This window comes from Meleagris gallopavo, chromosome 3 (genome assembly GCF_905368555.1).
Source record: "Meleagris gallopavo chromosome 3, MGAL_WU_HG_1.1, whole genome shotgun sequence".
Taxonomy (NCBI): domain Eukaryota; kingdom Metazoa; phylum Chordata; class Aves; order Galliformes; family Phasianidae; genus Meleagris; species Meleagris gallopavo.
Window position 1 is genome coordinate 67,982,163 of NC_139406.1, and position 70,508 is coordinate 68,052,670.

At 39.8% G+C, this 70,508-nt stretch overlaps 4 protein-coding genes across 5 annotated transcripts; 3 read left to right on the plus strand and 1 right to left on the minus strand.

Moving 5' to 3' along the window:
- Nucleotides 1-1,058: 1,058 nt before the first annotated feature.
- On the plus strand, nt 1,059-20,092 carry LRRCC1 (leucine rich repeat and coiled-coil centrosomal protein 1). Of its 2 annotated transcripts, none has more exons than XM_085221358.1 (19): nt 1,059-1,212; nt 1,339-1,544; nt 1,905-1,970; nt 3,403-3,570; nt 4,290-4,459; nt 4,580-4,783; nt 5,575-5,777; nt 6,841-7,024; nt 7,311-7,459; nt 8,445-8,649; nt 11,482-11,621; nt 12,970-13,171; nt 13,470-13,655; nt 14,702-14,876; nt 15,713-15,876; nt 16,483-16,679; nt 16,870-17,007; nt 18,812-18,956; nt 19,771-20,092. In XM_085221358.1, the coding sequence occupies exons 1-19, from the start codon at nt 1,100-1,102 to the stop codon at nt 19,891-19,893; spliced, it is 3,138 nt and encodes a 1,045-aa protein (XP_085077484.1). In that variant the 5' UTR covers nt 1,059-1,099; the 3' UTR covers nt 19,894-20,092. The 2 variants fall into 2 exon arrangements, with proteins under 2 accessions (XP_085077484.1, XP_085077485.1); XM_085221359.1 differs by having other exon boundaries at nt 18,812-18,947.
- Nucleotides 20,093-23,542: 3,450 nt separating this feature from the next.
- Nucleotides 23,543-36,130, plus strand: E2F5 (E2F transcription factor 5). The gene is made up of 9 exons (XM_085221360.1): nt 23,543-23,822; nt 27,310-27,419; nt 28,060-28,221; nt 29,480-29,523; nt 30,742-30,806; nt 32,426-32,687; nt 33,355-33,555; nt 34,004-34,048; nt 35,398-36,130. The coding sequence occupies exons 1-9, from the start codon at nt 23,694-23,696 to the stop codon at nt 35,505-35,507; spliced, it is 1,128 nt and encodes a 375-aa protein (XP_085077486.1). The 5' UTR covers nt 23,543-23,693; the 3' UTR covers nt 35,508-36,130.
- RBIS (ribosomal biogenesis factor) lies at nt 36,088-38,948 on the minus strand. Its single transcript, XM_085221362.1, has 3 exons — nt 38,765-38,948; nt 37,029-37,145; nt 36,088-36,247 (listed from the first exon to the last, which is right to left on the minus strand). The coding sequence occupies exons 1-3, from the start codon at nt 38,888-38,890 to the stop codon at nt 36,179-36,181; spliced, it is 312 nt and encodes a 103-aa protein (XP_085077488.1). The 5' UTR covers nt 38,891-38,948; the 3' UTR covers nt 36,088-36,178.
- A 134-nt stretch (nt 38,949-39,082) lies between these two features.
- On the plus strand, nt 39,083-54,548 carry LOC100539447 (carbonic anhydrase 13-like). The gene is made up of 7 exons (XM_085221361.1): nt 39,083-39,399; nt 44,054-44,251; nt 47,279-47,397; nt 50,390-50,485; nt 50,758-50,820; nt 51,128-51,283; nt 52,590-54,548. The coding sequence occupies exons 1-7, from the start codon at nt 39,369-39,371 to the stop codon at nt 52,701-52,703; spliced, it is 777 nt and encodes a 258-aa protein (XP_085077487.1). The 5' UTR covers nt 39,083-39,368; the 3' UTR covers nt 52,704-54,548.
- Nucleotides 54,549-70,508: the final 15,960 nt, after the last annotated feature.

Genomic DNA, 70,508 nt, shown 5'->3' on the forward strand with positions numbered 1-70,508 from the left:
GAATAGCACTTAAAAGTTCAAATTTAACCATTCAAAAATCACGCATTCAGACTTTGTTGGGCTTCTACAGTGAACAGTGACAGAGAAAAGACCCATCCCAGGACAGCTTCATGAACTGCCCGCTGGAGGTGATTCCTCTTCTATTTTTAGAAGACTGTGTTCCCTTGTACAGGGACAAGTTTGCATTTTCTACAGCAAATGCTCTGTTCTGCACTGTAAACTTACATAGTGTTGCTCATAGCGCTTTCAAGAATAAAAACATCCATGAGGAATTGTCAGTGACATATTGCAAAGGAGTACTACAACACTGACATCAGACACCATGCACAGTTCCAGCCATGGCCGCTGCCCAGGCCTATCTGAGCGAGTAGTGAGCATTAAACCATGACTCCAGTGAACTCTAAGAACTGTAGCAGTCCTAAAAAATAATCAAAGCACTGAAACACTTCCTTGAAGAGTACTCATTGATCATCAACTTACAGACGCAGTCCAGGATGCAGCTAGACAAATACAATAATGTGATAGGTGAAAAACTCACAGAGAGGTTAGGCTCAAAGAGTTATAGTAAAAATGTATATTTATAAATGACCTGATTGTAGTTATGAAATGAATACTAACTAGGTTTGAAAATTAGAGTAAATTATGAGGAGCTGCTAAGGTCCCTGTGTGTGTCCTCAGCGCAGAGGAGCTGCGGGGAGGCCTAACGGTGGCTGCAGCTCCTCACAGGGAGCGGAGGGGCAGCGCTGAGCTCTGCTCTGTGTGACAGCGACAGGGCCCGAGGGAACGGCACGGAGCTGCGTCAGGGGAGGGGCGGGTGGGGGTTAGGGACAGGTTCTGCACCGGAGGGCGGTGAGCATGGAACGAGCTGCCCAGGGCAGTGGGCACGGCCTGAGTGCCGGAGTTCAGGGAGCGTTTGGATACTACTCTCAGGCATAGGGTTTCACGTTTTAGCGGCCCTGCGTGCAGCTAGGACTTGGGCTCAATGACCCTTCAAGGTCCCAACCCCCCTTCGCCGCTCCCGGGGCTGCCCCTTCCCCGCGGCGGGAGGCGGTGCGAAGGCGGCGGGCGGCGCTCGCTGCTTTACGGCAGGTCTGTCGCAATGTACGGAGCGTCGCCGTTGGGAGCGGAGGGAAGTTTGAAGCGAGGCGGCGTGATGGCGGGGCAGGGTGGCGAGCCCGTGGAGCTCAGTCTCGTGGATAAGGGCGTGAGGAGGTGAGCAGCGTTCCTCCGGGCCGGGTGGGTCATGACGGGACAGGGAGCAGGGGAGAGGGGCTGGGGCTGGGCTGGGCTGGGTCCGCCGTTCCCCTTCCTGCTGACGGCGGTGCCTCTCCCCCGCAGTTTGCTGGAGGTCTCGTTGAGCTCGGACCTGCACACACTCAATATGCACTGCAACCGCATCGCCAGAATCGAAGGGCTCGGCCACCTCCGGAACTTGCAGCATTTGGACCTGTCGTCCAACCAAATCCGCCGCATGGAGGGGCTGAGTGCCCTGGAGAGCCTGCGCAGCCTGAACTTGTCCTGCAACCTGATAACGGCAGTGGAGGGTCTGCAATGCTTATTTCTGCCCCATTCTCAACAGATGAGGCTTTATGTATTAAAACTTCCTTCTGGAAGTATGCCTGTGCCGAGGCTGTGCTGAGTCAAAACAAACTGCTGGCCATATTGTGTATGTTTTAAAACGTGCACATGATCTCTTTAAACTTTATTACAACAAGGTGCTGTAAATTGGAAGAAAAAAGTGTGTTTATGTCTTTATATATATATATATATATATATATTCTTATCATAGTTGATGATCATTTGTAGCTGTGATCTTAAAAGGCATACATAATGTGCAAGTCTCGAGTTGACAAAGCAGAGAATTCTGCAAACCTTACTGTCTTTATTTCCCTCACTTTGTTTAGGACTGGAAAAGCTCTTTAATTTAACTACGCTGAATTTGTCATATAATCGTATACACAATCTCTCTGGTAAGTGACTTTGGCATGGGTAGAGCAATAAAAAGCATTTGCCTCACTTCAATTAAGAAAAAAAAATCAAATGTGTTTTCAGAGGTTTCTATCAGTTTGGTCAATTGAGCAATGCTGCTAAAGGTGGTGGCTGCTGTTGCTCTGAGCTGTTAATTTTTTTTCATCATGATTTCTTCTGAGCTGGAATTCATTCTTCTGAATTTGGCACTGCTGAGCTTTGCCTCTATGAGCTTGACCATGTAACTAATGGTCGGGAGCTGCTGGTGTTTAGCTTTATGGAAATGGGAGTGAATGTTCAGCAACACCAGACACAAGCAAACAGCGAGTTCGCATAACTGTAGCTGCCTAGAGATCCTGATCTGGGTTGGTAAAGTGCTGGAACAGGCTGCCCAAAGAGGTTGTGGATGCTTTGTCCCTGGAGGTGTTCAAGGCCAGGTTGGATGGGACTGTGGGCAGCCTGGTCTAGTATTAAATATGGAGGTTGGTGGCTCTGCATGTGGCCGAGGGGTGGAAGCTTGATGATCCTTGAGATCCCTTCCAATCCAAGCAATTCTATGATTCTATGATCTGGAACAATGAACTTTTTTTTTTTTTTTTTTTTTTTTTATGAAAAGGACTAGGCAATGTTTTTCTTATATGTCTATGCTGTAGTAATCTGACTGAAGTCAATCTGGAAGCTCAGTAATTGCAGCTACTACTGTGATGAATAAATGTCATTTTGATTACTTCATGTTCTTTACTTGAATCTTAAATATTGTGAACGAAATGGATGAAGCAAGTGGAGCTTTTTCCTTTCATAGAGAATGGGAATTCTACTTTGCTATGCAGGAGAAATAAAATTCACTGATCATTTGTAGAGCTATGCAAGTACTATGTGCACAAATCTTATCATCAGTTCTGTACTGAACTTCCTGCTCTATTTACTCAGGAGTACAGTAAACACTTCAACTTTATTTCTGAAGTGAAAAATGCAATGCTTTTGGAAGATGCTTACAAACGATTAATGACTTCCTGTTTATTAGCACAAAAATACAACCGTGGTTATGATGTGGAAATTCTGAACCTTTTGTTGCAATGGTCAGTCATTGTTTCTAACTAAGTTTCAAGTTACAGAATGATGAGAGTTTGTTGTAGGAAATTGAAAAAGAACATTTGTAACAATTTTGTTAATGAACTGACTTATAAAAAGGAACTTAAGGCAAAATATTTTCAACATACTTCTTACTAGTTAGAAACTTATCATTAACTTTCATAAAGTTCTATGCTGTAGTTCACAGTAGTTAATATACTTAGCCAGGAAAGTCAAACAAAAGGTTTTACATCATTTCCAATTATGATGTATTGTTGACTGAATATTTTCAGCAGTGTGCCATTTGATCTAAACAGAATCACAGCAGAAATCATTGTTTTGTATTTTCTCTTAAATTTTCAGGATTCCAGTGTCTTCATGGAACCCATCATAAGATCAGCTGTATTGACCTTCGCAGCAACTGCATAAACAATATTAATCATTTACTGCAGTGCACAAAGGGACTGCAATGCTTGACCAATTTGACATTGGAAAAATATGGAAACACCAATCCAGTTTGTTATGCAGCAGGTAGGTATGTTATGACAGCTCGATAATTTGTGCTTTGTTGAACAGTAATTTTCCTTAAACTGTTGGCTGGGTTATGAAGCTTGCAAATTTGTTCATAAACTGGCCAGTCTTTAGAAATATGTATTCTGACAAAACAAATTTGTTTTCCATAGTGAAACATTTTTTTAATTTTCTCTGAGTATATTCTCAAAGTTGTAAATCTTGTTTGCATTTGTAAGGTTCAACTTTTCACATGTTATTTTAGGAGGTGGACAAAGAGTGAATTGCAGCAAGAGGAAGATCAGTAATAAGCACTTTCCTCCTTTCCCACAGCATCAGTAAGCAGTGACAAACAGAATGTGAGATACTACATGTAAGATGCTAATTACATTAGCATTTTCGTTCATTGAAAAAGGACGAAATTATCCAAGTCCTTTTTGAACTTGCCTTTCATTATATTTGTCTTGTATTTCCACCAGCTATTTTGTTGCATTAGGTCTGTATTAAAAAGTTGTCTTAGCAACTGCCACATGCTAATGGTGATGGGGAGATCCCAGTGTAGACCAGAACTATGCTGGCAGCTTCCTAGTTCATTTATCTTGGTATGTTTTCTGTTGAAAGCCTTTACAAGCAGGCAATAGCAGGACACTTATAGATAACTCACTATTTTCACAATGATTTTTTTTCTTGTTTTAATTTATTTTTTTGGAGATTAATTTAAATATGGTCTTTTCCTTAAGGTTATAGAGAAACTGTTCTTCAGGCCTTGCCCCAGCTGGCAGTTCTAGATGGAAGAAATATTCATGGTGACCCAGTAGAGTCAACAGAAGGAAGCTGTTCGAATTTGCAGTGTTTAGAAGACATTTTGAACTGTTTAACTTCATCCGGGTCCCCTTCATCCAAAGATCAGGTGCCATAGTTTGCGTGTACTGGTTTTAAACTTCAGAGATTTTTGTTTGTTTTTGTTTTGTTTTGTTTTATATTGCAAATAACTCATTAATGTTACAGAGCTTACTTTTTGTTTTGATAGAAAGCCTTACCGTTGGTGACACCGCACATCGACCAGGCGTTAGCTTATTTTCGGCAGCGTACAAAAATACCAGTACAAAGTTCTGTCAGTTCCTCTACAGAGCATGTTTCATCTTCAGAGCCTGAGAAGTCCATACTTGATAAAATACAGAGTGAGATGAGGATTCAAAAATTAGAAGATCAAATTTCACAAATACTGCAGAAGGTGATTTTTTTTTTTTTTTTTTTTCCTATGGTTGCACAAGAGGTTCCGTTTGCAAAACAAGTTCCTTTTGATTCTGCAGAAGTTCACTATGAATGATACACAGTTTATACTGGTACATATGTTGACTTCATAGTAATGTGTATTCAGTAATTTTGAAAAACTAAGGAGATTAAAAAAAACACTTTTAAACCAGCTATAGCACTTTGATTCATGAAAGTTTCATAGTGACTGAAAACCATGGCATATATGGCTACAAGGACTATCTGATCATATATTAGATAGCAAATTGTGTTCTGATTGTTTGGTTTTTATTCTGAAGCCATCAATATATGTAATTGAACCAGAGCAAAATATGAAATGTAGCAGAGTCGGTGAAAGTTGATTTTGCTAGCTAGTAGGTTAGGTTGCTCTGATATGTTTGTCAGGTATGTTTTTCTCTGTTTTAATAACCATTTATTGTGTACCTTGGAAACATGCCATTTTTTTTTAAAGTGCTGTATGTTTTACATTTTGCACCAATCTTTCTTCTATGCCTAATGATTTTTTTTTTAGTAAACTTCAGGTATTTCAGAAAGTTACAGTTATTTATTCTCAAGCATGTGGTTCTATTTTGTTTATGTTATCTTTATAATATTGAATTATTTTAGCAAGGAGGAAAAGGGGTAGCTTGGAAGCTGCTGTTTACTTCTCTATGAAAAGTAGATTGTAAGTCTTAACTTCCTGAAAATAGTACCTTGATAACTGTTAGAAATGAGCTAATTAGAACAGATAGAACTTCAATCTGTTCTTAGGTATCTGATGCCTCAAAAAGAGAAGCCTCTCCAAATGTTCTTAAAGCTAAAAGAGACACAGATCCAACTTCTGAGAGCGAAGATGAGACTGAGAAGGAGAACAGCAAAAAGGCTGTGAAAAGAAGCAAGATCCCTACTTACCATAGAACTACTTTATCTGCTAGACGTCACTTGAATCATCCTAGGACCAAGATAACTGACAGGTTATGTCCACGTTTGCCATATAAATAAAAATTAATTAAGCTGAATGTTGTTGGAGTAAACCTAGTTTGTGTTGAAGCATTTTATGAATGTGTTAGGTTGAGTGAACTTGAGATAATGCTCTAAAAATTACTAGCTACTGTGGCTTTATATCAAAACTATTGATTAGCAAAGCAACTGTCAAATATCTGGTGTTTATTCTTGGGATTGGGGCAGAGTAGGTGAAAATTACATACTTGTTAGCTGACCCTGCTGATAATGCTTAATATATTAGCCCTCTTTTTTCTTACATAAACTCCTACATCTGTATTTTTTGTATGTCTTTTATATGCCTTGAATTTTAAAGTGGTATCTCTATAAAATACAGAAAACCTTATCTATATATTATTTAACTTCTTGAAGTTTATTCATCAATTGCTCAGTCATTCACCAATATGAACATCTACTGTATTTAGCTGAAAAGGAAATTGAACTGAAGATTCAAAAAAAAAAAAAAAAACTTTCTGAATTGTAGCAGCATACTTATTCATCTTTCTTTTAAATTATATAAAACGAATTTTTCATTACAGAAATACATCACTGCACGAGTCAAATTAAAAAAAAATCTAAAAAGATGTCAAAGCAGTTGTCAAAAATATAGTTGTTCTTTGTGTTGACAGTGAGGCTGCTGTAGCAACAAGTCTGAACATACAGTAAATATCAAAAGTGTGGGACAAATGATGATATAAATTAAACCATTAGATTATTCAACTACTGCAGCTTTACAGCTACTCTGCTTCTCTAAAATTGCTTCATATCTATCTGATCAAAAGATGTTTTTCTGATAACATTACTAATACTACATGTTTTTACAGCTGAAGATTTGAATTTAGCAGTTTGCTTCTAGACCTGCTTACAGATTATTTTCTAGGTGGCTTTGAATTCTGTGCAATTCAATTTCTGTATTTTACAAGACAGTACTTTACAGTTCTTTATCTGAATCCTCAATACTTCTTTTAGTGGCATTTGAAAAAATGTTTAAATTCTCCATGTTGTTAAATACCTCTTGTTTTTCTGTCATTGAAGTGAAAAGAAGAGTTCCTCAAAGCATTCACCTTCCCATCAGAGGAACTCTCATCTCAACTCATCATCAGATAATCCCAATTTGGAAGTAGTGGGAAGAAGAGCTGATGTATTAATTGGAAGACAGAGCAATATGGAAAAAGTGAATGAATTGAATTCAAATGCAACAGAGGAAGCCACATACCGAGTATGTTCTGCAACCATTTGAATATGTCTTCCCCTAAAGTCAAATGTGTGTCTCTTGGTGAAACTCTCAGATTTGAGATGTCAAAAATAATGGCATTTAGATAGAATAAAAAATAGTTTTGTACTGAAAGAACAACTGAAAGAGAATGTTGTGTTTTGGCATGGTCACTTTACTTGGTCTCTCTCAAATTCAGTTATCTTTTTCTACGATTATGAATATCATTCTTCACTTTTGGCTACATTTTAATATTACCACATAAATTGATGCTTACTACATTCTTGTTTAGGCACTGATTCAGGAACTTGATCAGGAAAAAGAAAGACGGTGGAAAGCAGAACAAGCAGAGAAGAAATTAGTAGAGCATGTCAAAGAGTTACAGAAACATGCAAAAGAGGAAAAGAATATTCAAAGTATGGCTGTATACACTACAGAGAGGTAGGAAAATTGATGCTGTAGTATATTTTTTTTCTTCTAATTTCAATTCATAGACTGAGGAAATGAGAATAGTTTTAAAGAATGTGCTTGGAAAATGACACATCAGAAAGTACTTCTTGAACATCTCTCAATATTACTTAGTGAAATTCCTTTCTAGTATCTGCTGAAATCCAGTCCTGGGCAATACTTAATGGGTTGTCACTGCTTGCTTGAAAAGACATAAAGGAACAAGAATATCTGTCAGTACTCAATACCCTATTCTTCCTCTTCATATCTCAGAATGGTATCAGTGTGCCACTTAACTCTGGTTCTAGTATTTTTCTTTCCAAGCAATCACTGTTTTGATTGTTCTTTCTCTTCCAGCTGAGACACTAGTAACTGTATCTTGTCTCATGTCATGCTTCCAGTTCCTAAGCTTTTTTTTTCCACTAGTCCACATAGCTGGCTTTTTTCCTGTGTGAACGAAGATGTTTCTGGCAGGCCTGAGCTGGGCAATGGGCGATATGTTGTACAGGTCTGACATAGCATATCTTTGCATAGATGTGCCATCCTAATCCTTGCAAGCTGCTTTTTGTTTTTCATACGTTCTCCCTTCTAATGTAGTTGTTGACAAGTAACACTTTGTTCAGAGATTATTCCATTTGTGTTTCTTAATTGCATATTGATACTATAGGTACAGTTTACATGTAAAGCAAAATTATGTTTGGAATGTGTTTTCTTTGCAGACTTATTTATGAGGTTGTATTCAGCCTTTTTTATTTATTTTAAAATAAAATCAAATATAGTAGTGCAATGCATAGCTTTGGTAATCTTTTACATATTATTAAACAACTTTGCATGACAGTGTTGCACATAATGCAGTTCACCAAAGAAGTACAAGATGCAGTGCTACAACCCTTACTAAATAAATGTCTATTTCTTAATGTAATTGACATTACTAAATTCAAAACCTCTCGTTATACAACTTCATTGTATTCCTTCTCAGGTTAAAGGAAATGATATTGAAAGAGAGAGATGTTAAAACGAGATTGCAAACAGAAGTGCAACAGTTGAAAGATGAAACTGAAAGACTTACAAATGAGTTAAATCAAGCGAAAGATAAAGAAGCAGAACATCAGAAGGCAATGCAAGCTTTAGAAGAGGCGTTATCCAAGATGGAAACACAGAGATTGCAGCAACGAGCAATAGAGGTAAATATTTTTCATGACTGAATAGTATGATGGCTACAGGATGGCCAGTGTAGTCTTAAGTAAGAATAAAGACCAGACTTTACAGTGTAGTGGTTTTGTTTAATTTTTTAATCAAAGTGGATGCTTTCTTCACAACCAGAACAAAATGGTAATTGCTGAGAACTTATTTTAGAGCTGCTGATTTGTTGTTGTTTTCTTGGGGTTTTTGTTTTGGTTTTGATTATACAGCTGGAGGTAATGATGGAGCGTCTTCATTTAGCATATGAATAGATATGGTGCTGGAACAAATGCTGCCACTATTTCTGACAGAATAGTTTATTGGTAAAGTTTCAGTGGTCAAAGGCAGCTCTCTTCAATATGTACATTACTATTGTTTGGTTATATTCACGTTTCAGCTTGTATTTCATCCACTTACAGGAACTGTGTCTTAATAAATCCATCTTCAAAAGTCTCTGAACTGCTAGCACAGTACTCTAACTGCTGTCAGATACCCTAAAGGAAAACAGAGAGAGCTGGGAAGTATGCGGACAACCAAACTGCCAGTGCCATTCCAGTTATAAGTTAAACACCCTCCGTTCTGGGTTCCCTTATAGAGTCAGATTGCCTAAAAACAAGTGCCTAGTACTTGTTTACAGCTTTTTTTTTTTTTTTTTACCTCCAGCTGCATCTTCAGAAGAGTGCAATTGTGCTATGGTTCCCATGTTATATCATTCAGCTGTCATATCATTCATCTTGTTTTTATTAGGGGAAGGTCTTTTTTCCTGTCTTAAGGTCCTGTAGACAAATACTAGTAATTGTGTTTCAGAAAAAGTCATGATTATCTAAAAACAAAATTATCGGTTTTAACGTTTAATTTACTTTTGATTTATTTTATCAACTCTTAAGATTTATGAATTCTTGAATACTTTGTAGAGCTTTCTTATAGTACAAATTGGTAGTCAGCTTCCTATTAGGGAGACCTTTACTGCCATCAGTGGTAAATGGTCATACCTCTATGCAGTCACAATGTAAGAATTTCAGTAAACATGACTAGATTATTTAAAGGCTTTGAGCGTCTGTACATCTAAATTTGTACCATTTTATTCTGGCACTCCTTAAATTTGCAACTGTTTTAACTTGAACATTTTTTTTTAAACTCATTTTAGAGGGGGAGTTGCCTCGTTTTATCCACAAAACAGCAGGGATGCAGTAAAATGTATTTAAATCTTCTCATGAAGAGGCTTAGTATATGGAACATGGGAACTTAGCTTCATGCACGAGTCTCACAGTAGTATTTATACAACTGAAGTTAGCATACGAATTTTAAATAATTCTGTCATCAAATTGAAGCTTATAACAGGCAGTAGCACTTACTCAATATTCTTAAGAGATATGGCAGGAGATAGAATACCTTATTCTGATGGATTTAAAAAAAAAAAAAAACACATTATTTCCAGTGTCTACTATGTAGCTTTCCTTAATTATTGTTTTTCATCCTTCAATATCAAGCCAAGGGAAGCATTGTGTAGGAATTCAGAATATAGTTCTGTTTTCATTTGCTTTCTTTGTCTTGTGGAGGTTGAATTTTCTGTTTGTTTCTGATGAGAGCTGGAAATCCAACTAGCATGTCTTTATTGCATTCTATTTCTACAGTTAGATAATCATGTAATCATAGAATGTCTTGGGTTAGAAGAGACTTCAGGGATCATGAAGCTCCAACCCCCCCACCACAGACAGGGCCACCACCCTCCCCATTTAGTATTAGACTAGGCTGCCCAGGGCTCCATCCAACCTGGCCTTGAACACCTCCAGGGACGGGACATCCACAGCCTCTCTGGGCAGCCTGTGCCAGCACCTCACCACTCTTTCTGTAAAGAACTTAAATAAACTTAGATAACTAACACACAAACTAATCTGGAGTAGTCCATTAAGCATTCATACCTTTGATACTCTGGAAAGCAAATAAGTCATTAACACTTACCACTTGAGCGCGCAGGGATTGAAATGAATAGTGCAAGTCATTATGTGATATAAGTGTCACCATTGACACCACCTTCTGCTGTTTCTGTTGCATGTTCTAACCTGCAGCCTTCTGAAGTGTTCTGATTCTGAATTACTATTTCATGAATAATAAAATATTTTTTAATAATTATTATCATTTTTTTTTAATTTAGTTTGCTATGTCAGAAAATACCCTTCTGTATCTAAAAGGTTTTAGATTATAAAATGGAATTCTTCATGAAAGCTTCATGGAAAAAGTGGAGTATGCCATCTGCTGTTCATAATGAGTCTTCTTTTTCTTTGTGAAATCAGTAGAGAAAAACTGTTCAGCAACTTTAAGCTGTAAGATGCAGATTTTTGTACTTACAGTGTGTAAAAATAATTACAGATAACAAATACATAATCTAGAATGTTTTGCTTGAAACCAGTACAAATGTTAGAATATGGGAGTTTTTAACTGAGCTAATCATTCTACAAATATTCCTGTCCTATTTATGCAGGACAATTTCTACTTCTTTATAAATTAAATAGATGCCCTTTGTTCTTGGTGAAAGCTAGTTGCTTTTTTCTTTTGTGGTATGTTAAATATGTGCTCATATTTAAACATTTACCGTTAAATTTCTGCAACAGTAAGAGTATACTAAATTTAAAAAATACTTTTTTGTGGGTTGGGTAGCATTATAAAATTCCATAAAACTTTATGAAAAATTCTGCCAGTTGTGAAGCATGATTTAAACATAATGTCTTGTATAAAGCTCTTACTAAAGCACCTGTTTTATATTTTGGTACAAGTCATGAAGATAGGTAACAGTTTTAAGAATCTTGTCCTCTTGTTTTTATGATTCTATACAGATGAAACAGATGCAAGAAGCAGAGCTTAAAGCATCAGCAAATGAAAGAGAATTACAGTTACTTCGAGTATCTCTTCGACAGCAGAGGGAGAAGGTAAAACAACTGCACGAACTTCTTATATTAAGAGAACGAGAACAAAGGTATGGGATCTTTGCTAACTTGCTATGAAAACAAAGTAGAATACTTTAGTATTGCAGACATGTTTTGAATGTGCTCTGCCAAGTGTAGGTGGCTGTCTTTGTGGGAGAGATGTTCTCTGTAAAATATGTAGATGTCTTCCCACACATTTTTAGTCTCATTTAAGAATGTCTTCATAGTTTTTAGACTCCTGATTTGCAAGTCCTTGTAGGCAAATGTTCTTCTTTTGTCTTTCTTTTGATACATTCTTGTTTTATTATATGGGTGAACTTACGTTATTTTATGGTCTTTAATTGGGAAATAATCAGGTAAAACTGAAGTCAATTTGAATTACTGTCAGAAAGTTGGTGTGTGCGTGTGTGTGTGTGTATACATATATATTTGTGTGTGTGTGTGTACTTCAGTAATACCAAGTAATTCCCCAAAATGTCAGATTCTGTAGCATCTTGAATTAGTTTATTATTTTGAGTGGGTGGCTTGATTGGCTGTTTTTCCCTTTCCTCTCACAAAAGTATGTATGTATTTATTTATTTATTGAGAATACTTGAACACAAGTTCTGTATTATTGAGCTAATACAATCAAATAAATGTACACATAAAACAGCCAGTTGTTTTTGGTATACTACCATGTGAAGAAGCTTACTGATAAAATAAGCTGATAACACTTGCTTAGCTTTGAGCATAAATGTATTCAAATACCAAAATAACTGCAGGTTAAGATGGGAAGAATCTGATAGCTGTGTTCTGTTACTTTATTCTGTTAAAAATTCCTAAAAGATGTAACATGAAAGATGGCAAACAGATTTTGTTATTTAAAGCAAATGGACAGAATAATCTTCAAGTACACTGTGCTCCATGTTTCTACTACAGCTGTGCCGCCATCCTGTATGGAGGCATATCCTGGAGCTCTTTAGGGCCTCATTGCAATTGCTTTTCGGTTTGGTGTCTAAGTGGGAAACAATAATTATTGGGTAAGGAAAGGGAAGAAAAGTTATCTGGCTATACAGTGGCTTTCCTGATTCCCCTTTCTTCCTGCTCTTTGTTATTCTGCATTACCAGGAAAGCAAACAAACATTAACAGCAAAAGAATAATGGAATGTTTTTATGAATATTTGAATTGAAAAGTGAAGCTATTCCTTTCTCTGGACGTTTTAATAGTAATAGTCAACACACTTTTCTCTATCCCGTGGCCATAGTCATGAGGCCTTTTAGTGAAACTAAGGAATGAATTCCCTTCATTATGTGATTCATCATCCTTTTTAATAAATATTAAGGAAATCAGCTGAAGTAGCATTGTCAGATACTGTAGTTCTTTTCTATGTAGTTCTTGTATATGTTTGGTAACTCCAGGAAAGAACTTGAAACCCGAGTTGCTTTACATGGACCAGAGTTTCAAGCGGCTGTGTCAAAAGAAGTGGCTAAAGAGGAGCAGAGGCACGAACAGCGTGTTAAAGACTTTGAGGAGAAAATTAATACATTAAATCAGAAGTATACAGAGTTAGAAGATGAATTTCGTTTAGCTTTAATGATTGAGGCAAAAAGGTTTAAAGAGGTAAGAGAACATTTAATCTTGAACTAGACAGAGTTGTAGTGCTCTTAAATGGGTTGTGCTCCTTTCATTCTTAAAGTGTTTGTTCCAAGGACTCATCTGAAAATGCTGTTAGTTACTGCTACTTTCAAATGTAAATGATTAGAACTTAACTGGTAGAAAATTAGCTTTGGATACTCATTATTTCACATTGTGTTACTAAACTTAAATTCCTTTTTTATTTGAAAAATGAGATATCATTTTAGTGTTTACACTTTTTTTCAAAAGAGAACATTTTTCAAGAGTTTTTATGAAATTTTAGGTACAAGAGGATTTTGAAAACGTTTCTGCTGATCTAGCTGAACATCAGCAGGCCCTCTTTCAGTTTCAACAAAAGGAAAAAGAGATGACAGTTCTGATCCAAGACCTAACAAGCATAGTGAAAGAACAGAAAGCAAAGATTGCAGAATTATTAAAATCAAATCAGGAAACCACAGCAAACCTGAAGGTACTTCTTTCAAAACATTTGAACTATATATCTATTTGGGTTAGATTTTTTTTTTTGGTTGTTTATTTTAGTATTTTATCTAAAATGTAACATTCTGTACCAGATGGATTCACTGAAAGATGCATATTTCCTTTTGCATTACAGCAGAGTAACCCACATCAGCTTTTATTCTTGCATCTCCTCTTTATTTCTTACAAACACTATGCTGTTTGTACTGCAAAATCCAGAGTTATTCTTTTTTCAGAGAAATTGCTTTGTGAGCACTAGTGCCTAATGTATGATAAGGTGGTTGCTCTGAACTCGGCTTTAAAAATGTACATTAATTTCCCTGACCTTTTGTAAAGTCAAAATAATGGATTATGGTTCTACAGCTAAAAACTGGAATTGCACTGCACATGAAGTAAAAATGAGACTTAAGTAGTCAAGTTGTTCAACAACTTTTTAATGTAATCTGGTCCACATATTTATCCAGTACTTCCTTGTTAAAATTTCTGTGCGGTACAACCCCTGCAAACCTGTTTCTTATCTTGTTATACATCACTATTGTGGTATCCAAACAAAACAGACCAATGTTGCTTAAAAACTAAAATACAAAAATAGCTATATTAAACAACTTTAATATGTAAAGCAAAAAATTGTGTAATCACAGATAAATCTTGATCATGAGAAGTGGAAGTTGAAAGCATCACAACTTCTGTCTTTTTTAATATTTTAACTTTGTTTATTCTCTTGTTTCTGACATGTACAATTCTAAATGAGTTCTTGTAATGGCATTAATCAAAGTTGGCTATTTAGAAAACAGCTTTATAAATGGTTTTGAGGGATTTAAGTATTTCTGTTTGAAGCAAACATCTATGTCCCATTACTGGGAAGATAAGCAAATTTTTAAATCAGATGGAAGCTTCTACGCAAGCAGAATATTCCTCAGTTTACTGGTATTCAGCAAATGAAATTTTAACTTTTCTAGCTAGTTAGCATTGATTTGAGATTCTGAATACTTGTTTTAAAGAATCTTTCTTTTTTTTTTCCCATGTTCATTCACACAGAATCGAACTGAAGAACTTGAAACTGTGATTGAGCAGGACAAAGAGAAGGCTGGTCAAGTGGAACTTCTGAAAAAGGAAAATGGAAAACTTATTTCTCAGCTGACTGCTCAAGAATCTGTAATTGATGGATTAAAAATGGAAAGAAAAATATGGGGGCAGGAGCTGGCACAACAGGGTAAAACACACACATTACATATATATATATATTGCAGTAAAACTGCTGATATTCAATATTATACTTTCCAAGTAAACATCCCAACAAATCCATAATTATGACGAGATCTCTCAATGTCTTGTTGATCTTGCCCATTTGTAAGGACGATGTGGAAAAATACTACTTCTGTAGTATGTGGGCCATTTATAAGAACTTTAACAGCAATTGTGAGAGTTATCTGTGAATACAGTGTATCTGCGTGCCCAAAATGTCAAAATGCCATAATGCTATGTGAAGCATTTTTAAATAAGAAACTATGGAAAGAAGTTTTTGTAGCGTTATATAATACTGCATGTCTATCAGCTAAGTCTAGTGTGGAAATTTTATTGACATCTTTTATTAAAAATACATCAATAATGCATTAAATGTGGGTTAAAAAAAGGCCCTGGCTTTTTTTTCCCTCTGATTCTCATGAGTCTTAGCACCACTTTGTAGTTTCTTCTGAGATTGGTTGAATCTATAAGAATTACTGTTCATTTTTTTTAGGGAAGTTTTCTTAGAATAAAATACTAGGCTGGATGTGGCTCTGGACAGCCTGGTCTGGTGGTTGGTGACCCTGCACATAGCAGGGGGGTTGAAACTAGATGATCACTGTGGTCCTTTTCAACCCAGGCCATTCTATGATTCTATGGTTCTATGATACTAGCCTTCAGTTCTGCCTTTCTTTTTAAGTTTTTCTTACAGATTACAGTGTTTATAGTGGGCTGAATGATGACATTTGTTTAATATTGTTGTTTCCTCGCCTGAGTTATCTGTAAACTGATGGCTGTAGTATATGAATGTCCTGTACTATCTAGGAGCTCACCTTTCTCAAGATCGGGGAAAACTGGAGGCAAAAATCGAGGTTTTAACAAACGAGGTGGAAATTTTAAAGAAGCAGAGGGAACAGGACAGTGATGCTATGCGAATTAAAAACAAAATAGTGGACGATCAGACAGAAACAATTAGGAGATTAAAAGAAGTAAGTTGGATGTGTTACAATTTGTTTTTACGTAAAATTAAGACTTGTAATGAAGTTACTGTAACAGCTCTGATGGAGATGTTGCTCTGCACTCCTAGTTTTACTAATTCAGAAAGTGCAGGCAAGCTGTCTGTAGCAACTGATTTCATTGAAGAGAGATTCTGATTTCAGAAGAGAGCCTTGTTTCAACAGATGTTCATTGAATCTCTCATTGAATCATAGTTACATAAAGACTTTTTGCCATTGCCTCACTCAGTTATTCTTGTAATGATTCTGAGAGAGAAAGTTATTCTTGTAATGATTTTGAGAGAGAAAATCTAGGATAGTGTAATTCTTCAGTTTGTTGGGTTTTTTTCTAATAACACAAGAAGTTTGTTGCAGGTTTATTTTACCCACATAAGTACTTATTCTGCTTTTGTCAATCAGTATTTTAACAATCCAGCTACTGTGTCTTTGATTAGTTTATTCCATTCCATCTCATTCAGAGACTTAAAAATTAAGTCAGTCTGCTTTTATTCTGTTTAGACTAAACAGAATTTTTAAAGGTTAACAACAAAGTTAAAATAAAGTATATCTTTTCTATTCTGAAATATTTTTCTTCTACAGGGCTTACAAGAAAGAGATAAACAAATCAGAAAACAGCATGAAGAACATAAGCTTTTTCAACTACAGTTGGATGAAAAAGCTACCGAATTTGAAGAGCTTATGGAAAGGCTAGAAAGACAAAATGAAAGGAAAGAGCAGTTAAAGCAGCGCTTAGAAGAAAAAGAAGTAGAACTTGATGACATGAGGAGAGCACACAGGTGATGGATACAATGGGCAATAATTCTTTGGGATCCTAATTGTTCACAGCAGATCCATGAAGTCTTCTTTTTTGCTTAGAGAGTAGTTTCTTGCCATTAAAACTTATAGAAATGTGGAGAACTGGGAATATTAAATCTTTTTCTGTCCTCCTAAGAAATGGAATGATAAATATATACATTTTATTTTCAGCGCGCTGAAGAAAAAGTGGCAAGGTAAAGATGAACTATTATGCCAGCTGGAGGTGCAAGTTAAACAGATGAAGGAGGGCTTTGATATGAAGGAGAAAAAGCTGATTGAAGAGAGAAATAAAAGTCTTCAAGCTCAGAGGTGAAAACCTTAACATTAGTAGGTTATTCTGTTAGCTGCAGCAACAGACAAAAATGTTACAGTGACAGAATGCCTTTGGTGAGTAATTAGCAATCTCATTTCCAGGAAACTGTGAGTAGAAGTATTTCTTGCTCTACAAGTAACTTTACTACCCAAACCCAGTATTCAGTTGCAGTATTTGTCCTTTAAACTTTTTAACTATATTCCAGTTCTCTTTGAAAATAATTAGAGCCTGCCCCCAAGTATGCTTCTGCACTGCAGTGCTTTTGGTTCCCTTCTCTGAGGAAGTTTGACAAGTTGTGGTAGGGACTTGTCTGCAGTCATCACGTGTGCTGCCTAGGGTTATGTAGTGAAGATACTCATACACATGAGGCAGTCTCACAGTCTGTAAAGGGCATCTCTTTGAGGATGAGCCTGTCAACTTTCTTGTTTGTTATCTGGATGCATAGAGCTGTTTACCAAGGTCAAGCCAAGCAACTGTGGCTGGCACTTGAGTATAGGGGAGAGACCACAGCACTTTACTGATGTCTGTCAGGCTTATGTAAATACCTTGATCAAATATCTAGAAAAACTCAGGTGGGATCCACAATACTTATCTACCAATACAAGGGTAAATGTTAACAGCAATAATAAATATTTAAGTCTGTAACTGAGTACTTGCAAATTATTTCTCGCTCTCCTCCCACACAAGTGATAAAAGGTTTTCAGTTTCTTTTATTTTTCCTCTTGTACTGTCAATATTTTTGAGCAACTACTAGGAAATATATAGAGAGAAACAAATATTCATACCCTAGAAAATGATCACGGACTTAGATGATGCTCAGTTATTTTATAGACATATGGCACTTTAGAGACATAGGGTAGACCGCTGCCTGTGATGAACTTAGATTTGTTAGTAGGATTTTTGCTTTATTCCTTGGTCCTTTTCTCTTGTTTTCCACCCAACTATTATTAAGAAAAGACTAATTAGATAAATTCTGCACATGTACTATCAATAATAACCACTTTTTATTAAAGTAATGAGTTAGCATGATTTCAATTTTTTGCTTTATCTTCTTAAATGAAGTACATTAATCATGCTTCAATGAAGGAAGGTCATCTGATTAATATGTGAAAGAAAATACTTTGATAATCAATTCTGATTTTAAAAAAACAATCCACAACAAAAACGCACCAACCACACCTCGAATGGTATAGGTTTTGCAGTGGCTGGAAAATCAGTCATGAAACTGAAATTTTACTGAAATAATTGTTTTGTTTCAGAATATTGATATAAATCAATTCTGTAGTGGAATAGATTGCTTTGTTTTCTGTTAATGCATATTTTAGAATCATCCCCAAGCAGAATTTGCTTGGGAATCAGATAAATGCTTCAATTCTGTGAAGTAGACTCTCTTGTTTGTGTGGAACATAGACCTGGAGGCAATCTGCAGGATCATCTAATCTATTTGCCTTCTCAGAAAGCAGAAGTGTGATAAGCTGATGTTTGAAAACATATGGAGCTGTGAGCCATGTTAACATTAGCAAGTCTGAATATTTTTATTTTTTTCTAGTGATTAAATGTTTCAGCTAAGAGTGATTAAATGCTTCTGCTAAGAATGCCAGAAGCCCTAAATGTGGTGCATAAAACCAGAAGGTGTGCTTGAGAAAACATATTATCTTCTGAAGCTAGATATTGAAATAACTTTTTGTGCTTGTGTTGTTGAAATCTTATCAAAGGATTCAGGATTAGGCAAAGCAAAATGTTTTATATTTTTGTTTCCTTGGAAGAATGTAATTTATTTTTCATTATTATTATTTTTAGGATTGCTACAGAGAAGCTTCGTGAAATGGACGATGCTTTTAGAAAACAACTTGAGTCAGTATTGGCAGCTCATGAGGCAGAAATAGTGCAGCTGGCAAATGAGAAGGAAAAACAAATTGAAGCAGCAAATGAAAAAGTAATTTTGGTACCAAATTAATACGTTTATTTTATTTGCATTTTTATTTTCCAGCTACTCCAGCAGTGATGCTTATAATCACTGATTTCTATTAGTCTGTCTAATTACTTGATGGAAACAGCCCTACTGTAGTACTCCATCTTTTCACAGTAAGAAAATAACTAAAACTGTACTATCATCAGGTTTTTGGAGTGAAGTAAATGAAATCACACGTGATGCAACCCTTACTAGTTGTCACCTTCCCATTATTCTTGCTGGTGTACATAGGGAATGATTATACCAGACATTCCATTTAACTCGCACAGGTCTGTGTTAGCAGTTGATGTTCTTGCCATGTGTTGCATTCTATCTTGCTGTGACAAAGCAATTTTTCTATGTAGTAGATATTCTAGTTTTTACATTAATAGCAATCTCCTACTAGTTAATACTTCTTTTTTTTCTTTTTTAATTAAAATTCTGCGACTGCAAATTCTATTTGCTGGCAAAATTGTGATACTTATTTAAATATCTGATACCTTCTAACATGGACTTTGTTTTTTTCTGATTTAGTAGTTGTTTGTCCTGTCATGTCTATTTGTGGCAGTTTTGTCTAGCTCCTTGAGAAAGTTGTTTTTTTTTACTTTGGATTATCACTGCAGTCAAAAAGTCTTTTCCATAATATAAAGTTTAAAACATAAATCTGTTCTGATTTAAACATGCAACTCCTATATCTTTTATCAGAGTTAAAAATTGTCGAGAATATATGTTTGTTGGCAGTATTAAGGAAAAGTTAGATCTGTACTTGTTTATTTGATCTGATTATTTGATCTTTATGTGCTTTCAGGTTTACTACGTTGAAGAAGAAATGCGTCAGCTTCTGCAAGAAACAGCAAGCAATAAAAAAGCCATGGAAGATAAAATAAAACGGATTACGTATGTGTTGAGTGACATTCAGCAAGATCTGTGAAGCTTTATGTCTTACATTTCAGAGCTGTTCTTTACAAATGTATACACTAAAAAGAATATTAATTTAAACAAATATGCTACAGCGCACTTCTTATTTGGTTTGAAGTGCTTCTAGAGAAGAAATTTTGCATAGAATTTTGACAGCTTGGGAATCAGACAAATACTTGTACAGTATTTTTATAATAAATACTTATTTCTAACCCTTTGTTATTTTTGACTATTCTGTCAAAGTTGGATCAGAAACAAATTTATTGATTGAAAGCATTGCATAAATTGAGACATGAATGTTTGAGTAAGAGAGAAGAATGTAAAAGCAAAGGATGTTTTCTAAGTGTGAGCATACAAAAATGTGTGAAGACAAACTTAAAGATTTCCAGTGTTGTGGTACAAATTTTGTAATTGTTGTAATGAGCAAAGAACTTAACCTGAAAATGTTTGTGATCTGCACTTGCTGCAGCAAGTGGCTTTTCACCAGGCTGCTGAAAAATAGGAGATTATAAGCCTTAAATTAGAACAATCATAGTAATGTATAAATGATAGAAATTTCATCTCCACTCTACAGATGCATTTATTTTATTTGTTTGTTCTCGTTCTACTGGCCATAATCTAAAGTTCTTAATGCTGTGGTAGTAATTATAATTGTGTTCTCTCTTGGTACACCAGATGGAGCTATTGCTTCCCATCTTGCAACTCATAATAGCTAAAGCAGACTCCTGTAGCACAAATGACAACAGACTCTACTAACCTGAATTTAGCATCACTTTGTTCTGCATCCCAAAATGAGTTCTCTAATATGGAATAGCAGTATAGGTAATTTTGTATGAGTAGTAGTGCTAATAGAAGGTCACAGGGCTTTCGTTAACTGTGCAAGGCCTGTTGAGGCTTGTTACCAGCTTGTTACGAGAACTTGTGTGAACCATAAGCTAACATGAGCTGCTTCTTGTTATGAGGTGCAGCTTTAGCATGAAATGGAGGCAAAAGCCTTGGAAATATGGGTACAAGCTGAAAGCAGAGGCTGCAGCACCACCAGTGTGCTAAGTGCTCTGGAAACACACAACACTGAAAACTGGGAAGACACTTTATTTCCATTACAAAGTTAAGCTGCAGCAAAGAAAAAAAATGGAAGGGCTGGGAATTGTTTTGAAATTGTACTGTCCTATAAATTAGGAAGATCCCATGTGTGTGGGATGGGACAGAAAAGACCTGCTTCAATTCTGGTTCCCTGCATCCAGCAGTGACATGAGGGAGGAGCGGAGCCATCCGCGCCAGCCACAGGGCATCCCCTCTGATACTGTACTCTCCTAACTAATGTATGTGTGTAATGATAGACTTGTTAAGGACTGACTACTTTGAAGCAATTTGATGATACTTAAATACGAATATATACTGGTAATGTTTAGTAAGGTGCAAGATTTAACTCTTGGCACGTCTGTCGGTCTAGTAAATTTTGTTGTAAAGTTTAAAATTTGGTTGGTTTATCAGTCTGACACTATCACAGCAACCTTCTTGATTGCCTGACAGAAATATCTCAGCACCACCGATATGCAGATGAAAATATCCTCTCAAGGTGACCTTGTGCTCTGCACACTTCCTTCTTCAGAGGCTACATAATAATCTGGAAAACTTTTCTATAACATCTACATGGATGTCACACCTAAAGGTTGTGGTTTCTGCAGCAATTCAGAATGTTTTTCTGTTGTGTTTACCTAGTGTTTCTTTGGGCACTTCTCTAACTCTTTGACCAATCCACATTCTGATGTTGTGACCGAATACTTGGAATGCACTGGCAAGGTAGCACACCTTCCTTGTAACCACATTCCATTTATTAATGTCAGCCCAAGTTTTCCTTAAAGTTTTTCATTCTGAAACCGTTTCCTGATTTTGTCACAGGGAGCTGTTATTGTTTTTTTACCATGGTTCTTATTGTTCCTTGCTCTTGGCTTGGAAATCTCATACCGTAGCACCCGGGCACATACCTGTGGTAGCTTTATTTGTATCGTTTCCTTTTCACGTGTCTGATTCTACCTCTGGCATTATTTCCTTCTTTCTGCCTGCATCTTAGAGTTTTTTTTAAGGTTAATTCCTATAATTGGAATAGGCCTCAAAATGATAAATTGATACAAGTGTGGTGCAGATCACAACAGTGCCAAATGGAAAAACTTCAGTCTGAGATTACTGGAGAGCATAAAATAACTGAATAAATAAGAATCTAATTGAAATATGAACTCTGGACGTTGTCATCTGCATGATGTTTTCAGGCATTAATCACAACCATTTAAAACTGCTGATTATGTTGTTAGATTTTCTTTGGTTTTGTTTCCAGACAAAATAACAGATTTTTTAAAATCAGCATCAAAATGTGCAATTGGGAAGGAAATTCCGGTGCTGACTGAGAGCAGGAGGGATGCAAGACAAGGGCCAGAGACAGTGCACACTTGCTCATCTAGGAGAACCTTTTGTTTTATTATGTTGGTTCACAGTGTCAAAGGCAGATGTTGCTGACATGGCAGAAGAGGCTGAACCTTCCCACCGATATTCTGTTACATTCTGTTGCTGTGTGGCAGATAGCAGCAGAGCGGCACTCTGGCACAATGTTGTCTGATGTGGAAGTGCAGATGAAGTAAAGGTGCATCACTGAATTCCTCCGCACAGAAAAAAAGTGGTGCTCATTGACATTTGTTGATGCTTACTGAATGCTGCTGGAGACCGAACAGTGGCTGTGAGCACAGTGAGGCGGTGGGTGCTGCATTTCAGCAGTGGTGACAGCAACGGTGTGTCACCACTCTCTCTGTTTACAGAGAGAGTGGTGAGGTGTTGGAACAGGCTGCCGAGAGAGGTTGTGGATGCCCCATCCCTAGAGGAGTTCAAGGCCAGATTGCATGGGGCCCTGGACAGCCTGGTCTAGTATTAAATGGGGTGGTTGGTAACCCTGCATGTGGAAGGGGGGTTGGAGATTCATGATTCTTGAGGTCCCTTCCAACCCTGGCCATTCTGTGTGCAGACTGTAACAAGTGAGGCACGCAAGCTCTTGTTCATCACTGGCAAAAATGCACAGCTAATGGTGGTTACTGTGATGAAAAACAGAGTTTTGTATCTGAGGCTTTGCTCTACCACATAGTGTTATTGTGCTCTTCATCTGCTGTAGTTTCTACGGAAATAAATTGGAAGCATTGCCTACAGGGCAATCTATGTGTGTATATATATTCTCCATGAGCGTGCTGTTGCCTAAGAGGTCCCAGCTCCTGGCCGTGGCCTTGTCAGTGTGCTGTCCCTTCATGACATTCTCCATTGCCTGGTGCAGGCAGGGGCAGCTGCAGGTCTTCTCCATCAGCGAGTTGCACGACGTCCGCGCACCGCATTGTCCGTGCTGCCCATGGCAGTGTCAGCGCGTGTGGCTGCTGTCCCACCTCAGCGTGCATACAGGGCTGAGGTGGGGTCCAAGAGCCGTGCAGCCTCTGGCGGCGTGACCGTGCACTGCTCGCAAACGGACTTGAGCCAAATTTCTTATGTGGTCTAAAGAACTGGATTCTTATTAAAGACAAAGTTACCAGAACCTAGTCATCCAACTGCTCTCACATTCAACAGGCACCGCACGCCGTAGCCGCGCCGTTCCCGTGCAACCTCCCCAGCCCCCCGCCGCTCTATGCCGGTGTCCAGGCAACGACGGCGGCGTCACTTCCTGCGGTACCGCCCCTCCCGCCGCAGCCCTCGGGCCGGCTCCGTTCCAAGCTCGGGCTGTTGCGGCGGTCGTGACACGTGGCGCGATAGGGCGGCCCCGCTGGCGCCGGCCCGGCGGGCAGCATGGCCGCGGCGGCCGAAACGGCGGGCGGAGGAGGCAGCAGCCGGCACGAGAAGAGCCTGGGGCTGCTCACCACCAAGTTCGTGTCGCTGCTGCAGGAGGCCAAGGACGGCGTGCTGGACCTCAAAGTGGTGCGAGGGCGGGGTGGCGCAGGACCGCCATGGCCGCTGTGGGGAGGCTGGGGTGGCGCGCAAAGCTGCCGGGAACGGCGGGAGGTTCCGGGCGGCTGTCAGGCTGCGGCCGTGTCCGGGGGCCGGGTCACCTGCCGGGTGCGAAGGGTGGCTGGAGCCGTGGTCCCGTGCAGCCTAACTGGCTTCGGTTGTTTGTTTTCACTTTGCGGTTGCTCTGTTTACTGACTCTGTGAACTGACGCCTACTTAAGGCTGTTTTCGGCCCGTTCCATGCGGGGTGCGAGGTAACAGGGCTCTCTGTGGCGTTGGTGTCGGGAGATTCTCCGGTCGGTGCCGTTCGGCAGTGTGACCTCCGCCCGAGCGCAGGATGAAGAAGAAGGAGGTGGCATGAGAGCGGTGTTGGTCGGGCTGACGATAAACAGCTCGATGCCTTGGTTACTTGAGTCCTTTCAGGACAGCTGACCGCGTTCTTTGGCTCTGTTAGCAGGCTCTCAGAGAGAAGGTGCCCTTGGATACTTTTCGCTCATTGCTGTTCAGAGAGAGCTCTTTAACAATGTTACAGTGGAAAGTGAAACTTGTCAGTGAGCTAGGAGGGGTCCTGGAGGTGTTACATTCCAGCTGGGCACTCAGGTGGGTGCACCTGTTTGTCGTTCACCTCTGTGTGGAAGGAGTTCTCCCACCCAGGGGAAGTGGCAGCACATATGGTCAGGGGAAGGTAAACAGGCACTGCAGAAATGACAAATATAAAAATATTCTGAAAGAATATAAGGTTAGGTAGAGGGAAACAAGCTCAGGGCTTCTGTTGGAAACTGGTTTCTAAATGACAGGATAGAGTTTGTTTTAAGTAAGCACTAACCGAAGAGAACAAAATGCTGGGACTTTCATAAGCAATTAGTCAAAATGTACATTTTTTGTAATCCGGTGTTTCTCATAAGTGAGTCACATGTGTAGGGAAAAGTGAAAAGCAGCATTCATACCCTGCTGGTGTGCTCAGGGAAATGAGGGACAGAGTGCTCCTGGAGTGAAACAGTGTTTTCCAAAAGATGGTTCATTCATTGAAAGTTTTTTTGTTGTTGTATTTACTCATGTTGACCACCTGAGTAATATTTCTATACCAAATTACTAAGAACATCATGAAGAAAACAGGGTTTGGAAACTCCAAGTGTACTTTGTGATTTATCAATGGAGGAAGAACATTTCCTGGTGATCTTTGGGTACCTCTGTAGCTGGCCATCTGTGAAGGAGCCCTAGGGGACACAGGTGCTGATCCCGTGCAAGTTGTTGCTCCTCACTCCAGCTGCAGGAAGCCCCAGCAGTTGTGTGTTGAACTTTGGAAGTGTTATAGTGCTGACCGCTTCTCTGCTAATGCCTGACAAATTATGGGAGGGAGGATTGTCTTGAGATTAAATCCTACAGGGCTCATTTTAAAAATCAAGCAGCTCTTCCAGAATAATTGCGTAGTAGTCCCTGAATAATCCTGTGTACGTAAACGTTGTTAAGGAGGTAAGCTTAAAATGTCAAGGGATGAGATGGAAGGGAAAGAAAGAAAGCTCCTCTGTTCAGAAATCCAGCATTTGCAGGGAATGGATAAATACAGAAAGATCACAATGAGCGAATAAAGTCTATGCCACCTGAAATGACACCCAGAACACAGTGTGTTCCTTCTCTTCGGCAGCGTACTCTGGCTTCCACCTTGATTCCAAGTAGGCTTGGCTTGTAGCAAAATGGCATCCCTGCCTGTTTAATCAATGGATATACAGATGTATATAGTCAATAGATATACAGATGGGGGTGTGTGTGTTTTGTGTGTGTGTGTGTGTGTGTGTGTGTGTGTGTGTGTGTGTGTGTGTGTGTGTGTGTGTGTGTGTGTGTGTGTGTGTGTGTGTGTGTGTGTGTGTGTGTGTGTGTGTGTGTGTGTGTGTCCAGGAGCTTGGCTAATATAATTTATATTGGAGAAATGAGAGAAAGTCACTTACCCTGTCCTGGGCTCGCAAGATGAACTCCTGATGGAGCAGATCTCCAGAGAGATCCTTCCCTACTGGCAGTCAGCTCTTAAATGGGTCTAGGAGAGGTGGAGCCAGGCTCCACCCCTTCCTGCAGCACAGGTGAATTGCCTTCACCTGTGCTCCCATGGCTGACTCATTGCTCACCTCAGGTGATCAATCAAAGGTTCAGGCTGTGATTCAGCAGCCCCATACACCTGCCATACTCGGCGTCAAATAGTATTTCTGCTCAACAGTGCAAAGCATTGAGTACCCTAAAATTTGTTTGCTTGTCGCTAAAGTTTATTCCACGGCAAGAGACAGAAAGCATTGCAAATGTGGGGACAGGAAGGGACTTGGGATTTGAAACTATGATGGAATTTTTTTGTCTCTGGAAAGTCCAAATCAGTGGAGTCCTAAAACCTAAGCAACAAGAATAAACAAACAGTACCAACAAAGACGAAATTTCCAACTGAAAAACTTAGCCTCTGATCTCTGAAGCGCCTACCTGATGGGAAATCAAAAGGAAGATGGGGAAGAGATTGCCCTGCTACATTGTGCTGTTTCTATACCACAAAGAAAGTTCCCGATGTCCACTGCCATCCCCTTGCATGAAGTTTCTTTAAAGGGAAACGTCTCTGATATGATCTAAACCTCTTTCCTTGTCCCTGATTGAACCAAAACCTGGGGGAAAAAAAAAAAAAAAAAAAAAGAAAAAAAAAGTGCAGAAAGCAAAGTATTATCAGAAAGTGCACATCTAGGAAGGCTTCGCATCAGGTACAAAAGAATCCTCATGGACAGAATTATGAATGATCAAGCAGTTTCCTCTGACTTACAATTTCCTCTGCTGTCAATAACATGATGTGACAGCACATACAAACACACCATAGCTGGTCTGGGTCAGAAAGGGAAGTGATGGTGGCTGCCAGTGTTGGCTGGTGTTCTGGCAGCTCTGAATGCTACTGAGGCTGTTTCCTACCACTCGTCACATGGCAAGATGACTTACAGGACAATGTTGGCTTACAGTCTTGCAGCTCTCCTTCTGTCAGCTACTTCAAGAAATTACACCATCCTCCCATATCCCAGCAGTTAGGGGATAATAAATTCAACATGCTGTTGGCTTCAGATACTTGTTTTGTTGCAGTGCTGCCATCTTCCTCCTTCCCTTCTGTTTTGTGCCTTGTAGAAGGAGTGCTGTTAGGTGGTGCAGATACCAATGACAGTGCTGGCAGTTCATGTGAGCACTCCTCCCGGGAGAAAGTGGCTTGCTGGCCTTGCCTCATGTGACTTCTCTCACTGTCAGGAGGCCACACTTGCATGCCACTTGAAGCAGATGCTAAACTTCTGAATTTATCATTGAGCATCCTATTCTTGAAGGAAGAATTGTTTCTAAAGGGCAACAGTTCAAGCCAATTATTACTTGGCATTCTTTTCGGGAGAATGGGTTAGAATGTCTGTTGTTTGCCTCAAGTTGCTGATATTACTGATATGCTCTTGTCTCCACAGGCTGCTGATGCCCTTGCCGTAAGGCAGAAGAGAAGGATCTATGATATCACCAATGTTTTAGAAGGGATTGATCTCATTGAGAAGAAGTCAAAAAACAGCATTCAGTGGAAGTAAGCTTTGTCAATTCTTCATTTCTTACTGTGCTTGGGAGCAACGCAAACTCCCTCCATCAATTTTTCCTGACTAGTTAACATAGGATGAAGTTAATGTTACTCTCAGAAATGAGCAATACAACATTTCAAAATGACATCCAAGTTACAAATGAATATCTTTTGTCTTTCCTTTAATTTGCATCCTTGATACATAGATTCAAGTTTAAAAGCTGTAGGAGAGATACTTTCAGAAAACTTGAATTGCTACTTTCTACTTATCACTCACTCCCTGAATCCGGAGAGGTGTTGGGGAACAGTATTTCCACCTACCCACCCCTCTTAATTATTTTCTCTGGTTACTGAATATGAAAGGGTAACTGAAGTGTTAAGAGAGAAGGAGGGGAAAAGAGAGCTGTGAACCGTCTCTAATATGGAAAAGCAACATTCTGAAAGAATATAAGGTTAGGTAAAGTCTAAATCTGATCTAATTTTTAAAATGCTCATTTTTCCCATAAAATGCTGCTGGGAGAATAAATTTCCTTCATAATGAAATTTAGAAGATTTTTCAAATTATTGAGAACATACTTAGGAAGTGTTTTTTTAGATTTTCACTATTTGTGGTTTCATGAATCTTTATACTTTTTTTTTTTTTTTTAAGAGGAGTAGGTGCTGGCTGCAATACAAAAGAAGTTGTGGACAGGCTGAGGTATCTTGAAGCTGAAATTGAAGACCTAGAGCTAAAAGAAAAAGAATTGGATCAGCAGAAACTGTGGCTACAGCAAAGCATCAAGAATGTTATGGATGATTCTACAAATCACCAATATCCTTTTCAAGAAATGGTGTGCATCTGGGAACAAGAATTAAAACGGCAATTAAAGCATAGGTAAAGGGTGAAACATGCTGTAATCCATTTCATCCAGAAGCAAAGGCTAAGGAAGACTATTTTTTTTTTCTCTCTCTCTTCAGGTTTTGGTTCAATAAGAGTATAAATGATGTTTGCATGTATTTTTAAGCTCTGTGATTGTACAAATGGTAAACTGAAAATAATCTAGCATATGTATGTATTGCAGTAATTTTTAAGTCCACAGTATAATCCTGATATCTGGTTTTAAATTGATTGTACTGCCATTAGGCACTTGGATTTACACCTTCTTAGCTGTATTTTACATGAATCTCCCCCCTACTCTCCCCATCTTTTACTTTCTTCTCTTGAAAAGTTAAAGCTATCACCCAAAGATAAATTGAGTTGAGTTGAGATCTGAAGCTTGTTAGATTCAGAACAGGAAAAATATCCCATGTGTAAATACCCCATAAGCAGAAAGGTCCAGCCATATTTCTTATAATGTGTTTATCTGTCTTGCAAGATACTGTGCAAAACAGACACATCTGAACTTTAGAGCAGGAAAATGCCCTTCTTATTGATAGTACCAGTGATAAGTACTTAACATTACTTGCAATTGCTCTGTAGAAACTATACCTATAAAATTTTGTAGTAAAGGAGATTTAAGCAAGATACGAAGAGAAACGTGCCATGGGAGAGTTAACAGTGGAATTAATCCCCCAGGGTAGAGGTTGGAATATCCATCGCTGGATGTTTTCCAGAACAGGAGAGGCAAACAACTGTCTGGAATGTCTTAATAATTGATCCTACCTTGAGGCAGGGGAATGAGTCTGCAGATGAACTCTCAAGTCTCCTCTAGCGGTCTTTTTGTGTGATTTTTTTTTTTTTTTTTTTGGACATCCTGATACACTGTTGAATTATATAGTGTGAAGTTAACGAGGTAAATGGTGTTCTTAAAAACAAGATTTTACATGTTTTCTGTTTGAAAAGAATTCTCATTCAAGCTATTCAGCTCCTTCTCTTTTGGTATTTTCTTCACGCATATAGATACATTTTTCTAACAGTTCAGAACTGTGTTATTTTTAAAATAGCCATTCTGAACATCATAAATCAAGCCTTGATTACACCTCTGAGTAGCAGCAGTAAGCTTAGGCTTGGTTTGGACAAACTTCTTTTTAAAGGCATCAAATACCAGTTTCACATTGCTTTAAGAAAAATGTTCCTTGACATAAATTACATTTTCATATGTCACCCATGAAGATATCTGTAACTGTTTCAATGGTGAGTTGCTCCTACGCTGTATCTCATGAAATAAGGGATTTCCTGATCTTCTTGAAACTCAACTTGATAACTAACCTGCCTTTCCCTGCAAGTATTTTGTGTTCAGAATAAATATTCAACAGTGGTCAGAAATAAACAGATACATTTTCTACTGTTCATGACCCTCAGGTTCTAGTGTAGTTATAGTCACAGACTGTATGGAATGGAAGTTCAGCTGTTTGAGAGTGCTGGTTTTGGATGTCTTTTTCTCCGTTCACACTTTGCAGGAGTTTGCCTCTGACCCTGACAGAACCAGGGACAGGGCTTGCAAGTCTGTCTCATCTGAAGGCCAGCCATGCTAGATTTCTTTGTTTTCTGATGACAGCTTGAGTCAGAAGGAATTCCTTGTAACGTTACATGGGCTGGAGTTCAAAGATGGGACATTGCTACTAAACAAGAAAGATTCTTTCTGTACAGGAAGTTTGAACAAATTGCCAAGAATTGCTGGCAAAAATTATTTCCCTTGTACCCTTTCTGGATCCTGAGTTACTCAAGGGAGTATTGTTGTTCAGCCTCACCTGAGCTGAAAACCAACTGTTTGCCACAAGGAAGGTTGGGTTTCATTTTAAATAAAAATGTAACATTAGACAGCTGCTGTGGAGTTTTACAAAACAGCTTTTACAAAAGCTGTTGCTAAGAAGAATTAGTTGTTAATATGTAGGAGGTGTTTAAGACACCACTCACATTGTACTTGGTGTAAAATATATCTCAAGTGGCAGGGAAAAAAAGCATCATTCCAAGTAATGGATGAAGGCGAACTGATATGTCCTAACTTTAAGAATTTGCAATGCACATAGTAAGCTACAGGTGAGTGTTACGGTCACCTGTTACATCTGAGTTGGATGTGCTGCAGAAGTTCTAAGCACTAAGGTATTTGAAAATGCTGACATTGAAGACAACAACTGAAATGTTTTTATGCTTTCCTGTGTCACCTGTTCTCAGAGCAATTAAGTAAGCTGTATGAAAGAGATGCTTTTGCTGAGAAGGAAGCTAGTTAAATATTGGGTTTTGGATCTTACAGGGACCATGCAAATCCCATCTTAAGTGTATTTGTGCTAGAATTATGCAGTATTTTGAGTAGTTTTAGAGAATTATTCTATCTTATTTGAGTGGATATCATGTGAGATGTACGAAAAATACACACAGTTAACACTTTCTTAAAAATTGCTATTTAACCAGGAGACACACTTCTAGCAATTCAAGCACCTTGTGGTACACAGTTAGAAGTACCTATACCCGAAATGGTATGTACTGGTTTCTTGTTTACCTGAGTGCTGTAGGGGGACAGTGGAAAAGAAGAGATATACTGTAGCTGAGGATTTTTCTCTGGCTGTAATGAGAGAGGAAGGAAAAATATTAAGCTAGTCTTAGTTGAGGATGGAGGTGTTGAGTGGGAAAGTGTTGTTTGCTTTTTTTTGTTTGTTTGTTTGTTTTCAGCACACCTAAGTCTATGTATACAAATGAGAAACTAATGATAACTCGTCTTATATTGGAAACAAGATATAATATTTGGTTTCTTTGTCCTTTCTTCTCCCTAAATCTTAAAGTTGACAGCCTTGCAGTTTAGGCATAACTGCCTTGAATTCCCTTGAGAACTTAATAGCAGTAACTTTTGTGCGTCAAATTTCAAATGTATTGTATTGCTAAATCAGAACTTCTATGAAAATGCCTTTTAGATTTATGTGTAGGTGTGGTTTAGATGCTGTTCATGTTTAGTCACATAGTAATATACTGAATAGAGAAATACACTGCAGATTTCTTTTTAGCTGAAGGGTAAAAAGACTGGGCAGGATTAGAGAAGGAGGCCGTATTACTTAACTGTCAATCTTTAATTTTTTTTTTTTTTTTTAATTGCATTGGTCTGTTTTAAATAGGGTTGATACCTTACGTAGTTGGGAAAGTGTTGCATGAAGCAGGTCAGACACAATGCTTTTAGAGTGGTGAAACTCACAGAAGTTTCAGAAGCTATTTTTAACGAGGCTAAGCACAATCTGATATCAGAAGAGCATCCAAAGCTAGGACCATGAAGCTGGTCTAGTGATCCTGGGTCTTTGTTCATCTGTGCTGAAAACAGTTCAGGCAATGGTATGGTTCCCTGTGTGGTGAAAGCAGTTGTGATGCAGCTTTTTTGACTTTTTGTTGAGGACAAAAGCAGATGATTTAGTATTCCATCAGCAACTTCAAATGGGATTCATTTACTTTGGTTCCCTCCCCTCAGGCTCCTTTCCCACTTTCCTCATCTTCATTTTTTTTCTGGAACATACTTGCTGAAAACCTGTTTGATGAATTAGCCTAGCAAAAAGAATGCCTAACAAATCAGCTAAGAAATTGTTTCTACTGGCTCACTGTTCACTTGGTCTGAGTACAAACTTAATTATTGTGGCATGGCTGGTCCCAACTAAGATGGTTCTGAAGCTCCATTTAAGAGGAAGAAATCTAAAAGTATATAAATCTTTTATCTGTTTTGTTACTGATAAGATGTCGCCCTACTGCAGGTTTCATGTAACTTGAATTCAGAACTTAGTTAAGCCCTTAAAGTGTTGTGCATTTGTGTCTTGTGTAACTGTTCTGGTCAGGTAAATGCATAACAGAATTATTATCTGTTTCCTATCAGATCGCTTATATTTATTTTAAATATTTGTTTCCTGTCTGAATATGATTTGATAAGTTTGACAATTAACATTTCTTTCTAGCATTTTAACTAGAAGAGTACTATATCTTCTGGGAGGTAAAAAGTACATCGAGAATTCTGTTTAAATATCTTCATTTGTTACTATGGGAAATAAGTCTATGCAATCACTATTTTTGGTACAGTTCCAAATTCTGTGGGAATTATAACTTTCTTAATACACCATCTCTACAGGGCCAGAATGGACAGAAGAAATACCAGATCAATCTTAAAAGTAGTTCAGGACCTATCCATGTACTGCTTATAAACAGAGAATCAAATTCCTCCAAGCCCATGGTGTTTCCAGTTCCTCCACCTGATGACCTTGCACAAACCCCCTCTCAGCCTGCAGCTCCAGTGATTCCCCTTAAACCTACTCCAGCTACTGAAAATCCACCAGAACATGGCCTTAACCAGGAACAACAGTTGCCAGAAACAACAGTGGACACACGGTCAGGTGGGTCTGAATTATTTTTCCACCTAAGATGGGTGGAGAAGGGCTTAGGGGGAAGAAACAGAGATGGTGATAGATAGAAGAAAGGCAATTTACATAACATGGCAAATGTCTGTTAAGAAACTATCCCAAGGGGCTTACTAACAGCTTTCAAGAGGTTCTTCCTCTTCTGTACCCTGATTGATTAAACAGATTTTCCCCTTGTAGCTTATTGTCTTATATCAAACAGGTTTTGCATGTGATCCTGGTTGAAACATCTGAGATGTTTCTCCAGAATGCAGGGTGGAATGAAATTGTCAGCATTAGATGGGAGTACATGATTTGAACACTTACCTTTTTGTGAAGGAGATGGTACAGGCACCTGTTCCAGCTTTTGTGCCAAGGTCACTTACTTTCTTCCACATAGCCACAATGAGAGACTGCCTGAATATCTGGTATTTTTTTTTTTTTAAATTGTAATTGTAGGACAATATGGAAATATTTAAGAAAATGTTGCCACCATTACAGTCTACGTTTCTGAGGGATCCTGATAAAATTGAGTTTGTGAAGATTCTTCTTACCTCAACCCAGACATTAGCTGTGTTGTCCTCAAGAGAGAAAGTCAGGTGCAGGTCTTTTACATTCCTTTTTACAGTAATAGATTTTATAATGTGCTTTTCTGTCCTTGTAGAAAGCAGTTTGCAGCAGAACAGTACAACTCCAGCAACTCCTTATTCTAGCCTTCCAGACTCAGTGTTGTACCCCAGCCTTTCAGGAGATGTCGCCCAAGCTACAGCGAGCTCCAATGACTATCAGGCTTTGCTCCCTTTGGATGTTAACTGTATCCTCAAGCCAAATTCATTTGACATAGGAAAGATGGAGGAACCCACAGGTAGGAAGAAACAGTTGCTATTCAGTGTTTTTGTTGTTTCCTGAGCCATTCTTTTTGCCAAGCTACCAATGAGTTACAAGGAGCGAAGGATTAAGGCTTTTCCCACAGAGGAAATGACAGGCCTTTGTTTATCTCCTACTGAAGCCACAGAGCCAATTCTGGGTAGCAAGCTCATTTTGAGCAAAATACCTTTCTTTGCTATGAAATAAGCTACTCATTGCACATGGCTTTAGGGTTATAAGAGATTGACTGTGCAGCTTGAGGAGAGCATGAGAAATTTATCAGGAAAAACTGAAGAATAAAAACAGGAATATATTTTAGATATCTATACAGCACGCTGTCTCCACAGCTTCTAGCGTGTGCATGTGAGCCATACTGTACTTTACAGTTCAGTGTTGTAATGCAGAGAATCTACTGACTGCAATAAACACATTTCCTGTTTTCACAGGAAATATTGGTGGGGATATTATTGACGAACTTATGTCCTCTGATGGTAAGTATTTAGCATCCTTGCTTGCAGATATTAAAAAAGTAGCAGCATGGTTTTTATATGAACAGCACTCTTGGTAGGTGTCTTAAATCTCATATCAAGAGCCAGTATGATACTACTTCTTTCCCCTGTACTGCCTCTTCTATCTTTGTCATTCTCATCTTCGCACCCCTGTCTGTTCCCTGCAACGCTTTTATTTAACAGTCAAAAGATGAAAGCCTTAATCCAGCAAGAACTTACATGCACGAGTAACTGAAGAGTACTTAATTTGAGAATAATAAAGAACAGGTTGATGACTCGAGTGCTGCCTTAAAAAAAAAAAACAACAACAACAACAACAACAACAAAAAAAAACTTGTTTAATTCTGTTCTGCCTCAGGCCTCTTCCGTAAGCTTTGAGCAGATATTTCAGAGCATATTTACATGCCTGCATACAGATTGATACTTGGCCAGGTCTCTTACACTGGCAGAACAAATACAACCCTTTTCTGGTCTTGCATCTCCTTGGCCATATGTATGCAGAACTGAGCCACAGCTAGTGGTTCCATACACTTCATGACCCCCTGCTGTATCTTACTGAACCCAGCTGGCTTAGTCCTTTTCCCATTTAACTGTGCTGTTTTGTGAACAGCCTGTGTTAATATCTGCTTTTCAAGCAGGCAGACTTGGGGCTTATCTAGAAAGAAACATGCAACTACAAGATCTAAGAGGGAAGCTGGAGTTATATGAACGTGACAATAAAATATGTGGATAAAACGGAAATACTCTCAAATTTTAGAACAGCTACAACGTGCCCAACTCATCTGCATTAGTCTTCCTGAGGTACAGCATGAGGACTGAGGCTTCTCCTCCTGCATTACCCAAAAAGGGCTTCAAGTCCATGCATGAAATGCAGTGCAGAGAAGCTGGCAGCTTCCGTTTTTCTTCTGTAAAATAGGGATAATATTAATTTCTTTATCTAGAATAAATATCTGAAGACTAATACATACAATATTGTTACAGGAAGGAGATAAATATAAGTAATGGCTTTTTGACAGAATTTTCAAAAGCTGCTTAGGAGTTCCTTTGCTGCAAAAGGAGAGAGTAGGTCCATACTTCACAGCTTTCACTCCACCCCCAGCAAATTTATGTGAGATACTAAGAACAAAGGTGTAGACATGTCACTTACTGCCTTAGTTTGAAGGCAATACACGTACTTACAGTATGTGTCCTAGCATGCTTGTGAGATTATCAAGACAATATTTTACATAAGACTAGCCCTGGCACTGGTGATGATGAACATAGTGGATTATGAGATAGGACTGATATTCCAAAAGTGTTCTAACTTAAACTAAACTATTCCTGCTTTACAGTTTTTCCTCTCTTACGACTCTCTCCTACTCCTGGAGATGACTACAACTTTAACCTGGATGATAATGAAGGAGTCTGTGATCTCTTTGATGTGCAGATACTAAATTATTAGATATTGTGTCAACCAGACTACTTATCTACCTCTAACGATAACATTCTAGACTTCTTCATAACCTAAGTATTTGAATAATGAATGTATAACTTCTTAGTTCACTGACTCTGGGAGTATATTTCCTTTTGCTTCCTTTAACTACTTCACAAAACAAATCTAACCACCAGAAAAAAGGGCTTTTTATCAGAATCTTGGCACATTTTTCACCTGAGTGTCTTTTGTGTAATCCAATGATTTTGGAGTTTTCTAAGGAAAGCAAAAATGCTTTATAGCCTTCTGATCATTTTTTTTTTTTCAAAAATGATTAGGCTTTTCTCATAGTTACCAGCATTTTCTTTGAAGCTTTACTGCCAAGAAGCTGTCAATATTTTATAACGTTCCCATCAAATTTGAAACTTCCACTGCCAAGCTGAAAAGTGAAGGATATCAACTTGAGTTATGCTTAATTGTTTCAGTGAACCAATTTTGTGAAGTGCCTTCTGTTTTAGCACTTTAAGTTTCTCACACTGACTTCTGACATTCCACTTTCCTAGATGATAGGAAAGGTCTGTTTGTAGTTTGTATTAAAGTGTGCCAATACTTGTATATTAACAAGATTTTTTTAATAAAATTTTACAAACAAAGCCTGTGTGACCTTCAATTCTTGGAATCTCTTCATCATCCGTTATGCATTACAGCTGTGATAATAGACTTGTGGCAGCATCCACATTTGCTGGTTCCTCTTCTGAAGGTGTAGTCACCTTATAAAAGAAAAGTTTCAGTTTAAAGTACAGATCAATTTATTTTTATGTTTGGGGGAGAAAAAAAAGGAAAAAAAAAAAAATAAAACAACCAGCCAACAATTTATGCTGCAAGTGCAAGACAAAGTGTCACATCAGTAATGTGCATAGCCCAGGGGAAAGAGGCACACCTTTTAGTTCAGGGAATACTTAGGATAGCACAATCTTGAAACAGAGATGAAACATACTATTGCTTTACACCCCAAGTGGTCAAATTGAATCTTATGTCATATACAGCCCTACTAGTGCAGAAGTAGTGGGACAGTCCAAGACCCAGCCATGTGCAATAGCAAACTAGCAGCAGTAGGGCTGCTGGCACCAACAGCCTTGCTTGGCCTCGTGCTGTGCCAGCAGCACTATCAAGTGTGCTTCCTTTCTTCTTCAGCCTCACCCTGGGGTATTTGGCAATTGTTCTGTTGCTCCCAGCCACACAGAAACTTGATGACCCCAGGCACAGCACTCAGTCTTGTCCAGTTCCCTCTACTTCCCCACCAGCCAGGGTGGGTTCACCTGTACTCTGTACAATCCCATTGCCCTTTTGTCCCCCTAGCATAATAGTTATAGGACGCTTGACAATGCCAGCCAGATTTCAGCATTACCCTGCAACTGAAGTTAATAAAGCTGGCTTTGTCATTTTAAAGCCACTACAAGAATTGTCAGCAGCTTTTGTGTCAGAATATAATGCTTTCAAAATGTACATCCCTTTCACTTCCCTCCTCAGATTTTCACAAAGAGAAATTACCTGCTGGTTCTTTGGAGGTTCTGCTGCAGTACCTTTCGATAGTTGCTGTACTTCTTTCTGAATTTCAGCAAAAGCTTTATTTATCTTGCTCACTTTGTCAGCATTTGCAATGTTTATCTGCAGGGAGAAAAAAAACCAGCACACATTGGTGTTCTAAACTGAAATTGCACTGGCATCATTTTTGTACAACTGTTAACTAGCTAATGTTATATGCATATCTTACAACGTTACAGTAGGAATGTTTTTATACTAGAATTTTGATTGTCAATTATATTGCTGAGTCATGTACAGATGTTGTAATAATTGCAGAATTCTGAAAGTGGTCAGACTTGCCGTGCTGGGAAAGGGGCTCACACCGACCCACCACACTCTGGGCAGGATCTTGGCCATACAACAGCACTTCACATTGCACCTGTTCCAGGAGCATGCCACACATCCCAAACTGCAGGCTGTCTCCTGCTGTTCCAAAGGCTTTCATTCACATCTCAACAATTTACATAGGCAGAAGCAAACTCTGAACTGTTACACATATTTATGCCTTTTGCCTTGAAAGCTGCTGTAATTTCAGAGCATAGAGACATTAACAATAATTCTGTTCGTTCCTGAGACAGCAGCCAAGAGGATCAGCAGTAAGAAAGTGGGGGCATGAGGCCAATAAAACAATCTGTTTAGATTAGAGGTTATTTGATAATAAACTATAGGGTGACTCAAGAAATATAGGTTCAGCTCCTAGCTCAAATTAGAGTATATGGGGCTGTGGGCAATTCAATTTATACAGGCCTTCTGTTTTCCATGAGAGCCAATTGGCAGCTCCCAGCTTCAGCAGTGCTGACAGTGTGTTCGGGTACCAAATACCCTTTGCACTCAGGCAGGGACTGCTCTGCAGATCAAGGCTCTGCAGCTGGGATGCGTGTCTGCATCAAAAGCTGTTTGGATAGTTATTACAGAGTCTCATCTATTGAGGAACAAACCCATTTAAACACATTTTTTTGAGCATTTTTACAATACTGCTTAAAGACACGTAAATCCCCAAAGGCTTAATGAATTAAAGAATACAGCTTCAAACACACAGAATAAAATTTTACTCTTAATAAGCTGCTGAGTTCTCATGAAGATGCTTTTAAGCCTGTTCCTCCTTTTATTATACAGAGCCCTTTAGACTAAGTGCAGATTTCACACCAGCAATGTGAAATTGTTTCGGGGCTCCCTGTTTATTTCCACAGTTTGTTGTGTTCCTGTCTGTCAGCCAGCTTAACCTGTCAGGTGGCTTTCTCAGTCTAAACCTCCTCTCTTTTAGCTGGAACCCATTTCCTCTTGTCTAACCACCACAGACCCTGCTGAAGTGTCTTTCCCCCTCTTTCCTGTAGCTCCCCTTTAGATACTGACAGGCCGCTCTCAGGTCACCTCACAGCCTTCCCTTCTCCAGGCTGAGCAGCCCCAGCTCTCTCAGCCTGTCCTTATAGCAGATATGTTCCATCCGTGGATCATTTTTGCGGCCCTCCGGACATGTTCCAGCAGGCCCACGTCCCTCCTGCACCGAGCTCTCCCCACCCGGACGCAGCACTCCGGCCGTTCTCCCATCGCAGCGCAGTGAGGCAGATCACCTCGCCCCGCTGCCCGCGCGACTTTCGATGCAGCCCAGAAGAACCACGGCCGCGGCCGCGACCTCAGCACGCGCAAACCCGCAGCCCTGGGGAAACCGCGGAGCGGCTCAGCCCCCGCCGGCTCCCGCTCACCTTCTTCAGCCCGGAGGTGACGGGCCGCGCCCGGCCCTTCCCGCGGGCCTTCCCGGCGGCAGCGCCGCGGGCGATAGCGAAGACGTTGGCCGCCTTCGCCGCCTTCCGCGCCCGGTTCTTCCCCATGGCCGCCGCCGCGAGAAGCCGGCGCGCGCCTGACGTCACGACTGAGCGCCGGGGGAAGCCCTGACGTCACCGGCCCGGGATTCCCCTCCGCGGTGCCGCCGTTCTCCACGCACGGGATGTTGGCGGCGGGCGGCGGCGCCGGGCCGGGAGCGGGGAGCGGGGAGCAGCAGTGCACGGCGACAGCCCCTCGGCACGGAGTTTGAACGCACAGAAGCGTTTCCGCGTGGGCTGCGCGGGGCCGCATCCCGCCGGGGCACGCCGGGAGCCGCGGGGCGATGGGGCGCCGAGAGCCGTCCCGCCGGGATGTGGGGGTTGGGGTGGCCCCGAGGGGCCGCGCCGCGGGGCAGGGCAGGGCCGGGCGGGCGCTTATCGCGGCGGGGCGTCGCCGCACGGCGCCTTCAAAGCGGGCGGAGGGGCCGGCGGGGCCGCTTCTCGCGTCTCGTCCCATCGCGTCGCGTCGCGTCCCGAGGCCGGAGCCATGCTGCACTGGGGATACGACGAACACAACGGTACGGGCGTCGGGGCGGGGACGGAGGCTCTCGGAGCTGTCCGGAGCTGTCCGGGGAAGGGGCGGTGCGGCGAGGCGCGGAGCTGCGAATCCGGCTCTGTCCCCGTCCCCGCGGCGCGCTCCGGGATCTTCTCTGTGCGGGGTTCGCTGTGCTGCATAGCGGTGCGGGCGATGCCGGCGCTGCCTCTGGCTCTGGCTGTGTCCCGTTCTGCTGCGCGATGCCGTGATCGGAGTCTGTCGTTTCACGCCCACGGGGAGATTGTTTAGGGTTTGGATTGTTTTGCGATTCCCCTCATCTCAGCGATCTTGGAATCGCCGAAGTGCTCCTAGCAGAAGGCTTAATGCCGCTGCTCTGCTTTGATCCGTAACTCGTGCGGACGCTGCTCTTGTGCTGTGTGCTCCAGCGCGTGCAGATGGGGATGGGAGAGCTCCTGGAGCCGGCTGGAGTCACACAAATAGGGCAGCTTGTATTGTATTAGTGCACAGGGCAATAAGGCACTGTGACAGCAAAAAGAAAAAATGTATATTGACATGAATTTATGACATGGAGCTGCCATGACCCCATGGGTGGGGATTAGGGACAGGTTCTGCATCAGAGGGTGGTGGGCATGGAACGGGCTGCCCAGAGCAGTGGGCACGGCCTGAGTGCCGGAGTTCAGGGAGCGTTTGGACAGCGCTCTCAGACCTTTTCAGATGGTTCTGTGTGGAACTGGGAGTTGTACTCAGTGATCCTTGCGGCTTCCTTCCAACTCGGGACATTCTGTAAATCTGATTCTATGCACCAGTGCACACAGCAGTGGTACTGGTCAGAGCTTCCCTTTGTGGTGTTTTTGTTCCCTCTCCTCTGGGGTGGATGCGCCATTCCCAAAGAACTGGCTGGCAGTGGATGGTTACAGTGCCACAGTGATTGGGTGCTGTCTGCTGCTGTGTGCTCTCCCCATCCCCATGAGAAGCTGATAACTCTTCTTGTTTTTTTTTTCATGTGCTTCTCCCTGTGTTTGCCAAGGGTGCTGCAAACTTCACTTGCAGGGCACAGATAAGCAGCTCCCTCCCTCTCTTATCCTGGCCCTCCTTCTGGCTTCTAGGAAGGGGAGGGCACCAGAATTTCTATCAGGGTGGCCCTGGACCCTCCTGAGGCCCCTTTCTCCCCCAGGCTCTGTTTACTGGCTGATAACGTTTGGGTGGAGTTTGGCTCCCCACTCTTTTTCAGCTCCTGGCCAGTGTGAAGTGGGCTGTATCCCAGCACCCCACCACCTGCCCTTCAAACCCACAAGAGAATAAAGGAGAGAGATTGGATGTCCTACATAGAATCATAGAATCATAGAATCACCAAGGTTGGAAAAGACCTAAAAGATCATCCAGTCCAACCGTTCACCTATTACCAATAGCTCCCACTAAACCATGTCCCTCAACACAATATCTGACTGCCCTTCCCTAGCATCAACTCTATTTCTTAACTCTTTCCAAGTGTTTATTGCATTAGTTTTGCCAGTTGTTCAACTGAAGCATGAGATTGCTGTGCCTCTTGCATATTTCTGCCTGCATGGCCCTGAATAGCTTCTCTGAAACTGAGATCTGCTTTTGCTACTCGGGAGGTAGCAGCAGAGTGAAGTTCATTAAATTTGATGTAGTTGTATATTAAAGTTGACTTCCTGAAGAGTCGGGGAGTCGTCTGCATTCACTCTGACCTCAGCATTTGTTACTCGCAGGGATAAAAGCCCTGTTTTTTTTTTAGCAGGGGAAAAACTCGTTTGCCCCTTAGCAATAAGTGCTGCTTAAATCACTTTGTGCATAAACCATCAAATATTGCAGATCCCTGTCTGTGTTTATGGTGTATCTATGTATAAGGCTGACTGGTATGCAGAGAATGAAACCTTCCTCACTGCTTTGATGCACGTATTTCTGAAATGCTAAGAGGCACTATTTTATTTCCATGCAAACCTTGGCCTTTGTTTCCTTGCCGTTCTCCTTACCTCACGGTACTAGCAGTGCTTACACAGAGGTGTAACGCTGAGATCTTGGGCACTGGCTGCAGTGCAGGGCAGAAATTCCCACTTTAGTTAGGACACCAAGTGAGAATCCACTGCCTTAAGTTTACCCCTTGCTTGATTAATTATGTGGAAAATATTATATATATTGTGTTTTTCTGCAGACATGTCACTGGGTCTATTCCAACCCTCACACTGAGGTGTTCTGTAAATAAAAAGGGATGTGATAATTTTGATATCCATAGTAAAAAAACAGCACTACATTTTGCCCATTATTATTTTTGCCCATTATGAATTTTCAATTGTTCTAAGTAGGGCTATTTCCTATTACTATAGGAAATGAATATGTAACTGGATGACTTCCAAGCATTTTGTGTATAATATAGAATCATAGAATCACAGAATATCCCATCTCAGAAGGAACCCACGAGTATCATTGAATTCAACGCCCAACTCTACACAGCACCACCCAAAATTCAAACCCAATGTCTGAGAGAGCTGTCCAAATGCTCCTTGACCTCCATTACCTCGGGGCCGTGCCCACTGCCCTGGGCAGCTTGTTCCATGCCCACTGCCCTCTGGTGCAGAACCTGTCCCTCACTCCTCCCACCCTTCCCCTGAATGCTAGGCAACACACCATCCTTAGAAATGAAGGAAGATGTGCAACTGATCAACTTTCTGCATATGATACCAAATGGTTTCCCCAGAATATCAAGTTTTCACCTGTACATATGGTATTTATGCAAGTATAGAGGCTCACTGCAACCAAACCACATCCCAGAATGTGTCTGCCATCATACTGAAATGGAGGCATGTAATCCAGGTCCGAATTTAGAAGAAATTTCAGTGCTGGAGTTCCCACTGGTTCAAGTCTGGTTGTATGATATGCATTTGAGTGTCATGTCTGTGGACTTCCAAATGCAATGACAGATTTTCCTGCGGTCATACATAATGCTTGCTTTGGGATGCAGTCAGTAGAAATGAGCTGAGCCAGTTTTCCCAGCATTACAGAAGTTGGATTGCAGTAGGAATGCTGGTAGATGTTCTAGTAAGGAATATCACTCGATAAAACAAGGTGGTATAAAAGAAGCTTAAATCTCTTATCACTTTCTTGCATATGTAAGGACAGATTTCTGGCAATCTTGTGTTACTGGCAGGTGAAAACATGGCTTTGGTCATCCGAGCCAAGGACAAACACCAAAGCAGGTGCAATGACTGAAGTTTATTGCTGAATAATTGTCTAATGTTAGAGTCACATACTTAGGTCTTCTTTTTGTCCCATGTTTATTATTTATGAATGCAAGTCACTCATTATTTACTGTACAGTAACTATAGTTATTGCTGAGATGGAGCGGCAAGTCCAAGTGGTTAAACATATATTTTACTTCAGTATATCCTAAGTATTAAAATTAAGTAGCAATATGCTTTTCCTAAGCATCTTAAAATGAAGCATTAGGTATGACTGATAGAGTAGTGCTTCTTCAGTGACTAGAACTGTGCAGTGCATGTCTAACTGCAAGGTACCAGCATCCAAGCACAACTAAAACTACATTGTGTGCTAAACTGTAGTAAATCAACATATTGAATGGCTTTGACCACCATTTGTGAAATGAGAAGAATTAAGTCTACACAGCTTTGTATTTCAAATGAGCAGTGTTTTGCCTAATGGGTTAATTAAGTCATTAGCAAAATTACTTCGTAACAAAGTCAAGACCAAAGGCCTTTGTTCTTCTTGAAGCCTAAACCTTGGCTGCTCTGTGCAAGAGACCCCTCAGCTCTCACATCTCACTGCTTGGGGCAGTGAGCCCAGGTGGCTCTGCAGGCAGCTTCCCCACAGCCCCCCCAATTCATTTCTGCATGCCGGGACTGTCCCAGCACCTGCAGATTTCTGAGCTATGTTCACTGCTGCTGAAGTCCAGGACAGAAAACTATCTGACTCCTTTTGATGTGAGGCTATTAATCATAGTGTACTACAATCTAAGCTTTTTTTTTTTTTTTTTTTTTTTTTTTAGTTCTGTTCACTGAAGTGCTGAGACATACAGAGAGATCCAAAATTGGATCGCTTTTTAGGATGAAATCAGTTACCTTTCATATAGGGATTAATGATTTCTGGTTGTGCAGATTTTACAAGCTGAGTTTCTGGTGCTTGTATTTAAGTTTTTGTAATATCTATTCTTTCTTAGTTAAGTGAATTATTATGCTTCTTACCCATGCTAAGCCTCAGGGAAAAAACAAGTGCTATGCTCTTTATAATACTGATAGATCATTAGCTCTGCATATGGCCTTTCAGTATCTAGAAGGGGCTTATAAGAAAGAAGGGAACAGACTTGTTAGCAGAGTCTATTGTAATAGGACAAGGGGAAATGGTTTCAAACTAAAAGAGGGGAAATTTGGATTGGATATAAGAAAGAAGTTTTTTACAATAAGGGTGGTGAAGCACTGGAACAGATTTGCCCAAAGAGGTGGTGGAATCCCATTCCTGCAGACATTAAGCAAGGTATGTGAAGGGATCCCAAGAGCTGCTGTTGTGACACAGAGCAACAAAAATAACTGAATATTTTGATCTGGGTTTTTCTGTTGAACTCATTTAGAATTTAAAATGCAAGGAAGGAAAATTCAGGCAGAGGTTCTTTTGGCTTACGAAGCTTCTTCTCCAATACTTCACAGGGCCTGCCCACTGGAAGGAGGTTTTTCCTGTCGCTAATGGAGACCGCCAGTCACCAATCGACATCAAAACTGAGGAAACCAAGTATGACCCCTCCCTCCGTCCTCTAAATCCCAATTATGATCCAGCTTCTGCTAAAATCATCCTGAACAACGGGCACTCCACCAGTGTTGAGTTTGATGACACTGTGAACAAATCAGGTTTGTTCCTTTCCTATTGTGCTGCTTTCTTCCCCTATTTCCTGAATGGAGCGCAGTCTGGGCATATCTCTCTGCCAGATGTGACCTCCTCAAACCAGTAAGGCTCTGCTCCTCCGGATGAGATTTCCATTCACCTGTCTTTCAGCCTGTTGGGATGTGGAATCATATTTCCAAAGGAGTTTTAGGTTGTGTTTCTTGGGAAGCACTAGGATTCCTTCTTTGCACATAGAAGTTGATGTGCCCCAACCAACTCAATAGTGCCAGCAGCCCAGTTTGAACCATAATTGTGAACAATTTTGCAAATCCTGCTCTTTTCACAATGGATTAATCCTTTGAGTCTCATTACAGGTTTATTCCAATCACATCGCTCAAATATCTTACCTGACTTTAGATGCAGGTTTGACTGTACATCCTTTTCCTTTTTATGACCCATGCTTGGACTTCTTATGTCAGGAAAGAACCAATGCAGAACAAATGAAAAACATCCCAAAGGATCTCTTTTCTTCTCTGAAAAGTGTCGTTATCCTAGTCTTTTATAGGGGTGTGTAGCTTCCCTTTTTGCAAGCAATAATTCTTATTTAGAAGTCTTCTGATTCAATGCAGTCTTTGTAATGTTAATACCTGCATCATTAGAGGCTTTCCTTGGATGGCAGGCTTGCTACCTCCTCTCCTCTGAAACTGTAGGAGTGTAGTTTCTTGAAGCGGTAAAATCTTCATGTGGATGTGTGAGGCTTAGCTGAGGATGAAAGCCAGAGGGGGACTAATAAGTGATCATGCTGTCCCTCAGTACAAGGACTTGTTGGCTGATAGTGGCAACAGTGACAGACAGAGGTGGAAGCAACATCTTGAACAGTTTTAGTCTGATTGAAATCTTCTGTCAGTCTGTGCAACACTGGATATTGCCTGAAAGCCACCAGTTGGCTGGCAAAGATCTGGTCTGGTCTTGTGTGTGTCAGAGGCCACCAGACTGGATTAATCTCTGCTAGTAGGTGTGGGTGAACTGAAGCACATCTCTTACAAAAACATTCAATCATCTGCCTTCAAAATTTCCAGAGACGACAAATCTTCCACTGTGCTTGGTTGTTCTAGTTGTTGATTACTCTCGTGGTTAAAAAGTCAAGATCACAAATTATTTCTGGTGTGAGTCAGAGCAGCTCAATGTTTAAATTTCTTTTCTTTAAATAATAAATTAAAAAAGAAGTACACCAGTAGTCTCATTCACTTTTTAACTCTGCCCGTGAAGTGATAAGATCTCAACACGTATTTCTGCAGGCTTACACTGGTGGGAAAGCAGGGGTAATATGATTCTCTTCCTACTGCTTTCCTCAGGCCATAAATCCAAGGATACAACAAAGCACTGACAGCTGTTGATTAGATAATTTACAAGTGTAATCCTCAGTCACATTCAGAACTCTGTCTTCTATGTATGAAATACATTCTTCAGTCACACATGTGTAGCTTTACATTTCAGCCATTTTCACACATTGTTTATAAAAAATTCAAATCTTTCTGCATCTGTAAACTGACTTGTTCACTATTTTCCCTGGTATTTGTTACTGATAAACCATCAGTAATGTTTTTGTTTTCTTTCAGATCATTGATCGGAAAAAGTATTGAATTCTGAGTAATATTTTGCTTTGTGGCTGTTTGAATGCAAAATTTTTACCATCACTGTATGATGTGACACAAATACATCATCAGGCCATTTTCCACGTTTTTCGGAAGTATTTAATCAAGTGTTGATGCATTTCTGTGTAGTTATTTTTCCTCCACCAGTATAACACTGATCTTTACACATTTTTAGGTTTGTTTGCCAACAAGTTCTCAGTCCTCAAAAGAAGGATTTTGTTTTAGAAGTGCCACTATCCCATCCCCTTTGTTCACTAGGTTTATGGGCTGTGTAAAAGTGAGTTTTTGAGTTGAAGTTTTTAGAACAAATATTCTTACCCATAGATAAACAGTTCCAGTTCCTTCCCACTCTCTAGGCTGCTTGTGTTAGCAGATAGGCAAGCTAATCAATTCTTCTCTTACAATTACCTGGTGGCATTTTAATCCTTACAAGGTTTATATTTTGGATTAAAACTGGAAAAAGAAATAAGTGGCTGTTGTCCTTCCCAGTCCTCTTAATTTAAAGAACATCTCCTTGAAGTTTCCATCTCGTGTTTTTAAAATCTCTACAATGAGCCAGTAAAACATCTCAGACCAATCCCCATACCCTCCTAGGAGACATGGATGGAGCAGAGAGAGAGAGTTAAGTGATTTGCCCTGCAGCAAATAGAGTTTTTTTGAATGTGATTTGTGTTCAAGTGTCTGTGCAGACTTGGGTCCACTCAACTGCTTAGAAAAACACGAGTGCTTTACAGAAAGAAAACAACAGAAGTCCACCCATATTGGTGTTCAGCTGAATGAAATTAAATGTCAGTAATATTGCACTTGTACAATGTGTATCTAGTTGTGTTAGCATCTGCTCCTTCCAGTTTCTTAGACTTCTGTCAGCTGTAATTGGATCTGGCTGCAAAAGAAGGAAAAAGCCTTGAAATTTTTTTATGATCCACCTACTCTCCTCTGAACTTCAAACAGGAGAAAAAAATCTATTCACATTTTATTTTTCTGATCCTCCCCTTTACTCATAAAATCTATTTTAAGCTTAATTTCTCAGTTATTCTTTCAAATACACTCAAGACAGGACACTACTTGCCAAACAAAAACACTTCTCCATTTTTCCATCTTCTGAGAAATACCCGAGCCCTAGCAAGACACAGCTGGTGATAACCTGGTGGTAACCCTTCAGTGGGCAATAAACCACTAATCAGTACATCAACATAGTTTTGATAGTCACATTCTGGACAAAGAAGGATTCCTTTATAACACATCAAAGAATGGAGAACCCATATAAAAGCTTTTGAGAAGAAGTAGCATAATGCCCAGAAACTGAAGCTTTAAATTTAAGCAAGTTTAAACTCACACCAATAGCCTCAAGAGCTTCTGTTCCTTCAGTTAAGCCCTCTCCTGTTTTTGGGTTTGTAGTGCTGACCGGGGGGCCACTCTGTGGGACCTACAGGCTGCGCCAGATCCACTTCCACTGGGGTTCCAACGACGAGGCTGGCTCTGAGCACGCTGTGGATGGGATGAAGTATGCAGCAGAGGTAAGGCTTGGCGCAGAATCATTTGTTCCTCTGAACCTGTGACTAGCATTCCATTTTGAGAATAATTTTGCCCCTCAACTCCCACTTTTTCTTCTCCCTTCATTATATCAAAAGACAAGCAGTCTTCCTGAAGTGTTTCGTGCTTGATCCATTCTAAAAGGAGAAGCTGTTTGCTTGAGAACTGCACCCTAAGGTCTATGTCAGGCAGCTCTGGCCTGGCATTGCCACAGGGGACAGGTGCATTGGCTCCTCTGGCATGGAGAGCCCTCTCCTGCTCTGTCTTCTTCGGTCTATTGGAGTAATCCACCATAGAGAGTGCTCAGTCCAACAGTGACTGATTCCTCTTTGCAAATGGAAGTAATGTGGAGTGTTTTGATGAGACTGAGATCTATATCGGCAATAGTTCAGAGAGTGAAGAATTTTCTGGGGTTGAAAAGAAGTAAACTGTATAAATGCTAGTGGAAAAATAAAAGTCTTGTAATACTAAAGAAGAAAAAAATGTTGCACAGTGGTGTTATCAGATATTGCTGGAAATGCTTTAAGAGACAGTGGTCAGAAAAAATAAAATCATTTTTCTAACACTAATGGGGAAAAGTGACATTTGCAGTGTTTAAAGGCTTATGTTTTCCACAGGAACCAGGTGGGATGGAATATAAAGAATTAATAGAGGTGCTTTAAAACCATTCAGTGCCAAAACAAAATTTCTAGCTGAGAAAATATAAATGTGTATCCCATCTAAGAAACCAAATGGAAGGAGAAAATATCTGAATTTCTAGCCAGTCTAAAAAGCTTTCCGTTACCTGTTGGTTGGGTAACCCTCCACAAGAAGCTCTCTAAATGTCATTTTGGCTATGAGATAAGAAACCCAGAATTCAGACCAAGGCTTCTGAGCACTGCTTACTCAAAAGAAAATACATCAAAAGGAGAAATGAAGATGGTTTCAGTGCTCATGTCCATGAGGAAGATGTAAAAGATTTCAAGAAAAAGCATCAACTGTGTTGAAGAAAGAAGTAATGTACAGGTAAAAAAGAGTGGAAGGCTCAGCCCCCTAACTCTACAGGGAAGCAGAAGACATCCACGACTCCATTCTTTGTGGCAACATATGGTCAGATCAAGGTCTCCTCACGAGCTGCAATGACACAGTGGTGGTAAGACGGTATATATTCCTTAAAAGAGAAGTCGCAAGCCTTTGAGACGGGGGCTGTACCAAAAGTGTTTCCCAGCTCTGTTTGTTTGGGAGTTTTGATTTTACGGGGGCTGATTTGGGCTTCTTCTGGCAAAATTCTAATGGAGTCTTATTTAGTTATGAGAATTTTGCTTTTTGTTCTTTGTTGTTTTTTTCTTTTTTAAAATCCACAATAAAACTAAATTCCGACTGAGAGTTTCTGTTTCCTTTTTGTGTATATAAAAATGTAATTGTTTAAAAATTGTTCGACGTAGCTTCTTTGAACCTCTAATCGTGAGTGGTGCAGGCACAATGAGCTCCAGGATACTAATTCACCTCAGAGTGGTTTGATGGACTCTGTTCTCCACTTGGTTTAATTAATAGCACTTGTAAGCAACTTTCCTTCAAGGATTCTGAAACTGTGAGCCAGCAAGTCATTCATCGTGAGCATGTGCATTATTATTGATTTCAGTAGAATTCCTTACTTGCTGAAGATTATGTTCCAGCCATTTAGAACCCAAGTACTCAGCAAATGTTAATTACATCCTGTAACAACTAGTAACAGCTCTGTATTACAGATACAGAAAATTGAAGCTCATAGATGTTAGGCAATTAATGAGGTGTGGAGTCAAAATCTTCACTTTACTAGATCTGTATTTCAACTATGTTGAAATTGTTCCTGTTCCTCTCATATAAATCCTTTAAAGTGAGTTCCAGCTTTCCCAAACTGTTCTTGTACTGGAGATCTTAACATGTTGCATTTCAAAGAGAAGCCCCCTTTTCAGGGGTTCACCCCTGTTTAAGTCATTCAGTGGAGCTGTTTTTCAGCACTCCTATGGAATCAAGTGCAAAGTCTGAGAAGATGCTCACCAATTTTAAAAAAGGCAATCCCCAGCCCTCTGAGCCTCTCTTATCTAAAAATTGTGGCAGATAACATGCAGTAATCCACTGAGGATTTGTGGGAGGAATTAACATTTGTGAGGTACTTGGTCCTGAGTGCAGTACGTCTGTTCTCTCTGCAGTTTGGCAGTCAGACCTTTGTTCAGTGTGAGTGTTCTGGGGAACCAGGAGCTCCCACTGCTGAGTCTGGGCACGATTTACAGACCCTGGCTTAGCAGGAGGGACTGAAGTGGTACAGAGGCTTTTCCAGTCTTCAGGAGGCAGATAGCAAGGGATCCTCACCCTTGTGAGTGTCTTCAAGTTCTTAAGCAACTACCATAGGACAGTTGCAGAATAGTGCCTGTTGGAAATTCAAATGCTCAAACCTGAGATAATCAAGCTACTTTTAAGTTCCTAACTACTAGTAATCATAGAAAATGACATTTGGAATGCATCAAAGATGACATTTTGATATTCAGCTTAAACTTAAGAGGGGAGAAGAGGTTACTACAAGTTTAATGTGTTCCTCTGCCCATTTTCTGCTTGCAGCTGATTTACTGAAAGCTTGATTAGGAAAAAGAGGAACAAAGTACTAATGACATCCCCATGATTTTCAATCACTCATTAAAATCAGCTGTACCCAAAGTCTTAGCTTTAGTTACATAACCAGGGGATATCTTGTCTTAGCCTCAGAATCTGGGATTTGGGAGTGGTTTGCTAGGCACTGTACCATGCTGATTGCTGCTAGGTAATGCCAGCCACTGGCAATGCTTGCTGCAATTTGTGTGAACTATGTGTTTGGCAATTTCAATAAATACTGTAGTGAGAAAAGTGGCTTTGAATGCAAATAAGTGAAGTAGAATATTGTTACCAGTAAAGTTCTAGTATTAATTTGTGACTCTTCCAGTTCAGCGAGAGTTGATGCTGTCTGTGCCTCTTGCTTTTCAGCTTCATGTAGTTCACTGGAATGCTGAAAAATATTCCAGTTTTGTCGAGGCAGCTCGTCAGTCAGATGGATTGGCAGTCATGGCTGTGTTTCTGAAGGTAAGCCCCCGCCAATAAATCTGCATTATGAGCCCAAAGTTATTAACAGTGATGGTGTAAAAGTGATGCTTGTGCTACAAGAGCTCTCACTTTCCATTTCACATTATAATGACTCAGGAAGTTTCACTGTCTTTCTTAGCACGCATAAGTCCCTTATTGTCACCTAACTAATGCTGTGTGAAGCAGATTCAGTATGTGTTTGCTTTCTGATTTTTATCTTTTTTGACATATTTTCTCCAGAGCTCAAGTATTACATTTTTCTTTTTCAATAGATTGGTGAATGCAACCCTCAGCTGAAGAAGATCACTGACCGCCTGGACACCATCAGAATCAAGGTGAACAAATGCTCCTAAAAAACTCCTGATATCAGTGGTTGCTTTCACTGTTTTGTTTCTGGTAACCTGGCTGCTACTCCTCTTACCTTCATGGTTCCTACTGTGCTTGTCCAGGATGCTGCCAGCCTGTGTCATGATGAAACAAGCCTTGCCTCCTTTGACATGATTTCTCCTGTCTTTTGTTTTTAAATAATACCTCATGTAAATAGATGAACGATTTAATAGATACAAGGCAACAATGCACTTGTATAAGAAGCAATTTCTTATTATTTCTTATGACCACAACGTACTTCTTTTTAATTTTCAGGGTAAGAGAGCGTTATTCACCAACTTTGATCCTAGTTGCCTGCTTCCCAAATCCCTGGACTACTGGACTTACTTTGGCTCTCTCACTGTTCCACCTCTTCTTGAAAGTGTCATCTGGATTGTCCTGAGAGAGCCCATAAGTGTTTGTTCTGAACAGGTACATCTTGATTTTTCACTATTGTAGAAATAAGGCTTTTGTAAGGCTTCAGTGGTAAATGCCACCAAAAAGAATAAATTTTTGCAGACTCTGACACTGCATACCTTATGAAATTAAAAAAAATATATATATATATACAAAAAAATTAGTCTACTTCCATGGCATTAAATTCCACTTCACACTATATATTCATGTTGCAACAGTGACACCCAGTGGGCTGATCATTTGGTAAGTAGTGTTTTTTACAGCAGAGAGTCCAAAGTGAATCAGATCAATAACGGAAGTTTGCAAGTATGTCATTTATAATATGTTACTAATACTGTAAATCTCAAGATTTTTGCACCACAGCGTTTGTCTAATTCATGGCCGGTGTACTTCAAATACTTCAGTAAGATTTGATATACTGGGCCACATGCTCAGCAGAAATGATGGCTACAATCTTTGCACAAGGCCTTAAAATAGTTCACAGAATGGGATGATTCTTAACTTAAGTGACCTCAAATACTGTTTTAAACTGATTCTGAATTGCATATTCTCTCTGAGCTTCTATTTTTTCATCTCTATCTCCTTACTCATTCAAGTGTGGTCTTGCAGGACTCTTGCAGCACAATCTAGGACTGAAAATTTGCATTAAGATATGAATTTCCCAAAGACAATCCATTGTTCAGGTCAAAAAGTTCTCACCTGGGCTAATTTATAGTTAATATATCCTGAAATGTGAGACATATGAAAACACCCATGTGTAACAGGTTCAGAGGATGCAGCATTGGAAAGGATGCAAAATAGTAAAGAATCACTGTATTTTGCACTCTATGTATATTTGCAATCTTATATATTAAAGTACAGATGTACTGTTTCAGATAAATATAAGCACACACAAAGTTAAAAATGTGGTTTATATTATGACTGATACTGTTTGACCAATTTTACTTCTCAAATGGGATTGTTTTGGGGATTCTACAGTTTACTGACCACTTATAAATATTATAAGTATTATAAATATTAGCTGTGGAGTGGAGTAGAAAAAGATAGCACTGGCATTTTTTGCTCTTAATGAAATTAAGGTACCAAGTGCTCTACAACTCGATGCAATATTAAGATGAAATGATTTTTGTACTATCCTACACTTGGTAACCTAGAAAGGAAGTAAGTTGGTACATAGAAATAAGAAATGTTGGAAATATTAGAAATCAGGCCAAGTATTAAACTTCAGATCTGAATAAGATATTGAGTATTTACAACATGGTTTTTCATTAGTGTGAGTGTGAGAGTTTCCTGCTGAACGTTCTGTGTCCCTCGATTGCAGCTCGCCCAATTCCGCAGCCTCCTGAGCACAGCTGAGGATGAGGTGGCCTGCTGCCTGCTGCGGAACTACCGCCCTCCACAGCCCCTAAAGGGCCGAGAAGTCAGAAGGAATTAAAGATGTAAAGCAAGAACAGGCCACCACTGACACCAAAGGCCCAATTGTCGTTGCTAATATACTTTGTGATTTTTATTTTTATTTTTTTGGTGAGTTGTTCTAACAGACAGGTGTTGTTTGATTACTGGTTACTATGCAGTCATTTCTCACAGACAGAAATGTCCTGAGCTTTGGCAGTTCCATCACTGATGTGGACAGGTCAATGTGTTTGTGTGCACTGGTGTGGGAGCATTGAGATGCTGGTGTTACATGCACAGAGTGTTATCAGAAGGATTTGCTGCGGTGAAGGAGTTGTCAAGAAATTGTCACCAAATTACTGGACAGGATCCCTGGTATTAATGGCAGTACAGGATGTTCTGGAATTACTCTTCTGGTCTTTAATGTAACATTTAACTTAGTGAAGACTTTGTATATGTTGGATCATATCAGATGGATTAGGTATTCCTGAGTTCTGCTGTATAGAGTGATGAAATTGTCCTGAACCTTGAAAACTGCACAGTCACAAAGGGATCTGTGAGTTCATGCCTAAATCCAGTCTGTACCATCTGGAGAACAATAAGGACTGAATACCACCTGAATAGTCTATGTAGCATCAGAATCCTACCACATTAAATAGTCTTCAAGAGACAGAGACAGCCCTTGCTTTAGACTGGTTCATATAATTCACACAGCATTGCTCAGGAATGGAATATCTCCTAGGTGCATGCTGAAGCTCTCCTGTTGCAGATGAACTTGAGTCACTGCACTTGTATTCAAAGACCAAAGACAGCCCTTAAGCCAAAGAAATCAGAATCAAATCAATATCCAATAAAAGATCAGTTCATGATAGCAATGTCTTGAAATGTCTGTCTTTAGTCAACTGACCTGAGCTTGTGTTATTCTCAGGAGCTTTTTTTTTTAATTATTTGAATCTCATCGTTTGTTTTAAGCCAATTTAATTTTTGTTATTTTCAATAATGAATTTGCCATAGGATATAGCTTGTATAGGTAGATTACCCTAAAACTGTGAGAACTAGATAGTGAAAACCAGCAGTACTGGAGAGAGGCAGCTAAAGATTTCATGGGCAGCAATTGCCTCTGTAATACCTCTGACCTTATCTTCCACAACTACTCTCTATCAGTTTGTTTTTTCATAGGTTTTATATACTGTGCCTCTTACCTCTACAGGTCTTTTTGTCTTAGATGGGCAAATATGAGGGAAATCACAACAGGATTGTCTTTATATACCTTCTTTAACTGAATAAAATAGACATAGAGTCATAGATATTTTAGCTTAGTTTGAGACAGGTGTATTTTACTATTTTTTTTTTTTTTTTTTTTTTTTACCTTCTCCTCCCCAGAATATAGGTGCTACTGCTGCAAGGCCTCTTAATGCCTTCTGATTGTTTTCTGAAGGAATGAACACAAATAGGCTATTGGATAAATATAAGACATTTGGCAGCAGCAGTTGCAAATAGTAACCAAAGAGGAAAAACCTGCCGGCACTTTTTGTTTTCTGACATAGGAAGAAGAATGCAGCTGAAAAGACATCAGTCTGCTTCTTTCTGAGTGAGGATGTCTGCAAGGTGTGCGCGGAGAGAATGAGAGTGTGTTGTGTGTTTTCATACCCTTTGTAGATTTAATGTTGGATCTGATACATTTTTTGGTCATGTAAGTAGCTGCAGAATATGAAAAAAATGTTAACAAATCACATGAAACTTATACAACTTTCTTGCTGAGATGAGAAAGCAGTAAGGCTTTGTATCAGAAACAAAACTTGTACATGTTTTTATGTATTGAAAATAGTGGAATTGATCCAGTGCTTTGATATTTATGAGGATTTTATCAAAATAAAAAATTGATTTATGACTGTGTCTTGTCTTTTCTATCAAAGTGATGAAAGTTTTACAAAGCAGCCTGCAGTTTTATTGGAGATCTAGCTTTGGAAAATATTGTCACCCCTCCTCTGAAATCCATCAATGGGTAGTCTGGTATTAGGTATTGGGTGGTGAGGTGCAGGAAGAGGTTGCCCAAGGAGGTAGTGGATGCCCCATCCCTGGAGGTGTTTAAGACCAGGTTAGATGGAGCCCTGAGAAACCTGATCAAATGCCTGATGTAGTGGCTTGCAATCCTGCCCACGGCTGGGGGGTTGGAACTAGGTGGTCTTTGAGGTCCCTTCCCACCCAAGCCGTTGTATGATTCTATGACCTTTTGTATGTTCCAAATAAATAATCTTTGGCAGCAGCAAGGAATTCGATCAATTGTACTTAGAGTTTCTAATAGCATTTCTAGACTGCATAAGGTTTGCAAGTAACTTTTAGAAGATGACATGATTCACAGTAATTCTAATGTCCTATGTCTGGGCTGAAAGCTGATGGCGCTTGAAAAAGGCAAGAAATGCTCAGCTGGCTGAAATCCCTTGGAAACAGATACTCCAGTTGTCTTTTTGTTGTGAGTGCCTTCCAGAGCATGGACCAGTCCCAGCACTGCATCCTCTGACTGGGCTGTCATTTTCAGTCACGGCCTTACTCAGTGCTCATACTACTTCGAGCTTAGCTTTACCATACTGCCTGCAGGGTGCTCCCAGGGAGTTCAGCCTTGAGTGTGGGTTCTGTGCTATGTTAACATCACTCTGGAACAGATGAGGCTAAACTGTCCGCCTGTCTGCCCCAGCTGCAGCTCTCCTTGATCAGAGGTTACCCTCTGACACGCTTTTGAGATTTCATACGAAAGAGAATGAAATGCTCAATGACCAAAAAAATGCACAGGGCATTTGTTGAAAAGAATATCTGTCAAGAGCTGTATACAGCCGGATGACTGGTCACCCATACACTTATTCTCAGAATTAAATAAATTGCAGTGGATCCCTGGGGTCAGCTCTGCTCTTTTTGGCACAGGAGGGAAGCGGTGCACACTGCTGTGTTCACAGTCTGTGCCAGTCACATTTGTGATGTCATGATGCTCTCTTTGGTCATTTTGAGGTCATTTATGTACTTTGTGATTTCACAAATAAGCAGTTTTACCTGAGAATCACCAGTGTTCTCAGCATTCAAACTTACGTTTCCAAATTGTTTTAAAACGCTCATGATAATGCAGAAAACAGGCACCAAGCTGTGGGTAGTCAAAAGAATGCTGTGTACCCAGGTCTGTAGGTGGCATCAGCAATCTAAAAATTGTTGAAGATGATTTAAACAGTATTTCTGTTAGTTATTTCATTGCAAATACAGTTATAACCAAGAGCAGTGTCTTACTGGTGTTACATCATCAAACTGTGCAGTGTAATAGTCACAGTACTGCACTATTCAACAATGTGTTCAGTCTTAAATTTCACAATCTCAGCAGGGACTACCCAAAGAACTTCCAGACTAGTCCAGGAGCAATTCATCAGCAAAACAAAAACAGGCACAAAGCTGACAACAAAGCTTTTTCCAAATGCCTGCTCCATCAAGACTGAATTGGTTGCAGCTGACTGAAACATGGCAGTAGCTCTATATGACAAAAATCAAAAGTAATAATTAACATTGTTTGAGTAGCTGCAGTACAGTGCGTGGTGTTGTCAGCCATGCATCCTCAGCAAATCCTTGAAACATTTTCCTCTGTATGCACAGTCTGAAGGTGGTGGTATAACTGCTGTTTCTATATAGCTTCTAAAATACTTACAAACAGTGCTAAGATAACTATATGTGTTCTGTCTACATATATTTGTCTCTCTATATATTAAGTTCTCTGTATTTGAGCGTATACACAAATAAATATAGAGAAAGAGTTGGAGAATGCCTTAAAAGCAGAACATAGTCTGTTGAATGTTATGTAGGTGAGCAGAAGCCCCCATCTCTGGGTTACAGCAATCAGGAAGCAATCTAGCCCTGCCACGTGGAGTGGGAACACCCAGCATATCAGAACAGAACACCACTCGAGTACACCCACTGCCTGTAGGTGATATTGCTTAAATAATGCAGAAGTCTTAAGATTATGCTTCCTTAGTTACTGCTGAGGGTGTGCTGCAGCATGGCAGTGTGTTCAGGGGTGTTTCTGACTTATAACAAAACAACTCCCTGAATGCTGTGCAGTCACTTGCACTAAGCTCCTGCTAAAACGGGTTGAGATTAAGAAAGATTAAAGATTAGAGTTGAGAATTTTCTCTTTCATTCTGCATATCGTAATTCATGCAAGAACAAAGCGAGACTGACTGAACTGCTTTGAATTGAAAAAAAAAAAAAGAAAGCTTGCTCCTGTTTTTCTAAAGAGTGTTTACGACTGTTTAGTTGTGTTTTAAATGGTGTTACTTAGAGATCTGCTCCAGGCTTCTTTTTTCTTATGGCTTAAGGCTTATCTTCAGCCTCTTTGGAGACTGTAGTTGTCCCAGTGTGGGCACTGAGTCAACTATTTAACATGTTTGAGGACTGAGATGTGCTTCACTCCTAGCATTTAGCACTCTTGGTTTGGTAGGCACTAAACAAACATTACCTAATGCTTCTTACTGGCAGAGTTAACTTTCTTGTTTGGCAGGGGAAAAGCTCCAATCATAGTATAAAACCACAAAACAAATAAATGGAGAGATAGCTAAAAAGAATTTGTTTTTGCATTTCGCGTTGCTGTCACTTTTATTTTCTGACTTTTACAGAGAGACACAATATCACACCCACAATGTAAATACTATCCAATTACAGAAGTGTTCACATTAAAAACCTGCATAGCAGAAATCTTCTGATGGACTTGTTCAAAGTCTGCTCACTCTTCCAGAAAGAAAGTCAAGCATGCCTGCTGTGTTTTGCAGTGAACCTACAGCTGCAGTTATCATGTTAAATAAAACAAGGCAGGGCCCAGTTACTGTCCCTAGAACAATGTCATATACAAACAAACTTTCCAGGGTACCTTTCTCCACATAGATGTTGGATACAGCAATTTCACTGCATCTCACAGAGAGCTCTAGCTGGCATTTATCACATGCTTTTGGGGAAGACCCCCAGCAATAGCTGACCATACTGAATTCCTGTTCCTCTCTATGGACACAGCTGACACTCCTCCAGGTGGAGACTCCACCAGAGTACAATCAAATTTTGGGTCAGAGCATCAAATTTTGGGTCCCCAGCACAGGTAAGACATTGAGCTGTTGGAGCAGGTCCAGAGGAGGGCCAAAAAGATGATCAGAAGGCTGGAGCACCGCTTCTATGGGTACAGGCTGAGAGAGTTGGAGCTCTTCAGCCTGGAGAAGAGAAGGCTGCAATGAAACATTACAATGGCCTTCCATTACTTGAAAGGCCCTACAGAAAAGCTGAGAAGGAACTTTTCATAAGGGCATGTGGCAACAGGACAAGAGGAAATGGCTTTAAACTGGAAGATGGTAGATTTAGACTAGATTTTAGGAAGAAATTCTTTACTGTGAGGGTGGTGAGACACTGGCACATGTTGCTCAAAGGGGTTGTGGATACCCTGTTCATGGAGGTGTTCGAGGCCAGGCTGGATAGGGCTTTGAGCAACCTGGTCTAGAGGGAGGTGTCCTTGCCTATAGCAGGAGGTTGGAACTAGATGATCTTAAAGGTCCCTTCCAACCCAAACCATTCTATGATTCTGTGATTCTGTGATTCTGTGATTCTATGATTCTATGATTCTATGATTCTGGTGTGTGCTAGGAATGCCTTGTGCAGCTGTACAACCCAAGACTTCACCAGAGCCTCTGCTCTTTCGAAGCCGTGATTGAACATCTGTGTGATATCTTGTCCCCACTCAGTTTGGACTCTTACATCTCCATCAGCTGACTGCTGCATGGGCACCACTGCATATGGTACTCCTGCACACCAGAGGTATTTAGATGTTTTGTAAATGAAATAGGCATATGATTTTTTGGAGTTCTTATTGGATTTAGACTCTGGCAATCAGCCCAGGTTTCATTAAATTCCAAAATACATCTTCAGAACACAGCTGTAAGTCTTTCCTGTGCTTCTACTTATCTGTGAAACAGAACTGCTAATGCTTATTTTGCTCATAATTCTGTTGTCTTTCTGCAAAAAGTTAAGATTTTTGTGGCTTTCATGTCACAGAAGCCAGCATATGAGTGGAATGCTGATTTAACTACGGAAACAGACAGTTTTTCTAAGGTATATGATCAGACAAAAAACCGACTGGTCGTGTGGTCAACGTCAGGAGCACATAAGTGAGATTAAGGAGGAGTAACTGGAAATTGGGCACCCTCTTCTTTCCAAGGAAAGAGGTATTTTCTGGTTCACAGAAGGCCTGGAAAACTAGATTTGTAGAAGGAGGTGACTTCAGGCCAGGGGCACATCACATATCTGCCTCATGGAGAGTGGTAGAAGGTGTTTCTGGAAAAGTGCATTTTAATGCCAGGTCTGTCCTATGGCTGATCCACATCAGGCATAGAATCATAGAGCCATAGAATCACAAGATTGGAAAGGATCTACAAGATCATCTAGTCCAACTGTCCTCCCACTACCATTGCTACCACAAGCACTAAACCATATCTCATAGCTTGTCATCCAGACACCTCTTGAACACTGCCAGGGACTACAACTCCACCACCTCCCTGGGCAGGCCGTTTCAGTGCCTGACCACTCTCTGAGAGAAAAAGATTTTCCTTATGTCTAATCTAAACCTCCTCTGATACAACTTGTGGCCATTTCCTCGGATCCTTTTTGTTGCTTGAGAGAAGAGGCCAAACCTCTCTTCATCACAGGAGCATGCTTCCTCATCAGGAATGAGAGCTCTGGGCGTAATCCCTGTTCTGTTCCTAAATTCACACCATTTTTCTTCATGGCCTTACACTAGTCACATCAAGTCATTATTTTCAGACCTGTGCTTAACTCTTTGTTAAGCCACTGAAAAGAAGATCTTAATTTCCTTGAAAGTAGACTACCTAAGAAATCCAGTTAATGACAGCTCCAGCTCCGTGGCAGTATGGATCACTTCTTTTGGGATGCTTACAGATTTCAAAGCATAACCTTTGGGAACAAGGTTGCTTAATCTTATTGTGAGTCTAACCATACTAATAGAATGACTAGATCCCTTTATGCTTGGAAATCTACAGATGATGAACGTGAATATCATGTTTGCCACAGCTTCGACAACAACTAGGCTATAATGTAATTATACTCACTCACAGTGTTGTTTTGTAGAATCATGTATTTGAATTCAGTCTTTTCGCAAGTATTCCAACCTGGTGTAGTGTTACAGAAATGAGATTTCAGTCTGGCCTATAGCTTGTTCTTCTGTATGTTAATGTCTGGTCCTGCAACTCCTTGAGCCAAACATCTGTTTTCCACCTCCCTCTCATCAATCAGATATGCTTGAATGAGTTAAAATGTCACTTGAAGAAATACACGTACAACAAATACTTGGAAGAAAAGCTAAGAGATCAGAGATAGGTCAGCAATGCTCATAGCAGGGAAATCTAGAAGGCCAGAAGCAGGATACAGTGAGTGAAATAGGAAAAAATCCTGTAGGCCTTGGCTGAGCTTTCCTTTGCAATAACGATCTAAAGCTGTCTGGAGGCTTTCCCTGAAGCCCTTCTCTCCCTTGATGAAATTACAGAAGAATCCGAGTTACAAACCTTGCTGCAGGACATGTAATGGATGTGCAAAATGAAACACTTTATGCTGTCAACTTTGTAAAGTTCTGTCCGATGTTAACCCTACAAGGCTCTTTTAAGGGTTGAAAACACTCTGAACTGTTGAAGAAAAGTGACCATTTTAGGCATTTCTCATTCATTTTTGTGTTTTCACCAATGACTCCTTTGCACCATACCTCAAAATAATGCTGCCATGGAAGAAATGCCCAATATGGAGTGATGAAAAAAATTAAGAAGCAAGGTTTTTTAAAATTCACACATCACAGCAGTGCAAATCCAGGGAAAACCACATCTTTTGGTGAGGAAAGTAAGAGAAGGTTGGGGTCTGGCCATCTCCAGAGAACTAGAAGGAAGCCTAATTCCTTGCACAGAAGCAGCTGTGGGTGTCTCTTCCTGACCCTTCCTTACCTCTCTGTAAGACAGTGGTGTTCCTATTGCATCACTTACTCATTACTCTTGGTGCTACTGCTATCAATTCTGTCCTAGCTCATTTTCCAAAGGTAAACCTAAATGTTTCCAGACAGCACATTTTTGGTGAGCCAAGGTATAAAAAATGTAAGAAGGCAGATCTTCATGCCACCAGAACTGCTGTGCAGAGCTGGTTGTTTTGTTACCAAAAAGTCAAAAATGCTCTTTAGAAAACTGCCTTGCTTAACACTGGCAACATCCACATTTGACTACATGGGGGTTGGCCCAGCAGCCAGCAGCCTCAGCCTGGACTAAATTCAGGCCAGCTAAGATGCCAGCCTGACCCTCAGGCCATGCTCAGTGGCCCCATTTTGCATGAACCTTGCTGTATCCCATTACAGACGTGCCACTCCAGCAGCCGTCACCCTGCTGGGAGATGCATCGAGAGCCGCCAGGCCTTGTGACACTCTCAGTTGCCTCTCCGCCATCCTCAGGTTTCTCCTGCTTGAGCAGTATTGGCCTTAGCTCATGGGTCTCCCAGAGAGGGGTAAACATTGTTCAGAGATTCCAGCCCCTCGATTTCCTGGATTTATCCAAATGCCAGCCGTGATTCTCCACAGACAAAATAGGAAGTGAATGCAACAGGCATAAAGCGGGGATCAGGTGGAGATAGTTTCATAGTGAGGGAAGCACCTGTTTCAGGCTACGGGCACTGAACGTGCTGTGGCTGTTGCTGGTCTTGCAGCAGCACGGGTGTCCCTGGGCCCCACAGGACGTGGGAGCCCCACAGCAGTACCTGCTGGTACGCCTTGGGAATGGAGGGCTCCCTTGGGACAGCAGGCACACTGCTGTCACACAGGCTCCTTCTTTAGCACCCTCCCTGGGGAACCTCATGCCTGAAGTTGGCTTGGTGCTGTAACCAATAGCGCTTGCATTTGTCACAGTACTCTGTGCTGGCATGAACATCACCCAGTGGTGTATTTTTCCTACAGTTACACTGTTCTAGTTTACTTAACTCTTGCTATGGTGCGGTGAGCTTTGTGGTCCAATTCAGTTTGTTGATTTTAAAGTGCTTAGGGGGCTAATTTAAGTGTTTGTGGGACTAACTGGCTATGGATTAAGCAGTCAAAAAATATGAGTTTTATTTGATCACTATGCCAGTGTAGAAAAACCTGAGAAAAGCATGCAGTGAAGCTACACTGCATTAAATTTCTGTAGATAGCAATACACCATCAATCTTGGTTGGATTTTTTCACCAAATCTTTTCTTTTATCTGATAAATAATGCAATCAAAACAGTCAGAACAGCCAGTGAATACGCTGATTTTAACAAGTGGTTTGATCTGAAAGCTACTTTTAGAGCTTCAAGATGTAGTATTATATCTGACTGTTTTCTAAATGATCTACTGTGAATGACTTCAACTCTCAGGGTTCTCTTTTACTGCCCAGCATTGCTGTTAGTTACCTTCACACTCTGTTTCCTGTTCTGAACTGCCAGGTTTGGTCAGCTCTGCATTCCCTGTATTGCTGTGCTTGATACAAGGGTGATCAGAGCTATGCAGTAACCTTGTCTTCTCTTTTCCAAGGCAACTATAGAACACATGGTAAAATCTCTAATCTGTGTCATCAACCATTGCCTATATTGTCTTGAGGTATCTCATCTACAGTGCTTTTTTCTAGGTGTTCTCAAGCCACACACATTGGTTGACATCTGTGTAGTTATAACAATACTGTTTCCCTCAACATGAATGAAAAGTTGAATTAGGAAGAAATTGATAAAGAAAAAATGAATATGAAACAGTAATCTATCCAGTTTTGTCCTGTAAGCACCACAAATGACTCTTCTTTAGTGAGTCTGACAATGTTGAAGATGGAAGGTGCTGCTGGAAACTGATGTGATGTCTGATCTGCTGATCAGATGCTATATGTTAAGGGGAACTGCTCTTTGACAAATGTGGAGCTATGAGGGAACTATATTTCACCACAGTTACTTTATTTTGTGACTCTTGGCAGAATGAGAAATTTTGCAGTGGTTGTCCAGAAGATCTGTCTATGTGGTAGCATGCATTTGTCTACACTTGGAACTGTGAGTGATTTACTATGGGGCTTGGCTACTGATGCACAGCACACAGGTATCCATATTTTTATGTATGGATAGAACATCAAACACCAACTGAGAAAATGATTAATTTTAATGTAAAAGGCAGAAAATTGTATTTTTAAAATAAGACTTAAAATACTTATGTTTTTCTGTGTAATTTTCTCAAGTTTTTGCCATTCAATCATCCATTCAAACAACTGCACTAATTTTCTTCTCACTCTCTTTTATGTAGCCAGTAGATGTCAATATAGCGATAGTTTTATGTCTTAAAATAAAATGCAGTTTTCATTTTGCTCTCTTTCTTTGTTATAAAAATAAGCCATCTCTGTATCACTGCTAGCCAAAGTTTAGAGATACTATGAAAGGAATTTGTCTTTCCTTGATCGAGTCAAGGACATTTCCTTTCCTTTATGTCTTCCTAGACTATGAATTGCTTTTTCATTTTTTTAGTTGCCATAAGTACATCCATTTGATTTTCAAAGCAATTTAAGTTCTGGAGGCACCAAGCAATTTAAGTTCCCTGGAGGCATTCAAGGCCAGGCTGGATGTGGTTCTGGGCAGCCTGGTTTAGTGGCTGGTGACCCTGAACACAGCAGGGGGGTTGAAACTAGATAATCATTATGGTCCTTTTCAACCCAAGCCATTCTGTGATTCATTCTATGATTCTGATGCAATTGCTGTACTAAGGAAGAAACAAGCATTGTGGTTTCCTCACTGCTCATTAAGAAGGTATCAATTACCAGAGGGAATTATTGGCCTCTTTGTAATTCTTTTTATAAAGCTGTGGACAGAAAGACACATTTCACTAGTTCTCTTGAATAAGATAATTGGAATATTATAATCAGTGGTATCACTGATGAGCAAGGCACGGTTATCCAGTTGAGAATTGATTTTTCTTTTTTTTTTAATTAGCATAGGAATGGAGATTGCCTATGAAACCTGAGCTCCTCATTCCCGTACTTATGAATAAGCTCCTATTTTATACCCGACTCAGCATTAAGAAAATAAGCTTTTCTGAGAAAAGGGAGATTCTGATTCCTAAAGCTGAAGGTCTTAAGACTGAGCTCAAAGTTAGATTTTAACTGCTAAGCGTTTTCTGCTCTGTATGCTCATTTTTCTGCATTACAATTTAATAAATCTTCATTTAGTTCAGAACTAGGAGAATAAGACTAAAGGACCTCTCCTTTTTTTTTTAGGTATAAATTGGCTAGTGTTACGTCAAAAGCTGTTTTGTAAGCAAAGTTAACCATAGCGGTGCTACTTGCTTAGGAACTGAATAAAGAAAGATCATGGTATATCTGTATTTTTTTACAAATGCATTGTATGGAATTAAATTTGAGTTTTGAATTTTGCCATTGTCCTTAGCAGGCTAATTTGGCACAAGTCAGTGAAGAGGTAGAAGCCAGGTCCAGAGCACACTGACTGGGGCAAGTGATTAGATATTGATTTCACTTGTTCTAGTGTGATAATTGCTGCAACTACACTAGGGTGACCAGTCACAGGCCAAAGTTTTGGTGCTTCAGTTGCTGGCTGCATACACTGGTTAGCTGGGAAGAGAAGTGGACCAAGGAATAGGTCCAGCTGAACACAGCTGACTGCATTAGATGTCATAATTTGCATTTAAGCAATTCAGCTTTTGGATATGCTGGGAAAATAGATTTGAAAGTTTTCTGCGCTTAATGGAGGAAGTGTGAGGAACTGCAAATATTTACAGCACTGCTGTATATCCAAAGGCATACAAATGTCAAGGCTATGTGTAGTAACATGCTGCAATACCTCAACAGATAATAGTTGTATGGGAACTGCTGAATCACAGCCTGAACCTCTGATTGATCACCTGAGTTGGGCAATGAGTCAGCTACGGGAGCACAGGTGAAGGCAATTCACCTGTGCTGCAGGAAGGGGTGGAGCCTGGCTCCACCTCTCCTAGACCCCATTTAAGAGCTGACTACTAGTGGGAAAGTATCTCTTCTGGAGATCCCTCCTCTGGAGTTTTGTAGCAAGCCCAGGACATGGGTAAGCATTCTATCTATTCTTTTTGTTATTATAACCTGTTTAGTTAAACTCTCTGCTTTATTTTGTAATTATAACATCTTCATATTCGTTGATTACACAATAGTGATAGATTATAGAGTATATTGCACATAATGAAGGTACTCTATTGTTTCAGATAGACTGTGTTCAAATCACGTAATGGGGTCACCTGGAAGCCTAATTTCTCTTCTGGTGATTCATGCTGTACCTTGTGGAGTCTAACTTATCTTGTCTAGACCTTTGCCACTGCTGGCTATCAAATAATTCAGTTGTCGCTGCTGGAGCTGTTTGTAAAGCTAAGTACTGTTTTGTTCGAGAAACCAGACCTACATACTTTATTTTTGCATGGCCATATGTCAGTGCACATATTCTTCATTAGGTGCTGCAGGTAAAATAAAACAGTAATTATAACACAATTTCTCTGAAGACACTGTTACAATACTGTTTCATTTAAAGGCTCTTTCTTTATTAGTTTATTTTCAATTCAGCATACATCAGGTGACCTAGAAAAATAAACCATTTTTATTATTCAAAACAATAGCCATCAGTAATTTCCATTAAGTAATTTAATTGCAAAAATCAACAGACATATCATCTAGATGCGTACGGTCTCCTTGAAAGAAGCTGTGTACTGATTAATTCCACTCACAATACAAGACAGCTTCATAAGAGTTTAGAACAGATTGAGTACTTTTCTTGATAATTAGTGAGAGACTGGATTTTTAGCCTGTCCTGCAGACAGTGTTATAAAATGGTAAGCAGTCAGTGCAGATCCATATGATAGCATTCAATGGAGTAAGTAATCCATTGCGGCCATTTGCTGTTTTGATATACCACAAAATCCCTTGTTCAGACAGATTTGGGCTGACATTTTAAAGAAAGTATGTATTTTTTGGGGGGAAGTCTCATAGGAATGGAGTTGGGAAGAACTGCTGTTCTGGGAGACATGTCATTGCAAGGAAATACACATACACACAGAAGTAAACCATCTTAACCTGAGCAATGGGACTATCTCCAGAAATATGAAGTTATCTTAGCTCCCACAAGACTTTGCAAGATGTGAGTAGCCTTAATTAACTGGGCTGAGGCAGAATTGTAAATGTTTATCCAGAACAATAATGCTGTATAAAGGCAATATTGATTTTTTTATATAATGAGTTAGACAAACTGACCTAAAATGCAGCAATGCAATGCAAGGTGATGGTGTCCCAGAAGCTCTTGTTTTTTGTAGTATTGTATATACTCTGAGCTGACAGAAAGAAGTTCTTTGAAGATAATATAGATAACACTCCTATGGAGAGGAGGATGAGTCAGGGAGCCATTGAAGATCCAAAGATGTAGGCAGAAAATGGAGCTTATTTACCTTGTGGATGATATGTTGGCTTAATGAAAACTGTGATTAAGATTTCATTTGCTTAAAATTTCGTATTACAGTAAGCTATGTTCCTAAATCATATGAAGTTATTTCAAAAAATGAATGTTTTCTCATAGCAGCAGAGCTGAATCGCTTGCCCTGGTGACACAAACAGGCAACAACAATAATGAGCAATATTACTTTAAAAATAAACAAACAAGAACAAACAAGCAAACAAAAAACGGTTTCTTCTACATCCCCAATTCTATTAGGTATCAAAGAGTTGATGCAATCATTACTGACCAAAGGGTTTATTTTTTAAGGTGCTGTGCTCCCAGGAAGTGAAACGTTTCAGTATACAACTAATCTTCATCTGTGCATTGAGATTAATGGAGAGTTTAATGTTTGCATGTACAGAGGCAAAGTCTACATTCTTTTTTAAAATCCTATGGGAGATGCTATACTGTGTTTTTAATGTGGCTCACTAAAATTCAGATCCCATCTCAGCCTATTTTGTACTGCTCTGAATGGTTTTGCAGAAGCTGCCCTGGATTTTCAAGACAGTTTAGGAAACATACAGTTCTGATGTTATTTCTTCTCTCTTTTCTCCTCCCCTCAACTTCAGTTGCAAGGCTGTGCTGGTGATGGGCACCAAAGGTAATTTGAAGTGGATGGATGTATAGAACTGTGGAATTGGGATCCCATGAACTCATGCTGAGGAATGTACTTGCAGCCCTATATCACATCAGCTCCTTCAGCTGAATCCTTGCCTTATTCTGATGTCTTCAAAAAGGAAGAAGACAGCATGGATTTTAATTTAACTACTCAGGCTGTGATGATGTTTACTTCAGTCTTTTCTGAATCTAAGGCCTTCAAGACAACCTTCAGGTTTACATTGCACAGATCAAGCTGTAAATAATAATTAAAAGTAGTTTAAAAAACCTGAATTCTTGACAGAAGGTTTATTCTAACACCACAGAGAATAAGCTTTAAAAATTTTGATATGATCAGCTTTGCAAACTCATTGTGAGTCAGATAAATTTACAACTGTGTGAAAATAACAAGAAGCTTTGCTTCTGTTTTTTAGCATGATGAAAAGAGTAGTACAAGTGCTAATGTGTAATTCAGAAATATATGATGGCTTTGTTTTACAAGAGTTGTGTTTATTCTTCAAATTCACTTGGAAGCATTCAGAAAGGTGATTTTGCTGGTATTTTTCTACAGTGTGGCTACGAGTAATTATATTTTGGTGTATATATTGTTGTATTGTTTGGTTGTATATTGGTGTAATATATTGTTTTATGATACTAATTTAACATAAGGAATTCCTTATTAGTATGGATTATTTTATGCTGCCTCAGCAAAAAGGCCAAGTACACTCTGTGCATGGCTTCAAGAGCTCTTGGAATGGTGCTTTAAAACTTTCTTTTCTGATTGCAGTAGTGCACATGACTTGAACTGTCTTTCTGTGAAGGTTTACATCACTGTGAACGGTGTGGAAAGGAAACACAAAAGGTGAACACCCCCTGTTACAAAGGTGGGTGAAATTCCACAAGCTCTCAAGCAAGCATGCCTGCAAAGCACAGCTCTTGAAAGCTCTCCATGAAATGTGGATCTGGGCTAAATGTCTGTGTAGAGAGATGGGCAAAGTTGGCAATATTGTCTAAGTTGGGATAACAGACAATCATCTCCACTGATCTAACATGAAAGATACACTGTTTCTAATCCTCATCACTGAGTGCAGTTTTGATAAGAAAAGAGAGATGCGCATGTCATTAGATGTCATTAACTGACCTTCAGGAAAACAGTGAGAATTGCCAAGTCACCCGACTTGTAGAAAGCCCCAGCTATACTCGAATACTTCATTCCAGTTAATGAGATGAAGCTGAAAAGCAATTTGAAAGGATCATTTTTACTGGTTCTATTATGAAGATACGGTGGAATTTGAGTACAGTAGTTAAAAATGCCACTCTGCACTCTCAGGGTCTGATAGTGAAACTGAGAACCTGCTTACAAATGCCGGCTTATTTATGGTGTTCTGCTGAATTGTTCAGGCATTGTCAGTTTCCATATCCAGCCTTTATCTTCAAATGGGCAGAACTACAAATATTCCCAAAAGCAATTTAGGGGTAAGTACAGAAAGAAGTGGAAAATCACAGCTTAAAAAGTATATATGCTTTTTTTCTAACCCTACTGCTAACAGTCTTCAGTGTATGTCTTCTTTCATATGTTTAAAAATGTAATAGCTTAAACAGCATCTTGAGAAGTGTATTCCCTTTATTACACATGGTGCAGTTTTATACACATTACTCTTACTTGCTGCAAAAGATTGATGTTCATAAGTATAATGGCACTGGATTGTTTGCATTCAACATGAATATTTGTACAACTTCTCAGTTTTGCTACTACTTACTTTAGTAGCATTTTAAGAAAATTTTATTAAGTCTAGTACGTTGCTTATTATCTCTTGTGCTATTTTTTGTGTGAAATATAAATCTACAAAACTTAAAGAATGTGGAAATCATAGTATCCTTCATTATTTACCTTCACACCTATTAATATGCTTCACAATTCTTTACCAACTATGTAACTGTGGTGATTTGTAGAACAGAACCATTTGTATCATGTTTCAGCAAAATGGCCAGAAAAGTACCTAAACCTCTTCTACTGCAAGAGGAAATTCTGCCATTTAGAGACAGAACATGGAGGTTATCATATTATGCCTAGAACTTTAAAGTTCTGATTTAATAAGTACTTTGGTATATTTTAAAGCGGAACAAGTTTTTTCAACCTATTTTTACCTGTTTGAAAATCATTTAAACCATTGCCTCAAGGCAAACTAATAAACACTTAATAGTGCTGCTTCAACACTGCTTGAGTGCACTATCTCTTTATGGCAGGAAGCAACTCCAGAGGGACACCCCTTTCTTATCTTGTCTGTATCAAATGAGATAGTTCTAGCACTCTCCACAGCAGAAAATCTCCTGTCAGGAACACGCTTCTGGCTGCGTGTTCCATGTGCCTAAATTAAGAACAAATTATCTGTTTCATTAGGTTGTCATGTTGTATGTAATATTCCCAAAATCTAAAACCTGCTGAATGATAATGTTATGTGGATTGAGCATGAATTGTTTGCTTGGAATGCTGATAACTGTTAGCAGGACAAAGATACTAGGAAACAAAAACTTGTTACTCCAGAGGTGTTTTTTTTTATTTTCTGTAAAACAAATCTTCCTTCATTATCTGGAGACAGTAAATGTGCTTAACAGCTGATGGGATTCTTATTGGGTAACTTTTCCTACCTGTTCTCTTCGTTAACTTCTCCTGTGTTTACATCTTATCAGCTGTTTTTGAAAAGCCAACAAAACCCACACTACAATAATCAGAATGCTTCTGTTCTGTGAGGAGTTCCAGCTACTATTATAGCAGGGCACTGGGTGATCAGACTCTCTACAAAGCAGCTGATTTAGTAACAAGATGAATGTATTTGCATATTTGAAATTTTCAACCTTTAGCTGGTGTTACTTTTGTACCTGCAGCTTTCAGCCCTATTTCACTACTTAAATACGGGTTAGATAAACTTAGCTTAATAAGTACTGACCATAAAACCCTAATTCTCTCTTGTGAAGTCAACTTCTTATGTGCAGATATACTATTGCTTTTACAAAATAGGATTATTATCAATGCAATGCAATCCACCTATGCTTATTTTCCCCCTCCTCTTGGTACTGATGGATGTCTGGACTTTGAAAATGTGACTTTGACTATTCTTTCATTGACTCTACCTCCGAGGCATATTTCTTTCCATCCCTTGTGTGCTCTGAGCCTTGCTTATCAGTTTGGCCCTGGTAGAAATGAAACTGCCACAGACTAGGTTCCAGCAACATATCCACCAGTCAGCACTGCAAATGCATAGAATACAACAAAGACATCAATCAGAAAAGACTTAGTGACATTCAAGTCATACAGTAAAGCATACAGAAAAGCAGTGGTTTGCCAGGAGCACTGACTATATGTAATTGCAGAAGAAATAGTCCTACTTTGTGAAATTCGCTTCCTATTAAAATCTATATTTGTGAGAGTATTTTAAAGGCCTCTTTCTTCACAGAGTAACAATATCTGTTTATATTTTGTGAATTTAAAATATAAGATGTCACAAGTTTACTTGGATAGTGTTTATTGGTCATTATCATAAAGTCTTTGCTTAAACATCCATTTGTTGATAGATTTCTAGGGTAGTGACAAGCATGTGTATTTCTTTGTGTGCAATGCTTAGAAATTATGTGCCTCAAGTTCTTTAGGTGCTTGCAAAACACAAAGTAGCAAAGGGATTGTTCTCCCTTGCTGT

Bases quoted from the DNA above. Each gene is read 5' to 3' on its own strand.
- LRRCC1 (XM_085221358.1), top strand. From the start codon at position 1,100: ATGTACGGAGCGTCGCCGTTGGGAGCGGAGGGAAGTTTGAAGCGAGGC. The intron at 1,545-1,904 runs GTCTGCAATGCT...CACTTTGTTTAG, and splicing joins CCTGATAACGGCAGTGGAGG to GACTGGAAAAGCTCTTTAAT. The intron at 5,778-6,840 runs GTTATGTCCACG...CTGTCATTGAAG, and splicing joins AGGACCAAGATAACTGACAG to TGAAAAGAAGAGTTCCTCAA.
- E2F5 (XM_085221360.1), top strand. From the start codon at position 23,694: ATGGCCGCGGCGGCCGAAACGGCGGGCGGAGGAGGCAGCAGCCGGCAC. The intron at 28,222-29,479 runs ATATCCTTTTCA...GACATAAATTAC, and splicing joins GATGATTCTACAAATCACCA to ATTTTCATATGTCACCCATG. The intron at 32,688-33,354 runs GTGGGTCTGAAT...CTGTCCTTGTAG, and splicing joins AACAGTGGACACACGGTCAG to AAAGCAGTTTGCAGCAGAAC.
- RBIS (XM_085221362.1), bottom strand. From the start codon at position 38,890: ATGGGGAAGAACCGGGCGCGGAAGGCGGCGAAGGCGGCCAACGTCTTC. The intron at 37,146-38,764 runs GTGAGCGGGAGC...TTCTCCCTGCAG, and splicing joins TCACCTCCGGGCTGAAGAAG to ATAAACATTGCAAATGCTGA. The intron at 36,248-37,028 runs GTAATTTCTCTT...TTCTTTTATAAG, and splicing joins AACCTCCAAAGAACCAGCAG to GTGACTACACCTTCAGAAGA.
- LOC100539447 (XM_085221361.1), top strand. From the start codon at position 39,369: ATGCTGCACTGGGGATACGACGAACACAACG. The intron at 39,400-44,053 runs GTACGGGCGTCG...AATACTTCACAG, and splicing joins GGGATACGACGAACACAACG to GGCCTGCCCACTGGAAGGAG. The intron at 51,284-52,589 runs GTACATCTTGAT...CCTCGATTGCAG, and splicing joins TAAGTGTTTGTTCTGAACAG to CTCGCCCAATTCCGCAGCCT.